At 44.9% G+C, this 59,500-nt stretch overlaps 7 protein-coding genes and 1 pseudogene across 7 annotated transcripts; all 8 read left to right on the forward strand.

The window, feature by feature from the left end:
• Positions 1–123: 123 nt before the first annotated feature.
• LOC129612159 (FACT complex subunit spt-16-like) lies at positions 124–1,766 on the forward strand. Its single transcript, XM_055525664.1, has 6 exons — positions 124–381; positions 450–578; positions 686–935; positions 988–1,058; positions 1,102–1,358; positions 1,463–1,766. Exons 1-6 carry the CDS (start codon positions 124–126, stop codon positions 1,764–1,766), a joined length of 1,269 nt encoding a protein of 422 aa, XP_055381639.1.
• Positions 1,767–8,361: 6,595 nt separating this feature from the next.
• On the forward strand, positions 8,362–9,874 carry LOC129612151 (uncharacterized). Its single transcript, XM_055525657.1, has 8 exons — positions 8,362–8,514; positions 8,559–8,659; positions 8,702–8,871; positions 8,918–8,967; positions 9,069–9,314; positions 9,362–9,466; positions 9,535–9,723; positions 9,779–9,874. The coding sequence occupies exons 1-8, from the start codon at positions 8,362–8,364 to the stop codon at positions 9,872–9,874; spliced, it is 1,110 nt and encodes a 369-aa protein (XP_055381632.1).
• A 6,155-nt stretch (positions 9,875–16,029) lies between these two features.
• Positions 16,030–17,604, forward strand: LOC129612153 (SH3KBP1-binding protein 1-like). The gene is made up of 3 exons (XM_055525658.1): positions 16,030–16,152; positions 16,817–17,258; positions 17,366–17,604. The coding sequence occupies exons 1-3, from the start codon at positions 16,030–16,032 to the stop codon at positions 17,602–17,604; spliced, it is 804 nt and encodes a 267-aa protein (XP_055381633.1).
• A 5,306-nt stretch (positions 17,605–22,910) lies between these two features.
• LOC129612154 (uncharacterized) lies at positions 22,911–27,546 on the forward strand. The gene is made up of 16 exons (XM_055525659.1): positions 22,911–22,989; positions 23,330–23,789; positions 23,834–23,945; positions 24,009–24,267; positions 24,358–24,594; positions 24,644–24,825; positions 24,920–25,075; positions 25,283–25,450; positions 25,528–25,693; positions 25,746–25,967; positions 26,096–26,254; positions 26,305–26,517; positions 26,633–26,752; positions 26,803–27,092; positions 27,212–27,258; positions 27,318–27,546. Exons 1-16 carry the CDS (start codon positions 22,911–22,913, stop codon positions 27,544–27,546), a joined length of 3,099 nt encoding a protein of 1,032 aa, XP_055381634.1.
• Positions 27,547–32,773: 5,227 nt separating this feature from the next.
• Positions 32,774–33,832, forward strand: LOC129612155 (uncharacterized). Its single transcript, XM_055525660.1, has 6 exons — positions 32,774–32,807; positions 32,849–32,938; positions 33,027–33,208; positions 33,297–33,446; positions 33,532–33,628; positions 33,684–33,832. The coding sequence occupies exons 1-6, from the start codon at positions 32,774–32,776 to the stop codon at positions 33,830–33,832; spliced, it is 702 nt and encodes a 233-aa protein (XP_055381635.1).
• Positions 33,833–38,866: 5,034 nt separating this feature from the next.
• Positions 38,867–40,043, forward strand: LOC129612158 (probable 18S rRNA (guanine-N(7))-methyltransferase; annotated as a pseudogene).
• A 72-nt stretch (positions 40,044–40,115) lies between these two features.
• On the forward strand, positions 40,116–41,256 carry LOC129612156 (ATP-binding cassette sub-family B member 10, mitochondrial-like). The gene is made up of 4 exons (XM_055525662.1): positions 40,116–40,670; positions 40,743–40,754; positions 40,839–40,950; positions 41,081–41,256. Exons 1-4 carry the CDS (start codon positions 40,116–40,118, stop codon positions 41,254–41,256), a joined length of 855 nt encoding a protein of 284 aa, XP_055381637.1.
• A 633-nt stretch (positions 41,257–41,889) lies between these two features.
• LOC129612157 (uncharacterized) lies at positions 41,890–43,049 on the forward strand. The gene is made up of 4 exons (XM_055525663.1): positions 41,890–42,124; positions 42,172–42,317; positions 42,424–42,822; positions 42,873–43,049. Exons 1-4 carry the CDS (start codon positions 41,890–41,892, stop codon positions 43,047–43,049), a joined length of 957 nt encoding a protein of 318 aa, XP_055381638.1.
• The last annotated feature ends 16,451 nt before the right edge of the window (positions 43,050–59,500 follow it).

Here is a 59,500-nt window from a genome sequence, read left to right on the forward strand (position 1 = left end):
AACATCTCCGTCGGATTCGCGAATGTCCCAACGCAAGACAAATCGACTAAGTATTCGGTTTGGCTTGCCGATACTGTTTTAGTGAAGCCAGAGGGGGAGAAACCGGTAGTGCTGACGGCAGAAATGGACAGAAAATTCAAGGCAGTTCACTATCAATTGGAGGATGAGCCTGCGGCCCCACCAAGACAAGCGAAACAGAAACCTCAGAGCAAGCCGACCACTGGTACTGCTGGGAAGGACAAAACAGCGAAAGCCTCACCATCATCATCCCCAGATAGAGAAGCAGCTCGTGGCGAATCTGTCGTTCTTCGAGATCGTTTGAGAAGCAGAAATAAAACAACTTCACTGGAAGAAACAGAAAAATTGTTGGAGAGGCAGAAAGTAAGAAAATAGGTTTGGAATTGGTTTTCTATTTGATTGTTTGTCAGATACTTCGAAAACGAAAACAGGAAGAAATTCGAGATCGATTCAAGGATGGCGCTAATTTTGCAACAAATAAACGCGCTGTGCGCAAAATGACTTCAATTACAACGTACAAGGATGCCAGCGAATATCCGAAAGATTTGAAACCAAATAGAGTAAGTGATTGATGGTTGAACAGGTCGATCCATCAAATTAACAACTTCGATCTCTCGTCGGCATCCAACCATCAGAAAATCCTGAGACATTTCTGGTTGTGCTTCAGATCCACTTGGATCTCGTCAAAGAAGCCGTGTTGGTCCCTCTTCCTAAATTTGGTCATGTTCCATTCCATGCTTCAACAATTCGAAATGTCTTTTGTCAAGCTGAAGATAAAAAGTTTCATGTTTTGAGAATCCAGTTTCAAGTTCCCGGTTCTGTCGGTTTTGGATACAAAGCGGATGAGAATCCGTTTCCAGAAGTTTCTGGTCCATCTGGGATGTTCGTCAAAGAGCTCATTTTCCGATCTTCAAATCGTAAGGATTTAACTGAATCAAATCCCTGTTTACAAGTTTATCGATATTTCAGCACAACTTCAACAGACATTTAAAAGTCTAAAAGATCTTCAAAAAAGAATCAAACAGCGGGAAGAGACTGGTGTGAGTATTCACTAGACAGAATCTATGCAATCCCTCACTCCAGGAATATAGACAGTGGATATGTTTAGGATCAGATAATAGAATATACTGTTTGAGATGGTTTTCGTTGTGCTGGTGTCGTCAAACGCCCGTTTGTTTTTCAGGACACATCGCAGGACATTGCAGTCCAAGCACCGCTGGAGTTAAACCGAAAAGGAGGGAAACGGGTTCTTTTGAAAAGCGTGATGGTGAAAACAGGAACGCAGACAAGAAGAATCGCTGGAACACTCGAAGCGCATGTCAATGGTCTCCGATTCCAAGGTGGTCGGAACGACATGATTGACATCAACTACGCAAATATTAAACACGCTCTTTTTCAACCCTGCGAGAATGAATTGTTGGTCTTGATTCACTTTCACTTGAAGGTACGAAAGTCCTCGTCTCTGTTCTCGTCAATGCTATGAGAATCAATTGTTGCAGAACCCAATTCTGGTGAACAAGAAAAAAGTCACTGATATTCAGTTTTACACTGAAGTAGGATCCCAAACAGACGATCTGGATCAGCGTCGCGGACGAAGCGCTTACGATCCCGACGAAATTGCGGAGGAGCAGCGTGAACGGGAAATGCGCAAAAGGTTAAATGTCGAGTTTAAGCGGTTTGTCGAGGCGGCGGATGAATTTGCACGATCGAATGGGGAACATCTCGAGTTCGATTTACCGCAAAGGTAAGGACGTCGCGATGAATCGTCGTCCATGTTTCCGTTGATAGAGAATTGGCGTTCCATGGAGTTCCACGCAATTGTAGTCAATTGATGTTGCCGACTGCGACATGTCTGGTGCAGCTGAGCGAGTGGCCGATCTTCGTGTTGACTCTGAGCGAGATTGAAATTGTGTCGTTTGAACGTGTATTTCATGGATTGCGGCAATTCGATATGGTTTTCGTCTTTAAGGATTACACGAAACCGGTCCAGCAGATAACAACAATTCCGGTGGAATCTCTGGATCCTATCAAAGTAGGTCTCGGGATATATGGGATTGGGACATAGGAAACTTCACATTGGGGCATATGGAATTCGACATCGTTAGTGTGGATCTCAATGACTTGGTTTTCTGTTCAGCGTTGGTTGAATGAAATTGACACAGTGTGGTACGAAAGTAAAGGAAATTTGAAGTGGTCTGAAGTATTGAGGACGATCCGTGATGATATTGACGGATTCGTCGCTGATGGGGGTTTTGAAATCTTCTTAGGAGATGATGGGGCAGCTTCGAATGTCGAGGAAGGAGATGACAGTGAAAGTGACGAGGATGACGAAGAATACAAGGAGGTGAGGAATGGGAATGGTTGTGAACATGAAATGGACATGAGCTTTTCATTTCTAGCTTGCTTCGGGTGTCGGCGACTCGGATGACTTCAGTGATGAGGGTGGAGGATCATCAAGCGGGGGAAGTGCAGAATCGGAAGACGATGAAGAATCATTAGCGAGTGAAGGAGGATTTGATGAATCGGAAGATGGAGAGCTGGGAAGTGATGAAGAGGAAGGACTCTCATGGGACGAACTAGAGAAACGCGCAATCAAAGGTAAAGAGAGAGTGTTTTAGTTCTTTGCCACCAAAATGCTTCGGCTCATCTGTCTTACAGAGGATCGCAAACGAGTACATGCTGATCAGAATACTAACGAAGATTCGGACGACGGGCATCGGAAGAAGCGGAGAAAATGAGGGACAAATAAATTATTTTACTTGAAAGTGCATTGTTTGATATCTTGATCTTGTCGTAATCCGAGTGTTTGTCCCTCATTGCGTCTCTGTGTGAATTGGTTTTTCCTCGACTAGTAGGGTCTGACACAGACACCGATGTTTGCTCTTACAAAAGCTGTTGACCTCCTTGCAATTCTGGAGAATCAGCGCTGTTCAACTGAGAATGAATGTCTCATATTCCCGGGGGCCTTCAACGGATTAACCGCACGATTAATTGCCAACAACGGCTTTCGAGGCTGCTATGTCAGTGGTGCTGCACTCTCTGCTTCCAAGGGTCTCCCAGACATCGGGCTGCTGACCTTGAATGAGGTGTGCAGTGTGATAAAAGATGTACACAGAAGCTCGGGGCTGCCTGTGCTTGTCGACGCTGACACAGGTTAGATTTTCGGTCAAATTAACATCAGTTTCGTCACTACGGTTGGTCCGCAATAGAGATTGACTGACTTGTTTTCTCGGAAATAGAACTTCGAAGCACAACACAGGGAAGAATTTTCTGTTTTTGATTTCTCAGGCTTCGGTGAAGCTGAAATGGTTCGGCGCGCCGTTTTCGAGTATTATCAGTCCGGCGCTTCTGGATTTCATATTGAGGATCAAGTTTTCCCGAAACGTTGCGGCCATTTGGATGGAAAGCAGTTAATCGGTGAAGACGCAATGGTTGCAAAAGTAATATGGGCTCGTGCCGCAAGCGAATCCTGTTGTGAAGGACGATTTCTGATCTGCGCACGAACGGATGCTCGAAGCGTTACTGGTGCGGCCTCGCATCACAGCATGGCAGCTTTTTAACTCTTAGGCATGGATGATGCATTGCAACGAGCGTGTGCGTATGCTGAAGCTGGAGCTCATATGGTTTTTCCCGAGGGCTTGACAACAGCGGTGGGTATTCTGATGAGCAATTCTAATCCTATGGCTCTATTGGTCAATCTGTTGCGTTTCTGCTGCAGCAAGAGTTCAAACAATTTGCTCACGTGTTGAAGTCGAAGCACCCAGAAACCTTTCTTCTTGCCAACATGACTGAATTTGGAAAAAGCCCGTCTTTGGGCGCTGACACTTTGGCTGTCTATGGCTACGATGTCGTCATCTATCCCGTGTCGTTACTGCGGTGTGCGATGGGTGCTGTAGAGGTGAGAGGTCTCGAATTAGGGGTGACTCGTTTGTCGTCCCAGGACCTGTTAGTCGATTTGAAAAACACGGGGTTGGTAACGAAGAATCAAGTAGATCGAATGCAAACGCGACAAGTAAAACCATTGCCCATAAAATTGATGCGTCTTATGGACATTTTCGTGTCTACAGGAGCTCTATAAAGCTTTGCAGTACACTCCCGGGGAATCTTGGTTGTTTCCTACTCCATCAAAGAGTAGATCATGTATATGATCACGTATACAAATTTGGGACAGCCATTTCACGGATACTTCTTGTAGTTAACTTTGAGAACGATTGGAGTGTGTACAGTATTTCTCAGTTTGCTCAGTAGAGTTTAAGCGTCTATATCATACAGAAATTCAAGCACTGTTGTAACTCATCGGAACTAGTCCAGATAAGTCAGCACAGTTGCTTAAAAAGTGTAGAATTAATGAGGATTCTTCGATTCCAGTCGTAAGCACCCGATGCTGCAACAAAGTGCATGACAAAGAATCGAAACACGACACAAACCTGTTGGATGGGAGACCAGTATGCAGTTCCGTAGTCGGCGAGGATTTCTTCGCCCTCATGGATCACGCGTGTTGCCACGTAAACAACAATCTCAAATCGTCCGTCGAAAATTTCCAATTTTCCGTCGCTTGTAAGATCGTGTATCTGTATTCAGAGACCATCCGTGTGGATGACGAATATGCACTTACAGCACAATTCATTTTCGTTTCATCGTTCAAACACTCGAGTTCGGGACATTCGCGATAGTCATTTCACGAAGTTCATTCGGTTTCCGTGTTTTGAAGAATCAAGGAAGAGATCTCCCTTTCCCAGTGTCATTTCGTATCTAATGTGAGTGACAATTGGAAAATCAATCATTAACAGCAATCAACATCAACCTATTCAATCACCGGACTCATTTATCATCAGACTCATTTATCATCAGACTCATTTATCATCAGACTCATTTATCATCAGACTCATTTATCATCAGACTTATTTATCATCGGGATATTCGATCAATCGTACCTTTCTCGTTTTTGAGTGTAAATGTGGTTCTTCTTCTCGTCCTTTTGATTGCTGGAGATAAGCTTCCCAACATACGGTCCAAGGATCTGGAAAACATGGAGTTCAGTATAGAAATAAACTTCTTATTTCTACCTCATTCTCTTGAATCTCTCGAGTCGCGAAAACTCCAAGCTGTCCTCTCAAACTCTGGATCCAAAAAAAATGAAAACGTAGCCAGGGATCTCAAATGCACGAGGAGACCGCTGCTTACCTCTCGCTCGTCGTCTTGCGGAATTTCGCGAACGCAAACAGAATCGAAATTCCAAACTGGGCGACAATCTCGATCAATTGGTTCTCCGTTTTCAATTCGTTTTCTGACAAAAATGAACAGTAACGATTGGATAACTTGTGATGATGATGATGATGATGATGACTAGCGATAACGATTAACTCACGCTCTCTTGAGGACAACCCGGAAAAAAGTTTTCAATTTTGCTTGATCCTTATCACTATATTCAAGATTAAGATCCTTGAAACCTTTCTCACTGCCAAGTTTTCTGACAAGTCGCATGAATTCCTTAATTGCTTCGTCCTTCGGCGAGTCAAAATCCCATGAGTATCCCTGGTAGTCACACACCAAAAAAATATGTTCGTTGGATGGAAAATCATTCTCACGATAATATCCCCATCCATCATGGCAACAAAGGGCGCAACATGACAGAGACTCGAGCCTGCAAACGCCTTCACCCAATAGTACAGATTGACCAAAGAAGGAAAGACTTCTTGGATCTTTGTCAAGGCTTCGGTTTGCTCCAAAACCTTTTGTCCCACCTCTTTAACACGCTTTCTTGCCTCAGACTCGAATCCTTGAAAATTCCTTCTAACTTCTTGTACCATCTTTAAAGCTGAAAAGAATAGAAAAACGTTCAACTTTTGAAGTGTCATCATCTATCAGATCAGCAGAACAATCAACATCAATTTATTGTCAAGGATTGAGAAAACGACAGACTTCGGGACTCTTGATACTTCAGACAGGGATCCAGATGTCGTTGATAATCTGATTTAACAAATGAAAAATTGTCCGCAAAAGAATCCTTGGTAAGAGGATCGAGCTGGGATTCTGTAATCGTTAGACGAACAGCTGAAAGTAGAAATCGAATCATATGAAAACATTGCTAGTAATATGGATGCAATATATGGTGATTATAACATACAATTGTTCATCAATAGAAAATTATTCACAAAAGATATTTTTTTGTTGTCTTGTTCGACCTGGATAGATTCGTGTGCGCCAACATCTGCAATAGTACGCCGTTAACGATACCCGACATCACGGCTCATGGAAACTGATGTCGGGCTCATGGGTTCAGTTTCCAAACGACCCACCAAGTCGAAATCCCTTTTGTTCCGTCGGAAGCAACACCGTCTCAACGATATGAGGGAAAGAGGTTTTGAGGGGGGAACGATTCGAGGAAGATTCGAATACGACAGTCATGAAAGGTTGTAAATCGATCTCCATTTTGGGACATTCTGTCAAATCCCGCACCTCTGGGATTGAAATATCCGGCATCCTTTCATGGAAGATGGACGCAGTCATGGAGTTAGCGACCGGGCCTTGCAAAATGATCTCCAAAGTCTTTCCCTACGAGAGAAAACATGTAGACATTGAATTAACAACTTGGACAGCCTAGTCAGTTCGGTATTCTCTCAGGAATAGAAGTATCGACTATAAGGAAGGACGGTATTCATCGTGCGTTGACGTGAAATTAATGCGTTGTCTATCCAGCTTGATTGTTCGAGAGTAATCATCTTGATTGTTAATCGAATAACAAATTTGGCATCTTACATACTTTCAAAAGGGTTCCACATGTTCTGAGATTCCTCGTCAAGTCCCTATCCCTTTGATAGGCGGACCTCTCTCTAGAGAATGCTTGAACGTGAGCAATTGGCGAAGAATACGAATCATTCTTCATCGGAAAATCCCGAAAGAGTTGGTCCAGTTGAGCGAGCATGTGCTCGAGTCCTTGGAATGTTGTTTGATAACTATTTATTGGTACATAATTTCGAACATCCATGAATAGCAGCCTTATTGCAACATTCACACAACTTACTAATTTTTCTGTCACGCAACGATGGAGGCGCTCATCCAGCTGTTCGATCCCTGATTTAAACTTGTCCCAAGGAACTTTGAAAAGGAACAATCTGAGCTGAACAAGTTCCTCTTGAGATTCAGAACGATCTGCATTCATGGATACGAACTTATTGATCTCGATAGCTGCTTTTTGCAACTCGCATAGCTTTAAATCCCACTCCGCAACAAGTCCATGACAATTTTGCTTCTCACGTTTTGATCGACGTCGGTGAGACTCCGCGCTGGGACTGGTTGTGCGTCGCCCATGGGAACTGGGACTGGCTGGGGATCGACCATCCGACTTTGGGCTGGGTGGGCATCGAACATTTGAACTGGAACTAGTGGGGAGTGCTTCGTCCAATTCAGGGCTAGCTGAGCGTCGCACATCGAAATTTGTCGTTCGTTCCTTCAATTTCAAAAAGGGCAGAAGAGTGGGGGCGTCATCGCTAAGACGCGGCCGCTTAGATGCCGGTGAACTGAAATAAGACTCCAAACGTTTATCGGAGCGTCGCGTTGTGTAAGAAGGTGATTGGCGGAGGGAGAAAGATCTTCTTTTTGAGGGAGTTCGATTCAAGGGAATGACTTCGATCGAATGTGGTTGCAACTTGTAGTGCTTCATTGAGAATTCGGAGGATTTGCTGAATCCTTGGGACAGACCTGGATAGTGGGGCACACTTGAATATTGGGATCCTCTGGGTTCTTGTTGATATTGGGATCCTCTGGGATCTTGCCGATATTGGGATCCCCTGGGATCTTGGGATCCTCTGGGATTTTGGGCAATCCTGGCATCTTGCGTTGACGACTGTGAGAAACTGATCTCATTGTCTTCCAAGAGTAAATAGTCGTTGGTAGACCCTTGGAGTGAGGGTCGCGTAGTGATACCTCGACGTCTATAACGTCTCCCCTCGATAACTTTTCTTGCTGTTGCATAGCGTGAAGAATATCCAGATTCATGTTTTGTTCTTTTTGAGGCGATAAGTCGCCCTGGTTTTTCCTTACGCGAAAGTGCATCTTGAAGGATGTCCTTGTTTGTCAAAAGCTGCTTTTCAATCTCAACATCCGAATCCTGCTCTTGTGTTGATGGCTCGGTGCAGAGGAATTCGACGTCACTGTCTGTCATTTTAGCAACTTGACAACAAACAAAACCTTAGGACGTGTCAGAAATCAGTTCATCCTTCTCTCCTTCATATTTATTTCCTTTATTTGTTTGTATTCTCTGTTGGGATGTAGTTCCTATATCTTCTAAATTTCGCCCCATTCCGCAGACGGACAACAGCGGGTACCTGGACTGCTGCTTAAATGTCGGACACGGACGAAATAAAGAACGTCAAGGATCCAGAGAAAGAATCTTCGGATTTGTCCCCAGCGAAGTCGAAGAAGCAGAAACATAGAAAAGATAAGCCATGGGACACCCCCGACATTGACAAATGGAAAATAGATAAATTCTCTCCAGTAAGACTTGTTTTGATCTCGCCGCTTGTTACCGTTTCCTCCAGGACGACAACCCCTCTGGTCTTCTAGAAGAAAGTTCTTTTGCGACTTTGTTCCCACAATATCGTGAAAAATACCTCAGAGATGTTTGGCCAGATGTCAAAAGGTATCTTAGCGTTTTTTCGTCCCATCTTCATTCAATCTGCAGGGCGTTATCCCAATTTCATATCAAAGCAGAATTAGATTTAGTTGAGGGTTCGATGACAGTTCGAACCACTAAGAAGACGTGGGATCCTTTTTCGATCATCAAGGCTCGAGATTTAATCAAATTGCTCTCGCGATCAGTTCCATTGCCACAAGCCGTCAAAATCCTACAAGGTACCATTTCTACACTTCGAGCCCCTTTTATGTCTTTCATCTTCAGACGATACGTATTGCGATATTATAAAGATTGGTGGTTTTGTTCGCAATAAGGTACAATATCTGATTGGATGGTTTTTAGTCGATCTTGCCTTAATTCCTGTTGTTCATGGATTCTCGTTGAAGGGCACGTCACCTCTTGTTTGTTTTTGAAGGATCGGTTTGTCCGTAGACGCCAACGCCTCGCTGGTCCAAATGGTTCAACGTTAAAGGCCATCGAGCTCTTAACAAATTGCTATGTTCTCATTCAAGGACAGACAGTGTGTTGCATGGGATCAGTGAAAGGGCTGAAAGCCGTCAGAACTATCGTCGAAGATTGTATGAAGAATGTGCATCCAGTTTACCACATCAAGGAGTTGATGATTAAGAAAGAATTAGAAAAAGATGAAATCCTGAAAGACGTAAGAAATTGTTTGCCATGAGCCTTCATGTCCACTTTTTTCGATAGGAGAACTGGGACAGATTCTTGCCACACTTCAAAAAGCGAAACACCCAAAGGAAGAAGCGCAAAATAGAGAAAAAGAAAGGCAAACAACTCTTTCCCCCTGATCCGGTACATTTTGATTTCGTCATTCTTGTCCGCTTGTACTCTTGTCATTCTTGTCCGCTCTTGTTCCGTAGACGCCAAGGAAGGAGGATCTCCTTATGGAATCTGGAGAGTACTTTATTACGGAAGAGGAACGAAAGCGAAAACAGCAAGAAGAGAAAAGGAAAGCGATGCAGCAGAAAGCTGCAGAGAAAAAGAGGAAGAGAGAAGCAGAGTATGAGGAGCCTCAGACTGTTGGCAAAAAACGGAAATTTGCTCAAGAAGTAAGAAAATCTTCGTCTTCATCTTTGCTTTTCAATTTGTCATACTTTATCGCAGGAAACTATCGAAGCTTTGGCAGAAAGAGTCAAACAGCGCGCTCCTCAAGCGCGAGGAGCAAAGAAGGAAGCTGCTGCAACTCGCTTCCTTTTTTAGTTCGTTGCTTTTGTTGTAAATTTTTGGCTCTAATTCGGTTTTGTTCCGCACGATGCATATAAGGGGCTTTGCTTGCCCAACTATTGTGTCCTCAATCGAGTTCCAGAGAACATGCCGCAGTGTTGAGGTACTGATGCTCTGGGACGACCAGTCTGACATCTCAACGGGTGAGACAGCCAGCTGTTTCCACAAGAGTCTGTGGATCACCAAATAATTTGAATGCACCATGGAGTGGTTAAGCATAACCCGTGTAAACAAGAGACTTTGCGATGAAATTTTTCTTCTCAATATTTTCGTTTTCTCGATACCAAGAATCCAAAATTTTGATATCTGACACTTTGCAATCCATAACCATGAACACGTTTCAACCATTTCTGAGCTTTTCTGCCTAACAAAATCCTCTCTCTATGCACCTGAATCCCTGTCACTTGGGGTTGAGAAACTAGATCAACTTCCAGAGTTTCACCAAAGTCCTCTTCCGGGTAATCTGGATCATACAAACCTGCAAGAGGTCGGACTTCTAAGTCTTCTAGCTTGCCTGATCGGCTTCTTTTCTGCGATGATGACTTTCCCAACGATGACAAATTGTGTTCTGTGCCTCTGATTGACTTCAAAATCTCATCGACCACTTGTAGAAGCTTTTGGCACAAGCAATAGATCCTGCTCATGCTGGCCACCAGAACGGCGCAAACATGAACAAAGAACTGTCTCGCTAAGATCTGACTCAGATACACAGATGCTGATTGGGCGGCAAGCTTGCATGCTTGAACAATTGTCTTCACATGCTGCAGAACGGGTGCGACTAGATGCGCGTTGGAAGGATTCGTGAGTGCGAATTCCGAATCAGTCACTAATGAGTTGGAGTCAATGACGATCACCGCGGCCAGACACTTCGTCGCCCATTTCACCTTCAGAAAATAACTCTTTCCACGGTGTGCATTCTCCCACTGCAAAAACGTAAGGAGTATCGCTCAACCAATTGAACTCACTTTATATATCAGCCTTGTAAGAAATGGACATTCCAGCCTGAGGAGCTCAAAAGCATTCGAAATCGACTCACGCCATGAAGGAGGACCTGGGTTCATCTGTTTTCATCTGCTTTCTTTTTCTAGTCTGAAGAGATGCAACCCTCTTCATTCCCGCAATTTCGGTGTCGTGTGGACGGGCTTGATGCGGATCGTTTGAATGAAGAACTTCTCTATCTTCTGGAATCTCAAGTGACATCGTGCTGGTCGTGTCTGGTTCCTAGTTTTATACCAAAGCCAGAATTGGGACTTCTTCTTCGCTTTCTTGTTTTCTCAGCCTCTACTCTTCAAAATCAACCAACCCCATCAGATCTTATGTTCAACCTGAAGCTTGCAACGAATTCAATTCCTTCATCAACTCCCGACGAATCCATTTCAGATGTCCCAACCTCACTCTCTTCTCTGCTTCTAAAACGGTCTCAACAAGATCTGTCACATCGCCAAAAATGGATCTATCTCTTTTTAGTGATCATCGGTCCTTGGTTTGTCACCCGGCTAAGAACGCTTGCCGACACCACCTTCCGAGATTACCACGCAAGACAACAACAGCTTGAAATGCGAACCAAGTTGCTTCCTCCAACCCACTCCGTTGAGAATCGGAAATCTTTCCTAGCACATCTCCATGGACCTCTTGACTGCCTCTCCACAGCGTATGATATCGGAGCCTTATTGAATCTGTTGGTTTTTCTTGTTCAAGGAAAGTACCGTTCTGTTGAAGAAAGACTGATGGGATTGAAAGTCACTTGCGTTACAGAGGCCGCGAAACGTAATCTCGATTTCACGTATTTGAGGCATCACATGTATTGGCACACAGTGACAGAGTTTCTATTAGCAGTTGTCCCAAACATTGATCTAGACTCAATTATCGGAATATCAAGACGCCTTTTCAGATGGAGTTCATCGCGCTCTAAAATTGCGTGGAATCATTTGAATGGATTTGTAGAGAATCCCCAGCAATCATCCCTCATATTATCTTTTATTGTTCGTTCAATTTCATGTGTTAAAGCTTTCTCAGCCGTGAGGGATCCCACATCCCTCGATTTACGAGAATCTTCTCATGAAGACGACGATTCGGAAATTCTCTGGAAGAGAAGACAAACAATCTTACTAGACGTTCTTGCCGGAGAAGAGGAAAAGAATCAGCAGCAAGATTTGGACCAGCAGGACAAAGGGGAAAGGCTCCGAGAGTGGAACGACAGTCCCTCCACTGTTGGGTGTAGTATGTGTGGGATAGCGCCTATCACCTCGCCATGGATAGGAAATTGTTATTGCATCGGACCATTTTGTTATTTATGCGTCGCGCTAAAACAACTTCTTAATCACGGATCTCTCGCTTTTATTTGTCCATGTTGTGGTGGTTTTATCACAGAAGTTCGCACCATCGACGCTTATCACGATCTTCCTGATTCAGCCACCCAATAAGTGATGTCAACATGAAGGAACATACAGACCAAAAAGGTTCAGCTGGCACTCAGATACAGGACTATTACGTTCAATAGGGATGATTGATGAGTCTACATCTATTTGAGCCATCCTGATGATTTTATGAAATATCTCCCTCTTCAGTTCTTCAACAATCACTTTAGGCTAGATGTCCTCCTCCCTTGCTTTTCGGATTTCTGACGATACTGATACGCCTCAAGTGGCTCTTCATTTTTTGGCCCCCAGCGGGTTTCTTTCCTCCGAGCGTCTTCCCACCCCCGGCGGTCCTACTCCCCTAGTACAGCGATGGGCTCCCCCACCAAGAACGGAAGATTTTGAACTTCCGGAGGGTGTTTTAGATGACTGTTCGGACTTCTATGGAGAAATACGTCGTCGGCGTCATTTTTATACTCCTGTTCGGAATGATCCCTTTTTCCACAAGCTTTGGAAGTCGAGTTCAGTCATCAACAGGTAGGAATTCCCTTTCGTAATGATTGTATTCTCCTGTTTTGTCAGTTTGCGTCACACTGAGACACTAACGAGTCATAGTGGTTGTGTGAATACGATTCAATGGAATCCTGAAGGAACTCTTTTAATTTCATCTGGTGATGATGGCAGACTTGTTATTACAGATTACGGGGACTTCTCAAAGCAAACTGTTATTCCGACGGGCCACACTGGTGAGATTTATTGCGTTCTGTTCATTCAATTACGTCTACTTATTTAGAGAACGTCTTCTGTGCGAAGGTTGTTCCTGCAAAGCCAGAGGTACGTTTCTATCTTTTGTCTTTTCAACGAAGACGTCCTGGTGCAATAATTATGTCCATTTCACGTTTTCTTCCAGTGGGTCGTAACGTGCAGTGGGGACCATCAGGTTCGACTATTCGATCTCAATACCCGCCAACTCTTGCTAACATATGAAGGCCATACGGCAAGTATCTTCCTAGATGTCTTTCTGTTGATTTTGCAACCAAGTGTGTTCACTCGCGGTTCTATCAGGACCGGGTCAAAAAATTCGTCATCCCTCCATCTTCTTCCTCAAGCTCCCTCTCTGTCTACTCCTGTTCCGACGACGGTTCCGTCAAGCTTATCGATCTACGCGCAAAGGTGAAAGCTGCTGCAAGACCGCGTGTTAGCACTGACCTCCCGCGTAGTCCCTCGCGTCGAGCGTTCCGTCGTCTTAGTCCCCTGTTCGACGATGTTCCGTTCTCGCCCCGTCGACAACGCACAACAGAGAGCCAGTTTTCTTCTATGGCATTTGGTTTTCAAAGGGACAGCACTTCCGACACTGTCGCAGTCTTCAAGCAAGGTGAGTAGTCCGGTTTCCTTGATCCTTCTGTTCCTTCACACATTCATTTTCGTTCCGTTCTTTCAGGAGGACGGCGCTTCACGTCGTCTGAGAATCCGGCCAATGCGATCTCGTCAATTGCGCTCTCTACGGAGCGCCCGGAACTGATCGTTATTGGCGGCGATTTACCGGCGATCTGGCTTCTAGATCGTCGTCTGCTTTCAAGACCGGCATCTGGAACACGATTGTCAACGCAAAGTGAACCCGTCGCTCAATTCAAACCTAAACGTACGGATTTGTATCACCATAAAATTTGGTCAAACCTCTCTGTTCAGACCGGCCGAAGTGTCGCACGATTACCGGAGTGGACATCTCACGCGATGGACGAAGGGTCGTAGGTTCTTGGTCCGGGGAACGCATTTATCAATTTGACGTCGAGAAAGTAAGCGTCTCCCAACTCTATGTCCGAATCGACGTGTCTGTCAGTCGACAACCGCTCAATTATCGCGAAACTTGAGGCTGAAGTTGAACAGGTTTCTCCAGCCTGCGGGGTATTCGTCCTCCAGCGATTCCTCCGTCGCTACAACAAGTTCAAACCTTCCTCCTCAACTCCCACTTCTAAATCAAGGAGCGCAGGGTGAGACGCATGCGATGTCGCTCTCGATTGCTTATCCTTCTCTCATCTCATCAATCTCTTGGTTGTTCTTTGTAGGATCCTCCCCGATGCGTCCCCCTAAGCGTCGTCGAATGGAAGATGAGGAGAGTGAGAGTCTCGGACATGATGAGACTACCCCACATGATGGGAGCATCCTACAGAACCATGACGGCAGTGTCCCTCAGAATCAGCAGGCCGCGTCCGTCACGTCAGCCGTTCGTCGCCTCAGAGCGTCACGCGTCGGTCGAATTCGCATTTTTTCCTCCCATCCAAGTACAACATCGTCGCCGAGTAGCGTTCTCGTCATTTCTACCCTACCAAGACGACCGATAGCCGGAACGAGCAACGCGAGAGCGAATTCGAACCCTAGGGACGAGACGGCAGCAGAGTCAAGCTCCGCTCAGTTAAGAGAAACACAGCACAAGCTAGAGGAGCAATTGAACGCACTTAGAACGGAGCAGCGGTTGTTAAGAGGTGGAAGGGAACTCCTAGAAGAAAGCCGCCGCCTGTTAGAAGGGACTTCAGAGACCCCGAGCGAGAGCAGCCAAAAAGTAACTGAAGAAGAACAATCCAATGAGGCTGAAAGTGCAAATCGAGGAAATTCTGCAAATGTAGAAAACGCGAAGACTGCTTCATCTCGACATGCAAGCAGTACAATGGCAGTGAATCATGATGATGGTCCACGTCATGAGAGGCATACGTATGCCGAAAGAGCCCGTAGAGCTCTATCTCGTGATGATATTGCTCCGTCACGCGATGGTCATGCGTTATCTTCATCATCGTCATCAAGTGATTCCAACGATACTGAAGAATATAATCAACAAGTCGTTTCCGAATCGGATTCAGATCCATTAATTTTTTCTACAAACTTTGCTGGAAATAGAAGGCGAAGAAGACGGTTTGGGACAGCAACGAGACGTAATATTTCACGTGAAGTAGGGCCAGACTCACAACGCGAACAGCGTATTGAAGACCTCCCTCAACTTGATCCGATGACTCCGACTCCCGCTATGCCGCAGAGTCCAATGATTCGTATCCTTCGACGACGACGATTACGAAGGATCTCTCAAGTAGACGATGAGGCGTCGAGCGATCAAACAAGCGTGGATTCTCGATTAAGATCAAGCTCTTCGGATTCTGATGATGAAGAAGTAAATTTTTGTCTCTTGTTTGTGTTTGCGTCTATTCCTCGATTTTAGCGGGTTCCTGGTCGTCCGCGCACACGTCGCTCCTCTGAAGATTCGGGATCGATTTTTAGTCAAGTGGGTTTGATCGATAGTATTCTGTATTATTTTCATTTTTCTTTGATTTTCCTCATTGATTCTTTTTTATTTCAGATGTATATAGGTATGTTTATTTGTCTACTGTCGATTGAACTCTATCATCTCAGGGCATTGCAATCGCCGCACCGTCAAAGAGGTTCAATACCTTGTAAGCGTCAATCTTACAACCGCCTAATTCAATTCCTTTTTTTGGCCTCAGGGTCCTTCTTCCGATTGGGTTGCTTCAGGTTCGGATGATGGAAGGTTCTTCATTTGGAACCAGGAGACTTCAAATTTAGCATTCGTTGGTATGTTACTGCGTTTTGTATCGATTCTCTTCTGATGTATCCATTTTATGTACATGTATCCATTCTCATGTATCTATTTTATGTACATGTATCCATTCTCATGTATCTATTTTATGTACATGTATCCATTGTATCTATTTTATGTACATGTATCCATTCTCATGTATCTATTTTATGTACATATGTATCTATTCTATGTATCCATCCCGTTCTGTTGATTCTTCAGGACATGACGCAGATAGCGAAGTTGTCAATTGTGTCATTGATCATCCCAAGGATTTGATGATAGCGACAAGCGGAATAGATTCTGACGTAAAGGTAAGTATTATCGCATCAGTGTGTCCCAATAATATCACGATTGTGAAGAGTGTCTCACGATCATCTGCACTTGTAATCGCCCTTGTCATCAACATGTATTTCTCATCTTGTCATCAACATGTATTTCTCATCTTGTCATCAACATGTATTTCTCATCTTGTCATCAACATGTATTTCTCATCTTGTCATCAACATGTATTTCTCATCTTGTCATCAACATGTATTTCTCATCTTGTCATCAACATGTATTTCTCATCTTGTCATCAACATGTATTTCTCATCTTGTCATCAACATGCATTCTCATCTTGTCAACATTGTCATCTTGTCATCTCTACATGTTTTCTTAATCTTTCGATAGATTTGGCGTCCAGGCGCGTTGGTTTCCGCGGGCGACCGAAACTCTGAAAAGATTCGAAAAATCATTCGTGATAATGAACATCGACGATCATCGTCAGGAATTCGATCTTTTGCATTTTCGCATGCAATGATGTTCTTTCAATTCTTAGAGGCTGTCCACAACCGGCGACGAGATCAAGAAGGCGATCCCCCAGACGACCAGCCTGATGGCTAATCCCTTTCTTGTTCTTGTTTTTTGTTTCTTCTGAAAACTTCACTCAATTTCCCACTTTGCAAAGTTCTTCGTGGGATTTCTTTTTTTTCCAGTCACAAAAAACTAATGAGCCACCTGTTGTAACAGCAAGATTGATGGATGGTCTGCAAGAAGACGACTTAATCCGTCTCAACGTGGGCGGAACTGTCTTTACGACAACGAGAACAACAATCACCAAATTTGGGAATCATTATTTTACTTATCTATTGGATTCAAGATGGCGTCAAACAACTCCCATATTTATTGACCGCAATCCCAAAGTATTTGAATATATTTTGGATTTTCTGAGAAAAGGGAAACTCAACTTTCCCATCAATCTCAATAAATTACAAGATATTTTAGATGAAGCCAAGTATTTTAATTTGGATCCTCTTATCAAAATTGTCAGCGACGAAATCGATCGTTGTAGGGAGAGAAAATTAGGCAAAGAACTTTTGCTTCTCCATTCTGCAAGCTCTCCGAGTCCCAAACACAACTCTATATTGCAACATTCACGTAAAGTGTCTCTAATTCTTTCTTCATATTATCCATCTAACTATCCATCCATCTAACCATCCATCCAATTCATCGTATCTCATGATGATGTTTTCATTCTTTTATAGAGAGCCGCAGCGTGTTAAAGTCGTTTCCCCTTCCAACTGACTCTCCAATGACATCCCGCAGTCAACCCCCAATGACAGCACGCAGTCAACCCCCCCTTCCCACTCCTCCAGATTCTGATGAGCTCGATCGCTCACTAAGTCGTAGATCTCTTTTAAATGATAATCCTACTCCACCAGGCACGCCGCGCGAACATTTCGACCTTGGTGCTCCAGAATTCGTCCTGGATGCTGAATTCTAGATATCCCAAGATTGGTTGATTCAAAATACTTTGATGATTCTAGCTGTCCCAAAAAATAATTTGATGATTCTAGATGTCCCAAGGATCAACGCCACATGCGAGATTGTGGAACACCTACTTGTTTACTTTGTTCATTTTTTGATTTGTCCATAATTGGCTGTATTTTTTGGTTAGGACAGGTTCACCAGCGGGACATTCAAGTAAAAGACTTCTAGCTAGGATCTAAAATGAACTTCTTGTAACAACTCCGACACACACAACGGGTGGGTCGATTCTTGTAACAGATGAGGTGTTCGATATGTCGAGAGGCGAAATGTGCCTGATAAGAGACCTTGATGAATGAGGCTCAAGGAGCTCAAGATGGCGCTGCCTGGGGATGATTCGTCATATCGAGTCGATCATCAATTGGAACTCGTTCACTCGCGGAGCCAGGGATTCGCCGCAAGAACCGCGACATTTTTTTCGCCGTAGTCGATCAACAGCTCTTCCCCACTGAACAAACAAAATAGACATTGTGTCAATAGTGATTTGAAAGGATAGAACAATGGTCACTGTTGGGGAGCATTACGCATATCCCGATACATGCGCTCATATCATCACTATCAACCAATCTAGAGTCTCTCACCTGTTGATAAGACGTTTAGCGATAAATACTAGACGCGGCTCAGTTTTAGAAGAATGAAGTTGGACATCTGGGTCTCTCACAGCCATAGCGATACAGTTTGGTCGTTTGCAGGAATGATTAATCAAGCGTGCCCAACCATAATGGATTTTTTCATCGGTAGCATCCTTGCAACAAATACTTCCGGTATACGGATTGGGAAAGTAGAACATGTAGGATCCTTTTTGTTGTTCTTCGTACATTTTTTCACGACCACGAGCAATGCCAATTTTATCGTAATATTCACCGGTATACTCTGATGAACCGAGAAAATCAGAATTATTCCAATATCAAGACAAATCTTACCACAAATGAAGTCGTATTTGCAGAAGTTGCGCGCAGCATAGACAGCCCGTCCCTTCTCGTTCATCTTGACTTCAACCGGGGCAGTATAGCCATAATAACAACAATGACCATAGATAATTTGTCGATGCACCAGTGATACTGATGCCAATGATACTTTTGGGAATCCATCATCGTCCAAATAAGTCTCAGTGATACGACCCGGATTGTTCGTTCCGCCAGTAATCCGACGTTCACGGCGAACGCGTCGCGCTCCAATGGGGACATGGACGCCATTCGAGACTGATGACGTTTCGTCCGGACTGAATCCATTGTGCGCTTCAGTGGAATCACTGTCATGCGAAAGACTTCGTTCGAAATCATCCTCGAAGGTCAGTAAGGAATACGCCAACGGATCTCGGCGAGGTTTCGAGTCGAACTGGAAAACTCGAGCAGCTGCTTGTTCTCGGACGCACTCGAAAACATACAATCGTTTACTAATCGCTTCTTCCAATTGTTTGCTAATAGCATCTTCTTCCTTGGGATCCCTAACATGTTAACATGCAAAGAGTCATAAAACTGCATGGATGGCAACGACTTACGATGCATCAACTGAAGCAGAAGAAGAAGTTTCCGAAGATGAAAAATCAGATCCACGACGCGCATCAACGGATTTCCTTCCTTTCGATTCGTCATGTTTCTTGAATTGACTTGAATCGTTAGACGGCCGAAAAACAGTTTGTCTTCTAAGACGACGCGATCGTACAGGTGCTTGAATGCCACCTTCTGTATTCGCTTGGAGACGAATTAAAATTTCCAGTGGATCTGATTCAAAGCGAAGAACAAGATTCCAAAAGATATTTGGTGCGTAATGCGCTAGATGTGTGAAATCGAGAGCAGTGCTGAAAACAAGAGGGAGAGATGAAACCATGTAATAACATATTCATAGATGTATTCACTTCAAAAGATGGAATATCAACGAGAGACAGATCAATGCGTAGATGCCTTGATAGACTCACGATTTTGTCACTTTCTTAATTGTATGAAGAAGAGTATCCAAACGGTAATACTGGAATTCCTCCTCTTCAAGATATTGCTCTCGGCATATATTTGAAGCAGGAAACAGTACTCGAATACAATCACCCTCCTTTAGAGGAAATCCCCACAGATCTGAAAATCAAGACAAAACAATTCCAGATCATATTTATAACGAATGAAGAGTGTCCTTCTCATCCTCATTTCTACTCCTTGTGTCTTGAGTGGACTTACTGAACTCATCGCTTGCAGGATCTTCAGGCTTGATGAGACCATGAATCACTTCAGAAATGATGAACGAAGATTTTGAACCTGTTGCATTTCCAATCATTTGCATTAATTTAGCATTTGCATTGAAATCAAGGAAACAATCTTCGAATACGACTGGCCTCGATCGCGTCATTCGACAGAAGGGAGATGGAACTGGACTACGTCGCCGTTTCAGCAACTCGGACGGTGAGGGAACAGATGTAGCATCCGATTCCAACAGTTGATCAGTAAACGGAGTGGGATTGATTGAAAGACTTGGCGTGAGAGAAGAAGGATCCTTGGTTTGATCAAGGGATACACTATCGCTAGCAGTATGATCTTTGTCGTCCGTGTCTTGCATCGGGCGATGAATGCGAGGAGTATCTTGTTCATTTGAGTCTTGCTCCATTTGGAGTGTTGCTGTTGCCGGTAGTTTAGGGGGCTCTTGATTGTGTGCCATCAATTTTGCTAACTCGTCGAAGATGTTGAAGGATTTCAATGTCCCCCAATTCGGCATCTGATGGAAAGAAGAATGCGCAGCGCATTGTCAATGCACGGGCTCGCATTGATTCGTAGGCTTCGTTGTATCGCCCGTGTTGAGGTTCGATCCCTCTCTGAATGAAGTCGTGCAAAGCCCGAACATCTCGTGCTAAAGCGCTTGGCAAATGCAGTTCTTCATCAAAACCACTGACGTCGATTGAGTCTTCTACAAACTTCCACCATTTTGATTTCCATGATTTCTCAATCTTCTCCAATCGAGCGACGGATGAAGCGTCAAGCGTCAGAGGAAAACTCGATGACATTTCAAAAGCTATTTCTTTTTCATCATTCTCCGAATTTTCCGCCATTCCTACAACTCCATTTTTTAAACTATTTTCTAAACCATTTTTCAATCCGTTTTCATCATCGGATTGTTTCAGTGACATCCCATAACTTTCGGTATCAGTCGTTGCACGGCTTGAAATAGAAGATCCTGGCCTGCAAACAATTTCCTTCTCTGGCTTATCTGACACGCTTCCTTCAAAATTTTGCTGTTCTTCATTTTTTTTCTCACTGCTGAACACGGTGTACCTCCCCCGACAGATTCTTGCTTTCTTCCAGATATAACAGTTTGCTTCAAGGTCAAGTTTCTCAGGAATCTCTATGTGCACATGCGGTGACACATAGATCTCTTGTTTAGCCTTCGGTCTTCCTTCGAGCTTTCCTTCAGAATCACTCGCCGAATCTGAAGACTCTTCAACGAATTCTTCCTTCATTCTGGCAATTCTGGCCGAGCGTCTTCTCACTTTCTTTTTCCCGATTTTTGATCGCTTCTCAACTTTCTTTTTCACTTTTTTACTGTTGGATCTTGAAGCGCGTTCATTCCTATCGGTTGAATAATCGTCATCTTCCTCTTTCTCTTTTATCAATGCACTATGATCGCCGTTCGGAACCGTCGCTACTTCTTCTGTTCTCAGCGCTTTATCTTCTTCGTTTATCACCGCTTCATTTTCTCCCGTTGTTGGTGCGTCGTCTTCTCCCGTTGGAAGTGCCTCCTGTTCTCCTGCTCTTAATACTTCATCTTTACTTATTATCGGTGCCTCATCTTCCCCCATTGTTGGTGCCTCATCTTCTCCTGCTTTTGATACTCCATCTTCTCTTATTGTCGGTGCTGCTCCCGTTGTTAGTGCTTCATCTCCTTCTGTGATCAACGCTTCATTTTCTCTCATTGTCAGTGCATCATCTGTTACTGTTTCTTCTGTGCTCATCACTCTATCTCCACTTGCTCTTGGCTCTTCTTCTTCTCCTGTTTTCATGACTTCATCTGGTTCCAATGCCACCGCAGATGTAGCAAGTGGGCTAAAAGCGCAGTTGTCGTCATCCAGACAGTGAGGCGACCTTCTTCGGTTTCGGATGATGATTTGTTGTGATTCCTCGCTTGAAGAAAATCCACTGTTGTCTTCCTTCATACTATTTTCAAAACAATGGGATTCTAGCAACAGAAGAAATGGACGACAGTGACCGCATCATATTCGAAACTATGACGTACCAGCTTCTTTTTTTACTAAGTCTGAGTTTGGAAGAGGCAATGGCTCATGGTTGCTTTCAGCCAAACTTGGAGACTTCCTTATGACGGCGTGACTATACATCTCTACCCGCGGTTTTTTGCGTCGAGGACTAGCGGGTCGCCACACTGTAGGGGAGCCATCCAGTGCTACGATATACTCCCTTGAAAGACTATTGGTTGGCGTCGACTCATCAATCACTTGCATTGTCAGTCGGATACGCCGATTACGGAACCGTCCGAGTTCACGCCGGAAGTGATCAACAGCTTCATCGACAGAATTGATACGGGGACGCTTTGAGGGGGGATGAACACTCCCCCTGCTACAATCACGGTAGGGAAGGACTTCGGAAGCGCGCCGCTTTTGACGTTGAAGCGGAGTGGAACCTTCTGCTTCCCGCTGACGCGTGGGATCCTCATCCGCGTCTCCCATCTCGAGAGACACCTAAATCGAAAATAGGGGAACTGAATTGATCGACTCCGAAGGGGAAGAGAAATGAAAAATCATCATAAAATTATTACATGTATTGTGGTTCTAATAGAAAAGGTGGACTGTGATTCAGTTGTTCTAGAGTTTGTTCATTGGATTATCTCTACGTTTAATGCCTGCGTGAAACAAATGGGAAATACATACAAACAAATAGAGGCTTCCGTAAGAGCATCAACTAAAGGATGTAAATCTCATCAACTTACAGTATTGTTGTTTCAAAACGATGAGCGGTGCATCAATCTTGTAAAATTGGACATTAAGGAGTTCTTAAGTTGTTCGTTGATATATAGTGTTAATTTCGAGCTCACCTGGTCCAGTCCTACTACAGGATAACGAATACGTGGGAAGGATTTTTTGAGCCCCGAAGGAATACGTCAGGTATTGATTGTTGTTGATATCTTATACGATTGAGAGAAGACTATCCGTTTTTATTCGCATTTCGTAGTCCTGCTTGTCCCAGTCCCTCCCCGCTACCCCCAGTTCAAGATTCTATCTATTAACTTGTGGATCGCGTTGTTAAGGCATCTCTTTTATAACACTTCAAAATGTTGAACGCACAGTCTATACGTGAAGCAATCACAACGGTGTTATCCGATGTCAATAAAGAGGATGGGAAGACTGGTGGTAAGTGATTCCTCCGTCTGCTTTGAACACACCGTCATTGGTTAATAAGCAATGATTTGTAACTCTGGCCTCTATACAAATATCCTCTACTGTTCTTCCTGTTCCAGGGTGGGTCAATCCCTATGATGGGGAAAAAGCGTCCATTCTATTGGAAACTCGTATTTTGAATGAAACTCCTCTTAATCCAACGAAGTGTTTTGATTGCTTGACCAGAGTTCTTAATTTGATCATCACTAAGGTAGATTGACTTCAATCCAGTCCATACGGTGTTCCGTCATCCTCTACTGACATAAACTTTGACCCTTACATTCATCTCTCTTTTTATTACATTTATCGTCAGGGTCAAACTTTGACGCCCCAGGAAGAGAGCGATTTGTTTTTCGGTGTGACAAAACTGTTCCAATCGACGAACGATCGTCTCCGTCGGATGGTCTATCTTGCTATCAAGGCTCTCAATATAAGCGAGGGAGAGGCCTTCATTGTGACCTCCTCCTTGACGAAAGTGAGCCCGAGCGAACTTCTTGCACTTATTATGCAGTCCATCCACCCACACCTCCAGTTTCTACAGTGCATGCATTCAGTAGTCCATTGTCGCTCCGTTTTCAGGACATGAACTCTGGAAGTGATACTCATCGAGCAAACGCCATCCGTACATTGAGCAAAATCGTTGACGCATCGATGGCAACACAAATCGAGCGTTATCTTAAGACGGCTATCGTTGATAAATCTCCCTTCGTTGCGTCGTCGGCTTTGGTTTGCGGAATGAGTTTGTTGAAGACGTGTCCAGATCTTGTCAAACGGTAAAAATCGTCTCTGTATGGCTGTGTCCCACTTTTTGTTTCAGCTGGGTGAATGAAGTTACTGAGAGCGTTCGCTCCAAAAATACAACCGTTCAGTTTCACGCACTGGCTTTGCTTTATGAATTGAAAAAATCGGATCGACTAGCGCTCCATAAAGTCAGTAGCTCTTCCAAGCTGTTATGTCTTAGCGCTATAAGCATCATATTCGTTGTTCCCTAGGTTGTTGGGACTCTCACCGCCACTCCACTGAAGAGCCCTCTTGCGGAATGTCTTCTCATTCGTTATGCAACGCGCATTTTACGGGCAGAGAAAGATCCAGCACTCGAAAGAAGCCTCATCGACTATTTGGGATCGCGTTTGCATCATCGATCTGAAATGACGGTCTTGGAAGCTGCTCGAGCGTTGTGTGATTTGGCGTGTGATGATCCTCGTGGAGGAATGGAAATTTGCGGAACAGATTTAACTCCCACACTCACTGGTAGGACATCAAATAATGGAAGGGAGCTTAGAACAATGAGACGCATTTCTCAATGCAATTCTTAATCATTCTCCTCTTTTTCTCTGTTAGCACTGCAGATCATGCTTTCTAATCAGCGTTCGGCAGTTCGCTTTGCCGCAGTGAGAACATTGAATAAATTGTCACGAGCCAGACCGCTAGCTGTTGCACGGTGCAACTCGGAGATTGAAGCACTGCTTTCTGATGGAAATCGTAGCATAGCGACGTTGGCCTTAACGACATTGTTCAAGACAGGCCATGAATCCGGAATAGAGCGTTTGATCAAGCAGATCTCCCTCTTAATGTCTGGTAAGGTGTTGCAGATATCTTGGCAGCTTGTCGTTTTTGTTTGTAATAGAAATCGCTGATAGCTTCAAAATTGAGGTCATTGAAGCGGTTCGGCAATTGGCATCAACGTATCCTTCCAAGCATCGAACTATGATGAGTTTTCTTGCGACTCAGTTGCGAGAGGAAGGAACCTACGAGGTTAAGAGAGATCTGGTCGAAGCCCTTGCCGCTTTGCTCGAAGAAAATCCTCAGGTATATTTATTTAGACAACAGATTTTGAGATTTTGTTGAGTTCCTGTTTGATGTGTCACGCGTTTGTAAACGCTTTGTTTGTTTCATTTTTAAGGCGCAAGAAGCTGGATTGTTTCATTTATGTGAATTTATCGAAGATTGTGAATATCCAACGCTCTGTATCCGCATTTTGGGACTTCTTGGAGAGTTGACGCCCACAACGTCCCAACCATCTAAATTTATTCGATTTATTTATAACCGATTGATTTTGGTAAGTTTTGTTTAACTTTGGTTTAAGTTTAACTTAACTTTGGCGTGGTCCATTAAATGGTGACATGGAGTGTATCACTGTGGTTCGGTGCTACCAACTTCATCGTTACTGTAGAGGACAGGATTGTGCGATAGTCACTACGTTTTCTTGTTTTTGCCTTCTTCAAGTTTTCTTTATTCTTCTCAAACTTGATTGTTTTGTCATCAGGAAAATGCTGCTGTTCGAGCAGGTGCTGTTGACGCGTTAAGTCGCGTCGGTTTGCGATGTCCTGAGCTTTCGAAGAACATAGCGGTGTTGCTTGAAAGTTGCCTTGTTGATAATGATGATGAACTTCGTGATCGCTCTCGGCTTTATTGCAAGGCATTAAATTTACATGTAAGCGTTTCACAGATATTCAATGACATCTCGTTACGAGTCTTATTCTCATTGTATCTGCATCTTTCCGTTCGCAGGATTCTGACGGTGAATCAACTTGTGCTTCTTCGACTGTTTCTCTTGAAGAACTTCTCACTCCTGATCTTCCTGTTTCCATTGACGCAACACTCGACTACACAAAACAATGGTTAGAATCATCTGGATCTATCGGACCTCTTGATCTCTCAAATCTTCCATCTGAGGGTGAGAAATTCTACTGGCGATAGAATTGGTCACTTGTAACTCTTCATTTTAGAGGAATATAAGAATATCAGTGCAATGGTTGCTGCTGCAACAGCCGCTGCGTCTCCCACTCAAGCTGTAAGTTACATGCTTTGCTGCTGCGTCTTGATGCCTCCTTCTCAGGCCGCTTCTCCAACGACTCAAGCTGCTAGGGCGTCATTCGAACTGGCAGGGGATGGAATTGTCTCTGAGCTTTCTCGTGTTTGCTCCTCACTCTGCCCTGATGAAGTCTTGGGTACGATTTTTGTCATTGAAGTGTCTCCGATTCTTTCCTCCTTGGAATCCCGTCGGATCCCATTCTTGTTTCTGTTTCCTCATAAATCTCTCTTTTCTCTGTTTCATAACCGATCTTTCTTTTTTCAGGCGAATTGGATCATTCTTGTAAGCAAGTGCCTCTCACAGAGAAAGAAGCAGAATACGCTGTAGTGGTAAGATTTAGTCCAGACAATAAAAGTCCCATCTTAAATCAAATTCTCCAACGAGAGAACGAAAGCAGTCTTTTCATTTTACCGTGTCGTTCCAGTGTGTCAAGCATATTTTTCAATCAAATCACATTATATTGGAATTCCAAGTTACAAACACGATGCCAGATCAGGTGAGTTATCGGAATCCTCACAATAGTTTAGCCTTTTTCGTCACTCAGAAATTGCAAAATGTTGAGATTGTCCCAACGAATTGCGATCCATCCCAGTGGACCATTCTCGCTGCTTCACGCATAAACGAATTGATGTTCGACGCTCCAGGATCTTGCTTCAGTATTTTGAAGAAGGTTCAAACCGATTCAGGTGTGCTTCATATAAGCGTCGTCTTTCGTTATTATCCATCTGTTATCTTATTATCTATTTGTTATCTGATTTTCTGTTTGTACTCTTATTATCTATCTCTTGTTTGTCATTTTAGAAGGCTTCAGTACTTCCGTAGGAAGTTTTGCTGTGAGCCTCAATTACGTCGTCAAAGAAGATGGTGACGATTTTGGATACAACGATTCTTACGCCTTAGAACCTATTTCCATCTCAATCGGTAAATGACATCGATGTCCCAAATCCATTCCGACTCCTGCTCTTTCTTAGCTGATTATGTCGTTCCTCGCGGTCTCCGTTCCGGCCAGTTCAAATCTCAATGGAATCTGCTCGCTGGATTTGAAGCACTTGGAAAATTGAGTTTGAATTATCGTTCGATGGAAACAGCAATTTCAGAAATCATTGATCTTCTCAATCTCGCGCCATGCGAGGGAACAGAAGTCGTTCCAGCAACGTCAACTTCTCATGATCTTTTACTCGCTGGGATCCTCGTCGGAGGACTTTTAATCCTATCGCGATGCATGGTAGTGATGAGCCCGAAGCATGGATGCCTATTGAAGGTACTGTTCATACATTGGCGTATACTCGTGAGATTACAATTTTTCGTTCAGATTATTACGCGTTCGAAGGACCAAGCATTTGCTGAACGTTTATTGACAGTTTTCGATTGATTTTATAGAGTTTGAATTTATCTTTTTCGTTACATTCACGTAAAGAGCTCGCGATGTACTGAAAGTTATACTGAGCGTTTTGAAAAAGTTGTGATGTACCGAAAAACCTGGTAGATATTCAACTTCTGAAAAACATGGTGAATATTCAATTTCGCTCTTGCTGAAAAATCTTTGGATATTCAATTTCGCTCTTGCTGAAAAATCTTTGGATATTCAATTTCGCTCTGAAGAAGAACTGATTAAGAAAAGATTATGCAAAGAAGAGGCGAACGCCTTGAGCAGAACAGACGGTCGCGAAGATTGTGTTGATGTCTTTCATCATCTGGGCTGCCTGGATCTCTGAAAGCTCGCGTGGTTTCGTTGTTGCTTGAGATTCACTGAGGCAGCTCAAGTCCAAGTAGCGCCGTGTTATAGCATCAGCAAGAAGGCGACCTCGATCAGCCACAAGATGGCCTGTAATACACACACAGCAAGTGAGGGGCAACACATCACAGACAAACGTGAAGAGAGCTGCCTACCGTAATACGCCGGTGTCGGATAGCTGACACTTCGTTGACAACGCTGGTAGAGATGACAGCTATCATAGAGTGCATAAGCCCAAAAGTACGGCTGAACGTTCAACTTCAATCCAATTTGATCTTTCAGTATGAAGTATCGGCACGGATTGGACGTCCCCTTGATTCCTAAATTAAAACAATAAAAAAGAATCATGTTGATGAGTGTGGTTGACCTGCATGAGACACCATGTAGAAGTTCGGATAATTTCCCATCGGCGAAATCAAGTCATCGAAAACAACGAGACCAGGAGGAACATTCATTCGAGCATCGCGTTGATCTTCAACAAAGAAGCGAGTACGAATTCGTTTACTCGAAATAATGACAGTGATATCAGGCGTGAACTGCGATTGCTGATAAAATGCAGCACTGATAGCTTGCACTTCATGTGACAACACTTTGTCAAATTGTCCTTCCGAGACACCCATCGCGAATATACAAAAGATTCCTGGGCCACTAACACAAAAAAAGCATCAGATTTTGGTCAGAGAACTCCTCTCACTTTTTCTCGCTGTTTTAGCAATTCGCGGGTGATGCCCCCCATATCGGCGATGATTTCTTCTCTTGCTGGTTGTGCTCGCATTGCAGCAAGTCCATGTTTTTCATTCCGTCACAGCTTGCGACAACTCCAACAAGCGATGGCAAAGCACCTTTCATGGGAGATGCTCCTGGATGACAAACATCCGCTCCGAAGATAACAAGATCTTCTTGGAAAAGACGTTGAAGTGCATCACTCGTTCCTGTTATTCCCAAGTCATGGACAGAAGAGTCGCGAGTTGTGCTGTGACACAATCCCCCTTCCTAAAATTTGGAAAGTCAGAACATCAGATTTCAATAGAATATCAGCATTTCAACAGACGCACGAGTTTGAGATTAATCTTGGCCATCACATTGCTGAAGTGTTGGCGTATTCCAGTCTCCTTGCCGTTAAGAATTGGAGTGTTTTCGACGACTACAAAAGAGTTTCATCAACACAAAGATAAAAGAAGGGATTCATACCCAAATGCCCACTAGGAATCCAATTTTCGAAGGTCTGCTTCACTTTAGTCCTGACTTCAGTGATGAATCGCTTTGGGACGATAAACATCACGAACTGCAAACAATAGGGCATGAAGAGTCCATTGTCCCAATCGAGCTGCAATTGTCGCAAAATTCCTACCTGAGCATTCGGAAGATTTTCCTTCATCAGGTCGTAGATGGTCTGGATCGTATCTGGAGAATACCGAAAGATCTTCACCGGTGGATCCAACGTCATTCCTCGTCGTTTTGCCGCAGCTTGCATTTCTGGCATAAGAAGCAATGTGTTTGAAATTGAGTGTCCATATTCACCTTCAATGACCTTCTCCACTGGCTCTGCGGTACGAAATTTATCCGATGGCGGCCACGCAATTACCCAGTGTTCCAACCTTTTTGCACGAGCAAATGGTTGATCCGAGGACTCCCAAGATCCTGCTGCCACATCCGCCAACGCCTGTTTGGACAAAAAGAACAGAATAATGGACGCATCATCATCCAGCTCTCACTCCTGCGTATTGCATCTTCGGAGGAGGAAGCACGACTGCTTGGACTGTTCGCATCTCGGAACCAGCAGTAATCCCATATGCATCCAAAATCCGGTTGTTCTTGTATGTGCGTTGAACGAAGTAGTTGATTAATTCGCGTCGGTCTTTCGGCGGCATTGCCATTTGATCATTCACGCAACTTCGAGCAACGTCATCGAGTCGTGGACCAGGATTCGTTTGGAGTTTGACCGAACATAGCTCCAGCGGAAAGCATGTTCTTTTCTGGGCATTCGTGCAAACCAACGGCCAGTCATCAGCATGTCGAAGATTGACAAGCTTTCCTGAAAAAGAAGAAAAGAGGGCGATATACTGAACTTTCAAAAGGTGAATATCGTACGAAAGTGATCCTCCACGCTGATCTGTCTTCCAGTAGCATGATCCTTGAATTTATTTGTTCTTGCAGTCGTTTTAAGATCGATAAATGCGATCTGATAAACAAGGAGTGGAGGTCGTTTCAAGTTTGAATCTTACTTTCTTCGTTTTTTTATTTTGTTGAGGGCTGGATTGAGGAATTGTTATATCGATCTTAATCCCAGTCAGACTATTCAGAGCTCGTATTGCATCGTTGTCACGCGTTTTCATCAATGCCGCAGGTGTCAATCCAGTGGCCTTCTGAAGCAATTCGGCTAGGGGTTGTCTGGTTGAACAATACAACATTATAACTCGCTTGACATTTTGACCCACGGCCCAAATACTCCAACGGATCCTTGAGCATTGATGCAGATAACGGGTTCAAGCGTCTCTCTCCCGTCTTCACCAATTTTCTTTACAAATTGGGACACTTGAAACAACCCGTAGCGCAAAATCCTTCCACCCAGTGACCGAGCTGAAAGGAGATACATTGATATCTTGATGCGGGGTGAGGCGTACCTGAGTGAGGGTCATTGGAAAAATCGAAGTACTTTTCAGCGACCAGCGGAAAGTATGATGCTCCAATCATCTCAGCACTAGAAAAAAAATTCATTTAAATCATCGAAAAGAAGAGAAACTCACGATTGAAGGTTGGCCTCTCGCCAAACGATGTTCAAAAGTTGATCTGAAGTCTTCTGGCTTTCCAAAGTGTCGTAGTTGATCTGACACGTTTCTTGCCAAGCCACACTGACATCGAACGAAGCTCGACCGATTTTCACCGTCGTGTGAAGATCCATCTTCCTGAATAAAGAGTCAAAAACAGTAAAAGCGGAAGAATGCACGGAACAATCTCACTCCCTCGCAACCAGGATCTTCTGGTCGTCGTAGCACCATCTGAGAGTCATTTGGACGTAAGAAATGCATTTGAGACAACCCATAGAACTCCATTTTGAGCACTTGAGTGTTTGCGACTAACCCGTGCCAGTTTCTTAGTGCTGCAGTGAGCACTTCACGACAAACTAACGAGCAAAAAGAGTTCTCTCTGATTTCAAATGCTGATCGCTCTCTGATCTAAATTCCTGCGTCTAGTACCTGCTCGTTTTGGCATTTGTGGCTCTCCGGATATCGATAGAACGGGGCTGGCGTGTCGACTACCACCTTAGTGATTGAACAGAAGGAATTTCTGGCTCATCCGACGAAGAACCACACCAACCTTGCACCCCTCTTCCACCCCTGCCTCTCCCTCTGCCTCCTCCGGATGGTTTCTCAGCGATGCTGGATTGCGGGAAAGGTATATTGGTGCAACGGTGTCTAACAATGAGCATACCGCACGTCATGACGTTCCAGAGATCGGATTCGAACGGCTTGACTGTTCAAAAATATGAACCATTTCGTTTTAGGAAACGGTGTCTACCTGAACACATTGGCCTTAACACGGACCAATCCCAGCTCTTGAGCGACAGGTGCTGCACCGCCAAAAGAAGTAGAAACGTCAGTGGCTTTTACACCGGCACTGAGAGTTGATATTTGAGAAAAGCAATCACTGCCAACAATACCTTGATTTTCGTTTCTGCATATCCAGCTCTTTGGCAGTCTATTTTTTTTTATTTTCTCAATCTCACAAAAAAATTATGTTCATATATATAAAAAACAAGAATGGCCGGGGACCAGGCACTATACTGCATGCCTATTCGGGTTTGTAAGCATGCCGTCTTAAGGATGAACCCTCTACCTTAACCCACTACCTAAATATTTTGTATTCAACTGCACAGCTTATTCAATTTGGTATATTGTACGCCCTGAAACAGCATGTATGATACCGCAAGAACGAATGAAGAGGAACCAGCTCCTGAGGCGAAGAAACCTCGTAGCGGTGGTAGTAATTTGATTGAAGAGCAAGAGGACAACAACAGACAGACAAGCCTTACAATAATGGGTAGAGAAGGCCAAAAGAATCTAATCACTCCAAGGGACAAAAGTCACAAACAGCTTCATTCCAAGAATGTGCTGCGTTATCAGAATCAATTCACTCATCACTTCACTCCCCCCAATATTTCGGAAGCGAACGATCTGCTTTCACGGCTATCTCCTGATCAGCAAGCGGTCTACGCGTTCTTGTCAGATGACGTCCAGCAAACGTTGCTCGATGAGGGACCGTTCCACCCCTCTTGGAGCTCTACTACACCACATGCGACACAACCGCCGCCGCAGCAATCGTCGGCATCACAGACGCTTCGACCAGCTTGGATGAGAAGAAACTCAATTCAGTTTGATCCAACGCAGTTTTGCCTTCAAGACCTTGATTTGAATGTTGTTCTTTTGCGTGGTATGTGATTCTCATTGTTTCACCCGTCGTGACCCCTCTTCCTGTCAACCAGCTGTTTTCCTTGATAATCTCTCCGTTGTTGATATTTGTTTGGCGAATGGAGCAGATATTGAGCACAGGTAGCTTACAACCTAATCATTTCCACAAACCGATTCATCTATGAATTGATTGATTGATTTCTCCTCACAGAGATGAATCTGGAAGAACTGCTCTCCATTATGCCGCAGCTGCCGGTCTACCTGGAATGACGCAATACGTCATGACCAGGCTAATAAGTAAATAATCAACAACCCTCACTCAACTCCGTCTTCGTCCTACTCGCATCCTTCTCTCTAGGAAAGAAGGTCCGGACTCCCGACGATGAAACGTCTCAACCCGTATCATCCATCGAGCCTGTGACTTCAACAGATTCATCAGAATGTCCCACAAGCAATTCATCCGCTGAGCGATCCTCCGCTGTAAGCTTTTTGTCAGGCTTGTTCGAGATGAACGCTGAAATTGAATCAATGGGCGGTTCCTTCTTCAGCCTGGTATCAACGAACGCGATACTAAAAGTTGGACAGCCCTCCAAATAGCAGTATGTAAAGATTTTGTTGACGTAGCAAGAGTGCTCCTTTCCCAAGGCGCTGATATCAACATGCTCTATAGTCACAATTGTTCACCATGCAGAGAAGCCCCAGCGCATGTAAGTTTGTCATGCATGTGTGTCCCAAATCATTGCAACTCGTTGCAGAGCAAGGCCATTCATTTCGCAAGCTATTAGAAGCAATTTTGAAATGTTTCAGTTATTGCGGCAATGGGGGGCAAAAGGTACGTGTCTGTTTTGTCGAAGCACATTTTGTTTTCCGTAGCGGATGATGCTGACGACTCTGGTCGCCATCCATTGCATTATGCAGCAGCAAGAGGACGTATTGATTTTATCCAAGAAGTTGTCGCAATAGGTTAGACGACGTAGTGACACACGATGAAGCCTGTTGATGATATCAATCATCTCACTATTCGATCATTTACTTTTCTTGATCTTTGTAGTCCCAAACTCTCTTTCCGCTCTCGATCGTCATCTTCGCAGTCCTCTCCACGTCGCCTCACTAAGAGGTTTCCCTGATGTTGTTAAATTATTCGCTAAGGAGGATCCCACTGGTCTCACACGAAGAGACATATGGGATTTAGACAGTTACACATTAGCTGTAACAGCAGGCCACTCAGTTACTGTAAGCACGCGGTTTAATGAGCTTTGACTTTTTGTGATTGTTGTTATTTCCGTTGTTGATGAGATGTAGCGTGTTTTTTTTTCGCCAGGCTCGGGTTATCAAGGAGCTCCTTCAAGAGAGAGGAGTCGAAGTAGCAGAAGTTCAAAATAGGAGTTTGTCTCTCACAGTTCCAACTATCCAACTAGAACTGTCGCCATTAGAGCTCACAGTGCTCGACGTTTTGGTGACTGGTCTTCACGTGAGTTTTCTAATTTTGCTAACATTGTGTCATTTGTGTGTTTCTGTAAATATTTGTCTGTTTCTCGTTTGATCCTAATTCGTAGGAAGTGGAACGGGAACAGCTGTCTCGCTGCATCCGTCGTCTTGGGTCAGAAATGTGTCTTTCGCTTTATAGAACAACGATGGAGATTCAGGCAAAAGGTTTGTTTCTCTTCAACTCGCTCGAATGTCCATTTTGTGTTTCTATTTTTAACAGGAGGAATTCCAACAAAAGATCGATCTCGAGGGAAGACAGCTGGCGGCGTTTTCTTGGGATTGATTCAAGAGAAAGTTCGTAATGGTGAAATTCATAAAGATCATTGGACTTACATTCGCGCTGTGAGTCTCTACAGAGCAAAATATTGATAAACTTCGGCGCCGTCAAAACACATTGGCCAATACTGTGCTAGCGGTGCACTGGATGAATCAACAATCATCCTCTATAGGTCGTTGCTGAGCGGGAACGAGCCAAGAGAAGGACTCCACAGGCGGGACATAAAAATGCTGGAAGTAATCGAAGGCAAAGCCTTACTGAGGACAGTTTTAAGCGGTCGGGAGAAATCCGCATCGAACAATTATGCGTCAATTAGAGGAACGATGAAATCAAAGCCGTCCCACACGCGTGTCCAGTTGAAGAACCCCCCGCTTAATATTCAACTGGCTCAACAACAAGCTCAACAACAACAAGCTCCTTCATTTGCCCGTTCTGTTTCGCCTTTGACGAACAGAACACTGAAAAATGAAAGATCAGCTACATCACGTCAACCCATCGCTTCAGTGTCAAGACCCATGCAGCGCAATCAAGGAAGCAGCAATAAATCCGCGATGGCGCAAGAGCTGAACGGAAGCTTAAAGAAGACAGGAAGAACGGCAGGTATAACAAAACCAGTCGGAGAGAGAATTCAACCCATAGTGAGTGGCCCGAGAACGGAAGGGAAGCCAGGAGCATTTGCGGAACAAAACTCACGGGGATTTCTTGTTGGAACAACTTCGACGGATTTACGGTTTACAAGCAAACATGGAAACAATGAGAATCTCGATGGCATGGATTCGTACAGAAGGCTTCCAAAACGAACAGCGAAGCGTAGGTTCAATTGTTTTATGTTATGGTCTAATTGTTGTGGTCTAAACTGTAGAACAATCAGGAGATGGGTGGAAAAAAGTTGATGGGGGGTCTCCTCGTGGTGAAAAATCGGCAAATGAGCCTGCGGTGTGAAGCCCAGCTGCTGAGCAAGACACCGGTTGAAATCCTAGGAGATGAACTATACTAAAAAAAAGAGTGGCGGCGGCATTGGCAAGAATTTCGCTCTTGCAAACTTTGCCGCCAGACTGGCTTTAATGGACGAATAGTTAATTTTTCAGCTGGTGGCTTGTATCCGAAATTCTATCCGATTGGATACTTTCTGCGGTCTCAATGTAACAAAAATTTGCTATTTTGATCATCGTTTAAATGACTTGAGACGAATACTGTAATACGCATAACATAGAATGAGCAATAAAATATAAACAGCAGTGAAATATAGACAACGGAAGAACGAGATCCGTGGAGATCACCCTGGATTCTGATTGGAGTGCCAGTTTGACTCCATGAAAGCTTCCGCGAGACAGATTGAGCCGCGACGCGGCATAGGACGGAATTTTGAAACAGTTTGCTGTGGGCGAAATAGAAGAGAGAACATTGGAAATCCGCATGAAGAATGAGGATTGTGCGGAAAGTCATTCATGTAGGACAGGCCGTAGTATTGTGGAAGATTGAAAAGCAGAGGCTGAGAAAGAGAGGACTGTCTTGAAAAATCGGTGTGCACTCCATCAGTTTGAGTGAATTTGAAGTCCCATGTGGAGGGAGAGTTGGGCGTGGTGGCCGTTGTGGTTCCTGTTGCGGCGGATCTTTGTTGTTCGGCTCGGTCTGCCAAAAAGTTTGGGAGTCCTGCATGTTGGTTATCAGACATGGGAAGGCCCAACTCCGCTAAACATATTGATAATGCGCGACTGAGGCATCGTTCGTCTGAAACAGTTTGACACATTGATGTTGAGTAGAGTGAAGGATGGGACCCGCCGTATTGGTCTGGCAGGCTTCGATTCAGAGGCTGGCTTGACTCTGGGGTGCAGTTGAACCTGAAGTTTGTCTTGGCAGCCTCGGGCATCGGGCCCTCGAGTTCTGGTGGAAAGCGAGAAAGGTTGGACTGGAATGATGAACTCGCAGGTCTGTCAAGGTAGTCATATTTGCGTCTCGATTCCGTCGGTTGCTCATTTTCTGGAATTTCTGAACGAAGAAAATGAAGATGAAAATCGTTTGAGGCACTCGTGAATCATCTTACTCTGCATAACAGTTCCGTGGATGAGCGGCAATTTCATGATTTTTTCATAGTAAACCTGCCTTTGGTTGCTCCGTCCTCGGCACGAAGACTCGAGGTCCTTGAAGAAATTTTCCAATTTAAATTCAACAGTGGAAGTGATCCTTTGAGGGTCCAGCATTCTAAGAGCCTCAGGGTCGCAGTCCTCCACAGATTCTCTCACAAATGCCGAGCAACGGGAATCAAGAACGATGGGATTTCTGGGCGCTGCCATGAGGGATAAGGCGATCTTGTCTCGAGATGCAAAGTCCCGTTTCATCTGAAGGATAGTTTTTCCAACGAGTTCAATTCGGAGTCCTTCGTAGATAAATGGATGCCTCAGTGCTTCGCTTGGTGAAATTCGACTGTACGGATTTGGGTCAAGCGCTTTCTAGGAGGGACAGATCCGAAAAACGAGGAAAACGTGAGCGATGTCGCAAGGAGCACTGACTGCACTTACCATTAGAAAATCAAGGAGAAGTCCCCGCAAGCATTTTTCCGCTTTCCGTTCCTCTTGGCTTAATGCTTCAGCATAGGGAACCATGGCAATAGCCTCCTGTAATGACGAGAACTCGGTGCTGCAACGGAAGAAAAATCAAAACTAAGGGCATAAAAAATTCATTGCTGACCTTCTGGGAGGGCGCTGAGACGAAGAAGCTGATAGAAGCTCCCATTTAGATGTTCGAGAGAAGCCAATTCTTCGTTTAAAAAAGAGTGGAGTCCTTGGAGATCGCTCTAGCAGCCAGTCTGGTGGTTGACCAACGGCACGAGTAATTTTCTGAATTTGATCGAACTCATCAGCAGCGCTAAAAATTGGGATTCCCAGGAACAACTCTGCACAAATGCATCCCAGACTCCAAACATCGATTGTACTCCAAAGCGGTGCTCCAAGAATGACTTCAGGAGCACGATAATACCGGGACTGAATGTAGCCCGAAAATGAGTCTGATTCAAAGCAAGAAGACCCAAAGTCAATGAGGGTGACTGGGAGATAACCGTCCAGCATGGAGAGAATAGAAGAAAGGTTCTTATTGAGGGGGTGGAACGGCGTCTGTGAAGGAAGGTGGAGACAGGATGTTGGATTCAGATGGCGTGTCCAAAGGGTTTAAGAAATCTGGAGAAGTTGAGGGGCGACGGACGAACTGGTTTCCGAAAACGTGAACAGCTTCGCCTTTCGGTGGAGGAAGGCAAAACCTAGCAGCTTCACTTCTGCAGCTGATCATGATATTTTCCGGTTTGATGTCGCAATGGATGATGCGAGAAGCTGCCAATAGATTCAAGACCTCACAGATTTGAGCACATACATGACGAATTGCAGGAAGAGGAAAACTTGCAAACCCTCGTTGAAGCAACATTTCGTAAAGATTTCGTTGTAGCAGATGCACCACTATAAAGAGGTGGTTTCTGTAAAAAAAGAAGTCATGAAGACGGGTGATGCGGAGTTGTTCGCTTGAAGGAAAGAGGATCTTCAAATGAAGAATGCTGCGAACTTCCATAACGGCTTGAGTCAGATATGCTGGACGGTTTTTTAATAATTTTCATGGCGACCCAACGTTGAGGTGTCCCTGCCATCGTGCACTCCACACATTTGATCACCTGCCCGAATGCTCCCTTGCCGATAAACTCTTGAGCGACCGTAATAACAATGCAATTCAGGGCGCTCAAACACTTCACCCCGTCGGCAAATGTAGTCGTTGTCCCAATTGTCGTAACCGTGGTTCTTCACCCCCTCAGATTGTTTGATCAACGGCTGAAGAAACGTGGATTTTTCTCCATTCCAAGCCTGCGAAAAGGGGCAACTTCTAAGCCATTCAATTAAACTATTAGCAGATCTCAAAAAAAACAAGCAATCCATAAGAATGAGCTCACATCGCGATTCGGTAGGCAACGAGAAGATTCTTGCTCCATTTCCGCTTGAATTGAAATGCCACTTCGGTGCCACGGATGATTCGGAAAAATGGAATCTTCTTGAAGTTTCTTTTGATTAAAACGCTGAACGAAACTATCACGTCGAGGAAAGGATGGTGTCCACTCAACGAAATTTTTTCCGACGTCGGGGCCGCTTTGCTGGACTCAAATGTTGCGGAATCGAACATGGGCTCGGAGGAGATTTTACCTCGTCCTGTCCCGATGAGACTTTTGCATGGGGCGGTTTGTCCATGGGCAGAATTTTCTTGACGAGTGGTTTTGGTTGTTCGAATTTCACTTGATGTCGTCTCCGATTGTTTGACAGATGCTCGATGACATTCTGCTTCCTTTGCCCTTGATTTGAGCCAGAGTAAGGATTTTGATGCTCGCAAAGGACGTTGTAAAGATGCGGATGCATGGATGAGGCCCTTTAAGTGATGTTTGGATTAAGCTGCGCCGAAAATATAAGCGAACTACGGAAAGAATGAAAATTGAGCAACCAACGAGAAGTGGGAAGAACGCGTCCGAGACGCTTCAGCCCTAGAGAATCGAACAAACGGTGGCCCCAGTGGCGGGGAACGGGAGGAAATGCACGAACAGCTGAAGACAAGGTCAAAAAAAGATCAGAGAAATATCGCTGGAAACACATTGAGAAATTCATTAATAAAAAACGTCACATTGAACGAGAAATAACGTTGTTTGATGCTCTAATAAGCAATAGGCGGGGAACTGCAACAGATCGTGGAATAGCAAGAAGAAGAAGGGAAGAATGAACGCATGAGTTTTACGAACAAAATCAATACTTCTGCCAAGACACTTGCTCCTGACGTTTACTTGAAAGGAACAACCGAGAAAAATTGCCCAGGCGGACATCAAAACAGTGAAATGTTGAATTGGCGCAGAAGCGACAAGCTACAAGCGCATGAATACTTCACTGATTCATCTGATGGGAACAACACTTTGTTCGAGCTGGAGTTCGCGATTTGTCGCCAAAGAAAAAGATGCCCCAACGCAGATAGATATCAATAGATGATGCGAAGCTGTCATTTTGGAAAGAGAGCCATCTTTACTAAAAAGTAGGTGTTAAGACATCTTAAAAAAAATTCTCTAACAATGCAGAGCGGGACTTTTGAACAGAATACCTGGTTCGCCCGTTAAAATGAGTCGGCCAGAGTACGTGGCTCCTCCAGGGATAGTAAGTCCATCTCGCTGTCGTTGTTTGCTCTTGCGCATAACTTTTTTCTCTTATTTGTCAAACTTCGTTTCTCACTTACAAAATTTTTAATTCTCAGTTTTATAATAATGAGGAGGCATCAAAATACACATCTAACTCCCATATTATTGATGTTCAAACCAAACTGACGGAGCGAGCTTTAGAACTGCTTGTTCTTCCCCCCAACCAGACGTGTTTGCTTCTTGATCTTGGATGTGGGTCCGGATTAAGTGGTGGATGCATCGCCGAAGCAGGGACACCATTGGATCGGACTTGACATCAGCGAGTCAATGCTGGATGTCGCCAAACGAGGAGAGTGTGAAGGAGATCTGATTCTCTCAGATTTGGGCCAGCGTAAGCGTGACCATCCATTCAAGCACCTGATATCCTATTTTCCCAAGCAATGCGATTTCGGCCTGGAACTTTTGACGGCGCCATAAGGTAGTCTCTGCAGTGCTAGCTGGTGCAATGTTTTTCTTCTTTCAGTATATCTGCGGTTCAGTGGCTCTGTAACGCGGATAAGAAAAGCCCATAATCCGTATCAACGTTTGGTTACTTTCTTCAAGTGGCTTTATGCATCACTCAATAGAGGTGCAAGAGCTGTGAGTTTGACAAACCACTACGCAGTTGGTAGGTTTTTTATTTCTGTGCGTTTTAGGTGCTTCAATTTTATCCAGAGGGAGCAGAACAACTAGAAATGATCACCTCTGCAGCTCTTCGAAGCGGATTTGGAGGAGGGCTTGTTGTAGATTTTCCAAATTCAACAAAAGCAAAGAAGTGAGTTATTCATGACATTTTTCGGGTCTAATTTTTCTCATTAGGCACTTTCTTGTAATATGGGCGGGCTTTACTGGAGTGCCACCGGTGCTTCCAGAAGTGAGCGATTCTCACATCCATATTTCGTTTCATGTCAAGTTCTTAGGGGCTAGATTGCGGCGTTGCTGACCAAGAAAGGGTAGCCTTTGTTGGCCGTGAGTCTCAAAAAACCCATGGCAGGTCTGCAAGGAAGCAGGTAAAAGACCGAAACTGGATTCTCAGAAAGAAAGAGGGCCAACGGATTCGTGGGAAGGACGTCCGGCCGGATACTAAATATACAGGGAGAAAAAGGAAGGAGAAATTTTAGACCGTCCCCCGTTTTTCCTCCTTTCTCTTCTGCATAATTGGTTTTTCCTTTTTCTGATACCTCGTTCAAAAAATGCGGCGCCTTTCGTTGCGGACTGGAGCTTGCGTTCTGAGCTCGCTGAAATCTCCACACCATCGAATTGGAGTTCAAAGTATTGAGGGGCGACGACTATCAGGCATACGAGTATTCACATCTGGAGCTGCGAGAACCGATAAAGTTCCCCAATGCTCCAAACAACAAGGATGTAACTCAGAGATTGAACCATCAGACAACTTAAAAGAAGAACATCAAAAATGTGATCAGGAGGCTAAAACGCCCAGACAATCAGATGAAGAGCAACAGGAGCGTAAAACGGCCTCGCAAGCTTCACTAGCAACACTTTGGTCGATCTTGAGTCCAGAGAAAACGCGTCTAAAATTGGCACTGGGATCTCTGATAGTTTCGTCGAGCGCAACTCTAGTGATGCCCAAGCTGTTTGGAGTCCTCGTTGATGCATTCAATACCTCTGGACTGGGAACCACAATGTCCCCCACTGAAATTGGGCTGCATCTGGTCGGAGCTCAATCAGGATATTTGATAGCAGCCATTGTTATTGGAGCTTTGGCCTCAGGAATGCGCTTGTTTCTGGTGAGTCGAAAAAATGAGAAGGAGAGGCTGTCTCTAGACTGAATAAATCTTGATTCTGTTTTTTTCTTTCAGTTGGAAAGTTCGGTATGTAATGATGGACAAGAACAGTAAAGAGGCTATTTCTCTGGACGAAATTTTTGAATAATGCTTATGATGTGTTTCTTGCAGTCAGAACGAATTGCTTATCGATTGAGAGTTCGTCTTTTCGACAGTTTGATGAACAAGAAGATTGAGGTTTTTGACAGAATTAGAACTGGAGAATTGATTAACAGGCTTTCAGGTAAATGTGTTGATGGTATAGAAAGACTGATAGTTGCTCAAAAGACATCGCCTTTTTGGTGTGCGGTCTTGATACCCGGAGATTGTTACAAAGGCAATTCTTTCCAAGAACGCTTCTTCAACTTTTGTAGGAGATGTTACAGTTACGTCGCGTGTCCTTCTCGATCTCTCATTTGGTATTCGGAATATCCTGACTGCAATTGTTGGGACAGTCGCTATCTTTGCAATTGTACCAGCACAACTTGTAGCTTCTCTTGTGGGTCCTGTTGTTGGGATTTTTGCCCTTGGAGTGGCTTATGGGAAGTGAGGAGAACTTCGATCAGTTGGTTTGATCACGATTCCAATTTTCAGATTTGTGCGCAAATTAGCTTTGCAAAAACAGGACCGGCTTAGCGATACAGCTGCCAGGGCTGAAGAGAAGCTGTCGAATATTCGAACTGTTCGCTTATTCAATGGAGAGAAGCTCGAGGCCCGAGAATATCAAAAGGAGGTGAGAACGCTTTCGAGAAACGTTCAATCGTACGGTTTTCCGACAGATGGACGCTGTGTACAAAGTAGGATTCTTGAATTCTTTAGCCGTTGGAGGGCGCTCCGCTATTTTCTACGCTGCTGGAGGCTCTCTGCTTTTGCACCTCATTTATAGATGCGGTGTTCTTATCTCTGCTGGTACGTATCAACTCGCCCCTCCGAACAAAGTGCTGCGGTCTTCAGGTCTCGTCTCATTGGGCGATGTGACATCTCTCAGTGAGTGTTGTTTCTGCCTTATTCGCTTTGGGAGATTTTCGTTTCTTTTATTTTGCAGTGCTCTACGTGCTCATGACCGGAGGCTCGTACCAGGGTGTCATCACTGCATACGGAGACGTACAAAAGGGTGCGTGTTGTTTTTCGGTGGCCTGTTACATTCTTCTAACTATCAGCGTTGGGATCCTGTCAAAAAGTGATGGAATTGGTTCTCGACACAAACGATGACGAAATAAGATCGCCACAGGATTTCAGCTCGTCTCTAGAAACGGGATGTTCACAGAAAGAGGCTCCAATATGTTTCGATTGCCAACCTCTTAATGGGAACATCGTTTTCAAGGATGTTTGGTTTGCGTATCCATCCCGACCGCAGCAAGACGTCTTACGAGGATTCTCGTTGGTTGTTCCAGAGAACTCGGTTGTCGCTGTTTTGGGTAATGAGACCTTCAAATGATGAGTATTTTGTAGGGTTCATTATTAGGTGAAAGTGGAAGTGGGAAATCAACGCTAGCATCTCTATTATTGCGGTTTTATGACCCAGCAAAAGGAACAATCGAAGTAGGAAATGTTGATATCTATAAGCACCCCCCAGCCTGGATAAGATCTCTGGTCGGAGTCGTTAATCAAGTGAGCATTTACAATCGGGATCCCATATCGGAATATTAACTTGTAGCAGAGGATGCTTAGTTTATGTTCTTTTTTATCTTGTTACTCGTTTCTTCATTGATTTCAGGAACCGACTCTCTTTGCTATGACAATAGAAGACAACATACTTTATAGCAAATTGACTCATCAAGCTTTGCACCTTCCGACATCCAGGGACCCTAAGAATGAAATGTCCAAACTGCTTGAAGCTTCTAACTGCGTTGAATTTCTGAAAGCCTTCCCCGACGGATTATCGACATACGTTGGCGAAAGAGGAGTTTCACTCTCAGGTATACGAATATCTGCATATTTCGTCATTCTTGCATCTCTCGCTTGTCGAGTTCAATCTCTGTTTTCAGGAGGGCAGAAGCAGCGAATTTGTTTGGCACGCGCGCTGGCTCGGCATCCTCGTTTTCTCATACTCGATGAAGCAACGAGCGCCCTTGATACTCGATCAGAAACAATTGTTCACCAACAACTACACCAAGTAAGGAGTGAAAATCGAATCCATACGAAGTCGTTCTCTTGAAAATTCAGGCAACTAAGAATACAACAACAATTATTATTACGCATAGACTATCAACACTGAAGTACGCTGACTACATTGCGGTTCTCGCAAACGGTCAGTTGTCCCAATTTGGAGCGCGCTCTGAAGTATTAAGATCTCCGGGGGAAGCTCTTCATCGAATCCTCTCGTCGCAGTCGGCGACTTGATAACGGAACCGAACTTTGTTTGTGAGACGTCTTTGCTTAAAATTGAATTTTAACGCCGAGAAGTGAAATTGATGCGATAAATCTGCGCTCTTCGTTTTTCACCAAAATCGTATGGGCGCCGCTTTTCGATAAACATCGATCGACAGACATTTTCATGACGACTTTTCGATTCCGTTGAACTAAAACCACGATGACATTCCTTACAGAAAATCTGAAACAACAAGAATCGATGTCGTTAAAGAGTCATACGCTGCCTCAGCAACGGCCTCATTCTTCGAGATACGCCTACCTTCAAGTTTTGTTCAGTCTTTCCAGTCGTTTCGGTGAATCCCTTATTCGCCGATTCTTCTTGTGGCGATTCAATTGGGACTGAAGTTTGTCGTTGTAGGATCGATGTCGTACTGGGTCGCCGACTGGTGGGACGTTCTGAATAAGACTCTGCACTTAGAGATGTCGTAGGGAGGGGCCTGTCATCGATTCGCTCGAATTCAGATGTTCGATTTGGTGGTGCGGATCGGGCCAAGATCAGGGGATTTTGAGACCGCTGCAGGGATCGACCTGTTATGTATTCCGTGTCTTGTTCAGAACGGCAGTTCGCTGATGCGTCTGGTGAATAAGAATCAATTCGGCTTGTAGGGACAGAGAAGGAGCCATGGAGCCTCTCTTGGTGATGTGGGGTAGGATCCCTCGGTTGAAAATTCTGACGTGAACTTGGTTGAGGTGAACTGTGTCGATCATCATCTTGAAACCGAGGAGTAGAGAACGCTTCGGGTGGAGATGAGAATCCCATTGCATTAAAAATATGGGAAACTGATGTGGGACGCTCAAAATTCGGAATTGAAGCATTAGGAGCGACTGAACTGCTTTTGCCGATGGTTTGCAAGATGCTCCACGGCTGTTGCAATTGAAGAAGATGCAGCGCCTGGTAGACACGCATCGAATCAAGTACGTTGCAAAGAGAAATTTTCAACTCAATGGAAGGTTCCAGAAACAACGCTTCATTCGCTGAACGTTGCGAATGTGGGCCTCCGTAGTCAGCCTGGTCAAAACGGCCTCTATTTGTAAATGGATATCCTGAAGATCGAACATTCGGCTGAGAGTTGACTGAGCAAGTTGGAAGTGGGTCTTGGAGATGATTCATCGTTTGTCTCCCTCCATGTTGGTCCTCGTGTCTTAAAGTCAAGCGGATCTGTTTAAAATTTAGAAGTCAGCTTCTTGCTTTTGTCGATGGGATTCGCTATCTAAGTCTCATTTGGTTCACTCACCCATCAAATATTGATGAAGGACCTCAACTTTGGTGGAATTATTTCAATTGTTGTAGAAATTCTCTGTGAACTTTTTTTAAACTCGTGAAAAAAGTTGGGATCCTTTTATTTGTCGGCGGTTCATCACAATTCAAAATACCCATGGGCGTTTCGAATGCTGGTTGTGATCGCGGCATGGTCTAAGATTTCAAGACTTTGGAAGTCAGAGTGGGGTTGAAAAGCGGACGTACATGTGGGGTTGAAAAGCGGACGTACATGTAGGGTTGAAAAGCGGGCGTACATGATGCAATCTCAGTCGATCAACTGTCGTTGCCGGCGCCTGAACCCGTCTGTTCGCACAGAATGCTTATGACTCATGCGAATCTGTAGGCTTCTCTGAGTCTCGATTCCATTTCCGGGTTTTTCCTCTATAGAAACTCAATCAAATTTTATAAAGAACTATGTGTTCGTCTTCCGCAACACCAAACACAGACCAACAGTCCTCTTCTCAACCAAAGACCTCTGGTGACGCTTCGAGGCAAAACTCTTTTCAAGACGACAACAAAGAGGTCAGAGATGTCAGTGTAAGTGTCAAACAATTTCCCCATTTGAGCGTCCGAGGAGCTTACCCGCTAGAAGCGACGACGGCCTCATCTCGTCGGACGATTCGAGTATCCCAACCGTCGTCACGGATCACGACACAGCTCGCGTCAGTCAGGCACCACAAGGGGGGCATCATGTCGCATTCCCTTCGAGGAGTCTCGAGGGGGAACGTTGTGACGTCGATGATGCCTTCCCTCCACTCAAATCCTCTTTCTGTAACATCGCATGTTGTCCGTTCCGAACAACGCAACGAAAATCAAACGACGTTTCGCGGAACGTCAACGACCTCAATCGCGACAACTTCTCCAATGGTCTTGAGAGCAACAAGTGGGACAATCGCGATCAGTCCTGATGAAATGCCGCGTTATGTCCCCACGAGATCGACGTCGCCGATATTGACCACAGCTCAATCGCTCGAGCCAAGTGCATTCAGCAACATGGTGCGTCATTCAAGCACACTTAGCAACATGGTGCGGCATTCGAGCACACTTAGCAATGTTGAGCTTGCGGCCAAAACGCAAAAGTCAACCACGTCAACCGCGGCAAGTCTTTCAGGAAGTCGACTTCTTCATAGCAGTGAATCTCTTCCTGTTGATGCTAAAGTTATATCCGAAAGAATTGAAGAACATGAAATTCGTGTTCCAAAGAAAATCATACGTGAAAACGTTGTCGAAAGAGTTGTAGTCATTCCCGAGATTATTCGACACGAGGAAGAGATTGAAGAAGTTGTCAAGATCAAGAACAAAATAATCGAAGTTGCAAAGTGAGAGATCGCTATTGGGATCTTATTGTTTGAACATGTTGTTGTTGGGATATCTTATTGTTGGAGTATCTTATTGTGGAATATCTTATTGTTGGGATTATTGTTGGGATTATTGTTGGGATTATTGTTGGGATTATTGTTGGGATTATTGTTGGGATTATTGTTAGGATTATTGTTGGGATTATTGTTGGGATTATTGTTGGGATCTGGTTGGGTGGGATGTTCTGCTGTATCATTTCGGTATCCCTCTGTTCCTCTTCCAGGCCCATCACTCGAGAAACGATTGTTGAAGTCCCAGGTGTGGCTCTCTCTGATTGGGACTCCTTAGTGATACTGTTCATTATTGTAGAATACGTCTACGTTGATAAGCTCGTTGAGGTCCCAGAGACGTTGATACAGGAAAAAATCCGTGAGTGTTTGATTCGGTGCAACACCTGAGTTGTTGATGTCTGGGTTTCTGCTCAAAGGGAAAGGCGTTGGGCCTTTTTTTGCTTTGAATTTCTATTCGCATTTTACATACCAGTTCTCGCGCATGCTTCCAATGGTTTCTACAAATAGATCTGGTGTGTTCTTCCAGGAGAAGTCCCAAAAATTGAAATTCAAGAAAGGATTCACGAAATTCCAAAAGTTATAACGCAGGAAAGATTCGTTGAGGTAAGCGCACCGTTCGCTTCTTTGTTCGCTTGAGCTTGATGTGGTTCTAGGTACCTTCCATTGAATACTTAGAGGTGCCATTTGAAACTGTCGTCGAAGTTCCTGAAGTGAGTCATTAGGAGTGATTCCCTCAGGGCCTCATACATCAGCATTTTCAGAACAAATGCAAGTCTCGTTTCCATATTGCAGATTCACGAGCAACTCGTTGTGAAAGAGATTCCCGTTCCTCAGTACGCGCAACGGTGGTTTGGTTATGAATTGTTGGCTTGATTAAGGGTTGTGGGTTTGAGTGCGTGCTTGAGTGCGTGCTTGAGTGCGTGCTTGAGTGCGTGCTTGAGTGCGTGCTTGAGTGCGTGCTTGAGTGCGTGCTTAATTGTGGGTTGAAGTGTTTGGGTGTGGGGGTGAGTGTGGTCGTCACAACTCTTCTTCTTCCAGATACGTCGACAAACCCACTCCCCAGCATGTGGACGTTGAAGTTGCAGTCGATGTAGTGCGCCACTATCCCGTTCCCGTTGAAGTATGTGTAAGGGTTTTCTTTTCTGTGACTGGCATCGTTCACGCAGGCGATAACTGAACTTCATCTGAAGCTTCCACTGATTCGCCCTCGCTATAAACAAGTGAACATTCCTCTTTATGTTCCCCGGTTTATTGAAGTTCCAGTACCGATCGAAGCACTCGACCAAGAAACAGTCTTCAAGTGTGAGCACTACGCTACTTGGTTAGAATCATTAGCAGAGCATGACGCGCCAAGCTTAGCAGACGTTGAACGGCTTGGTGCTGCGTTGAAAGAGTTCAATGCGCAGGAGGCGATGAAGCAACATGCGGGCCTCGTTCAGCAACGGGTCGCCTCAATGTCCCATACAACATCTTTTATCTCGACAAATAGCGGAACGAAGTACGGCGACTCTCTTCTTTTCGCTGATGTGGATCAAGAAGCCGGTCGACGGACAACAGCTAGTGGAGAGAACAAAAACCATTCGGTGTCTGCCTCGTTTTCTTCGGTCATGCCCCGGTCGATATCTGCCTCGCAGTCCATCCGTTCTGCGTCCGCTTCTGCTTCCATGCCTCCCATTCAGATTCCTCCCACATCGATAGAAACAGTTCCCACCGATGAAGTATCAAAGGTGGTCCTTCTCGATAGGGAAATGGGTGTGGGTCCTGCAGAAACGGAATCGCCAGATCCCGAGGCAGACGTGGGAATTTCCAACCGAAGTGCTTCGAAGATTGAAGATTTGGAAGACGTTGAGCACGAATCATCTAATGAAAGAATTGTTCCAAATGAAGGTGACTCTGGAAAAGAATCAATTTTTTCAGGAGATGCAAAATTCCAAGAAGTGTAAAGCAGTGAGATGGCCCCTGAAGTTTATGACTCTGAAGTTTGAATGTTCAACAACAAAGCAGAAAAGTGTCCCTGCTGCGTTTCAATGTTCCGAATAGATACAAATCTTCTAACATGACAAAAGGGTTGTCATTTTAGAGTGCTACGAGATAATGGAGATGCAAAGTCCACACAGCTTCTTTTGAAGCATTTTCCATTCTTTTTTCGTTCCAGTGTCTCATGGTAAAGTTGTGTGTTTCGTCGCAGGCATTTTGCTTCTGACATTCGTCAAAATGCAGTTCTCTCTACATCCTGTAAACTCTCTAGCAAACGAACATTCTTCGAGATCATTTTTTAGTGATAGTCTTTCTTGTGATTGACTTCCTACCAATTGAAGTGTTTCGAGAGTCCTCTGGGTGGAATAATCCCGTCATATGGTCCGTTCACTCTTTTTCGAGGCCGAGCAAGGTGATTCCGGGTGTAGAAACGTTAAAGTTGCTTAAGAGAAGCCCTGCCCTCGGTCCTGTATCTCCAGGCCTAGTATCTATTATTGTTGGCAGTTGGAACAATAGATTGACAGTAGGAACTGTTCTCGCGCCTGCTAAAAGTGTCTAGTCGCGTAGGTCGACTCCTAGTGTGTTTTGTTGTCTGTTGATCTGTTCACCCAAGTTTTCTGTTCCATGGGTCATCCCTAAATGTTTTCCTCACCTGTTAACAAACCCCTCGTAAACCCTAACAAAATGGACAGTGATACCGCCGTTCCCCAACTCGAACCAAGGCAGCGAAGCCTGCTTTAACGGACCAGACCTCAACACAGAGTTAGTTTTCAAGAGTTCAAGTTTGCGAGACAAAAGTCTGTAACATGAGGAAAAAAGGCAGCGACAGAAGTCAGATCGTTCTCACATTTTTTGCTCTCTTCGTCTTTTTTCGACTGAATTAACCAACGAAAACCTCCTCAAATAACCAACGTAACCCCAAGTGCCAATCGGATTCGAACCATGTCTCTTGCTCTTGTTCTCGCTGCTATGGGCCTTGTCTCCACCCTTGTTGTTGAAGGGCGACTAGTCTCGTTTCTGCTAAGGATAGTGAAATGGATGCTCGGACTCATTGCCCTTATGTTTCAGGCGATAACAGCGGCTACCCTTATTTGGGTTGTGTTTGCGACTGCTCACCAATTATACCCCTACTTTCCTTAGACCTTGTGATCGGTTTTGGACGTTTCTGTACTGCTAACTCCCTCTCTAATTACCAACAGTCCATGCAGATTAGTAACCTCCCCCACTATTCTCGAGCGCGGTCCCCGAGGCCGGCATCTATACAGATCAGGACCAGGAAGCCTCGTGTCACAAATTACCCTGTCGTTCCAGGTCCTCTACAAACATCCGCCCACCACAACCTGCTCCTCCCCTCTCGCACCTACCTGTCGCCATCACCATGAACCCGGCCGAACAAGCTAATAAAGACCTCACTATGCAACTCTATAACCGTGAGCATGAGCTTGAAGAGGCCAGCGGTTTGGCTTGGTATCCTTTCCCCCCATTAGCATGTTGCCCGTTTCGCACCCCCAACCAGGTGCTTCTCCCGGCCGCGTACCTCCCTTTTTCCGACTTTTTACTTCAACACATGAGGTGTCGGGTATTTCATTTCGGCCTTGTGGGCCATTTTTACAACAGTGAAGTGCCCGAGCTCGACTACAACATGCCCAATGGCCGATGGGATTAACTATGTCCAACCTCCTTGGATTCTGCAGCACTAATTGCAACAAAAAAAATGAAAGAGATACTAAAAATCCCCACATGGATTTTTAGCCCACAACACCACCATCTTTCGCGCTTTTTGTCAGCCACCAGTCGCTTTCTATCATCAACTCGCTCTCCATTGACTCCCGCATCTGTCAGGTCACTCTAGCCCGTGAATTTCACTTTAGTTCTCATGTGCCCTGGCGGTCACTACTGCGCACCTTGTGTAGGGGTGTCTGATTCAGTTGTGATTACAAGGACCTGCAGACACATTCGACTCTATCTAGGCGACCCCTTTCCATTTGGAGAGTTATTAGACTTGCTGGACTCAATTGTGGGATACTGGCATTCGACACTTGTATAGGTCGTCCTATACCTCGTCACTAATTCTTTATATTTCGTTCAATGCCTGGATAGAAGGCTACCCCCACCCGCCATCGATTGTTGGAATGCCCGCAGTCAGAAGAAGTGCCAGCAGAGGGTTGTGATCCGCCGACCTTACGGTCCTAAAGACAGCGCCATACCAACTGTACCAACAACTCTTTTCTTTTAAATCTTTCGGAGGCCGGGCCCGCAAAAGTGACGAAGTCTGCAATTTTCCACATTCACGCCATTCACGCACAATTTACCAGAAAAGATCACATGAGCATTAAATACTCCCAAAATGCACGTTTTCGCTTTTCCACTTCCCCCTAATCAGTTTAGATCCATTCCTCCCCATTCTTCTGTTTTTAGAAGCTTTTTGTCTTCTTCTTTAAATTTTGTTCCACTTTCCCCCACAACCAACCATTTCCAGCATGAACCCCCTCCGGATCTGCACTTTCTTGCTCTTCCTGGTATCCTTGCCAGTGATTTCCAAAGGGAACCCTATGGACTTCGTTCAACCACAAGCCCTACCATACACATTTCCACCCATATATTCATCCATTATCACCCAACTCTCCATTTTATCCAACTATCTCATCCTTCTTCTATTCATTATCATTGCATTTCCACTCCTCCGCTCTTCCATCATGCTATTCATCAAGTTATATCTATATCCATTTGCCACCCTTCTTCTAAATCTCTCTGGATTGACTGGTATCTTCATTTGGATTTACTGGAATTTCCACCCTTCACTTTCCCTCATTTCTCTTCCTTCTTTCACTGCCTTCTTCCCTTTATCATCCACTCTAACCTCCATCTTTACTCTCCATACTTCCACCCTATTCACTTGCATTCTATCGTCATCTATCATCATTAATATCATATTCATCTATTTTTCATACCATACATCATTTTCATCATCTTTGTCAACCCAATGCCCAGCAGGGGGCAAAAACCCGCCTAGTTCTGTTGAGGGTTCTCAACGATGGCCCCCGATTTTTAAGTCCTGTGGAGACTTATAAGAAGAGGATCCTCCTCAATACCACCAACCCCAGCCCTGGTCAGTATCATCTGGCCGGCAAACACATTGTCTGGATGGCTCTGGCCATATAACACAGTCACTGCCCATATGAGATGGGCATCACCGTCAATATATGCGAGAGTTTCACATGGACTACCTCTGGACCTCATCTTTCAGCCAGTGGCGGTAGGATTCGTATTCACGTATATGACACACGGAACAGCCTCCCTGCAGCAGTTGGCCTTCATGATCCGTCTCCCATGTGGCCGAGCTATCCACAACAGCGCCAGTTAAGTGGTCACGATGATACTAGACCGGGCAATATCTCCTGGCCATGCTGGATAAACTCGAGCTCCTTCGTAATCTGCACAATCCGCTAGCCACCTTTTTCAAGGCCGAGATGTGGCATCACGAAGCCACTGGGGATAGTCCAACCCCTGCCGTGAAGTTTCAGCCTCCCAACTTGGCTGAAACCATCCATTTTATCGTGAGTCATTTCACGCCAGCGGTCGTCGACTCCTTCGCTCAGGGCCTGCCGTATCTTCCAGCTCAAGTCGGCTGTCGGTCCAATTGGGCCGACGAACATCCTTCCGTGAGATATGGATAACTAAGCCGCAATTCTCGGGTCAGGAGGATCTCGCCGAATGAATGCTTCAACAGTCCTTTGGTGGCCGACCATTGGAACCCAGACGATCACCCTGGAGCTCTTCACTACGGGCCTCCAGATGACGACTTCTTCAATCTTTACATGAGAATGTGTCTGGGTCGCGTTACTCGGGCCACATTCGCGGACGCCTGGCTCGAGAGGACCAAGAATGGGATCGGTCTATGGATACCTCCAGAAACCGAAAACTGGCCACAACTTCCCGACGCGGCCACCCAACACGTGCAAAGGATCATGGGAGGAGGAAACGTCATGAGCGACACTGAATGGATGCAAATAAATGATGGAGGCCGATCCAACTCGCGATATCTCCTCGTCACCCCCATAGATTGGTCTTTGTTCCCTCTTTTTCTCTTTTGACGCCGCTCTGGAGCTCCTGAAGAGTTCATACTGAAGGGAGACGCGAGGTCTCCCTCATTGGCCTTATGGGGGACTTGTCATTGGCTAAACGGACTTATGCCGCCCCCTGCAACGGAAGCTCCTTGCCCTTTCGAGATCGAACCCCTGGTCAATCCTTGGAGGAATATTCACCATGACTACCTGGTGAGCTGGTTGGCCCCGTACATCCCTGACATCAAGGAAGCATTCGAAGAAGGCCGTCCCTATCGGGCCGACTTGCCGGAGATAAAGCCGTGGAATGAAAAAGGGAATAGTACCTTCTTAGGCCGGCTGATTGTATGGTTCGCAGCGCTGACTGTCTGTTCTGTCATTGTCCGTTCTTTTTCCATGCATTGCGTTTTCTTGCGTTCCTTGCGTTTTCGTTTTTCCACAGGTCTTTTGTCGGTTTCCACAAGTCTGGTCGTTCACACAAGAAACTGCCTACTTTCTACCTCACAGGTACCTCGGCTGTCTTATCCTAGTTGTAGCAAAGGGTCCACTCCTGATTGTTGGCTGCTAAGGTGACTAGTTTGACTGCTGTTACTCTGTGGTTCGCAGCGCTGACTGTCTGTTCTGTCATTGTCCGTTCTTTTTCCATGCATTGCGTTTTCTTGCGTTCCTTGCGTTTTCGTTTTTCCACAGGTCTTTTGTCGGTTTCCACAAGTCTGGTCGTTCACACAAGAAACTGCCTACTTTCTACCTCACAGGCACCTCGGCTGTCTTATCCTAGTTGTAGCAAAGGGTCCACTCCTGATTGTTGGCTGCTAAGGTGACTAGTTTGACTGCTGTTACTCTTATGTCTTTCAGGGGTTTCGATCCACTGGCCATTCGCTGTTGTTCAGTTGTTTTTACCAACTGAGCTAGCGTCCCAGCATCAGTTCTTGTATTCACTTGATCCGGCCTTGTATTTTCCTCGGATTTGCAGCTCCAATAGCACTTCAGCCGGCTGCAACTCGTCATCAGAGAAGAGGATCGGCAGCAGTTGATCCATCCAGTCCCTCCTACCGCCTGCTACAATAAAAAGATCCTCTCGTGGGCGTATGTACCCCAATGGCACAGGGTGGCCGGTTCTTTCTCCCGCGACGACGGAACAGCAGCCAAAACAATAAAGTGGACAGTCTACAACTGTTACCAATTTGTCAACGAATATGGCTTACTGATGGGTTTTTGAGACTTTGTTCTACGAGACACAGACTTAAGAAAACCAAGAAAGGAAATCAAGCATGCTATCCTCTTGTCTCCCGCCCTAGGAGCACCACCACACTTGGCGGTACAATTGTTGTCTGAACTCGCTAACCCGTAAGCTTTTGATATTTTCGCAACCTCGGGATCTACGGTTTTCTTTCCCCCTTGTTAGAATGACGACCTCCTTCTTCTCCGTTTTTACGTGCTTTCTGTCTACGCTGCTCACGCTAGACATCCATGACCCAAATTTTCTGGGTATGTTGTTTATCCTACTTCTTTGTGATTATATTGTATACTTCACGCATCATTTCATTCTCAGATGCCTAAAGTATCCTGCGTTCGTGGTCTTAGTGATTTTGACCGGCTTTTTTATCTACGTTTCCATAGTTCAGTGTGTTTTTCCCTGGCTTTTCCCCATGGTTTCTTACTTTGCCAACTCTTCCTCCATGTGGTTAACGGTATCCACGCTCTCTGCTGCGGGTACTTACGAAAAGTAACCATCAACCTTGCGTCTCGTGACCCCATTCCCGACGAATTAAAAGAAGACTTCGCCAAATTGTCCGAAGCTGAACTACTTGACAAACTCTGCAAACGGGAAGGAACGCAAGCAAGCCGAACGTGCCCCTGAATTCCTGACAGACGAAGAAAAGGAAATGTCGATGGATCAATTACATCGAAAATGGAAAGTTGAACGTCAACGACGCATGGAAACCCGTGAGATGCTGCGAACTTCCGATTTTGAGCCGTTGGGTGAACTCTCCGAAGAACAGAAGCTACTTCCCCGCCGTGACGTCCAATGACTCGTCAGCAACAGAAAAAGCGAAGTTTGGGCACAATCCATGCGTTCCAGGGGTATTGAAGTTCTTGAGTGTGAGGTGTGCCATCAATTGTATACTGAATTAAAAGGAAAGCACCAATGCCTCGCAACTCGTTGGCAAACAGACGGATCCACGCCAGCTACCACGAAAGGCTTAGTCGTTACACAATCACAAGGTGGTCTACGATTACGAACAGCTGCAATTACAGATGAAGCCAAAGTATTAGCCGATTACGAACATCTACGACGCGCCAAAGAGGAAATAGAAGCTCGACATCGTCTGTTACAGTCCCCTACGCCTGCAGAACCCACAACACCCGCAACTTCCGATATTCCAATGACCAACTTGGCGCAGTCCTCTACCCAACGGCGAATATTTCGTGCCCATTCTTTCGACTGTTAACCTGATACATACATTCCGTTATAATTCGCAAAGCTCTGACTACCCTTCGTCTACATGTTTTTCGTTGTCTACATCCATTCCTTCCTCGTTTTTCAGCAACTCTTCGTGTGATGATTTTGTCCATAAGCTCCAATTCATTGAATTTCTCAATCGTTCATCCTCGTTTCTTGCTCTCGTTGATTCTGGATCACAATTAAATATTATCTCTTATGTCCTTCTTCCCTTCCTTACATATGAATCCTGCTGTTCACCCATTCGGGCGCTGCATGGGGTTGGTGGCAAAGCTAACGACGTGGCTAAATGGATCGACTTACCTGTGACGTTGTCTAATTCTGTAACTGATAAGATTCGCGGCCCAAAGCGTGGGAATGGTAATCATGGTTGCGATTGGGAGAAGAGTGCAAGTCCAGCAAATTCCGGAATTCAACACGTAGGTACCAGCAACAGAGAGCGTAGATACTGTTAACCATGCGGACGATGTGTTAGCGAAGTAAGAAAACAGGGGGCAAAGCCATGGGAAAACACACTGAACTATAGAAACGTAGATAAAAAACCCGGTCAAAATCATTAAGACCACGAACGCAGGATACTTTAGGCATCTGAGGATGAAGTGATGCGTAAAGTACAAGATATAACCCCACAAGAGAAGGATAAACAACATACCCAGGAACTTAGGGTCATGGGTGTCTAGCGTGAGCAGCGTAGACAGGAAACTAGTGAAAACGGAGAGGAAGGAAGTCATCATTCTAACAGGGGAGAAACGAAGACCGTAGACCACAGTGTTGAGAAAATGTCACAAGCTTACGAGTTAGGGAGCTCAGACAACAATTGCACCGCCAAGTGTGGTGGTGCTCCTAGGGCGGGAGACAAGAGGATAGCATGCTTGATTTCTTTTCCTGGTTTTCTTAAGTCTGTGTCTCGTAGAACAAAGTCTCAAAAACCCATCAGGGCCCCTCCAGACTTTGGAATCCGACGACGCTTCCTAGTGGGCTCGTCTGACAGTTGCTGTGGGGTAGACAGAGCTTTAAAGAACTCTTCGATCACTTCCCGGCATTTCTGCGGATCATACATATTAGAAACTTCTTTCTGCACCAAGTTCAGCCATTCTTTCTCTTGCGCTAAACCTTGTGGGGGCAAAATGAATTGTATGTGGACCTGTCGAAGATCATTCGTGAGGAGCGACTTTGCAATGGCAAGAAGCGATAACCTTGGTTCTGAAGCTTGGGGGAACGTAGATGAGCCCGTGGTAATAGATGATGTTGTTTTTGCTTGAGAATCCTAGAGTCGTTGGAGTTGGTTCTTGTTTCTGCGCATTGATAATGTCGTGTAGTTCAGGGATCGGCTCTGTTGACGTGAAAAAGCACATTCTATCGCGTAGTGTTCCGTCGTCTTCTTGATCCAAGAATCGTGATAAGAAGTCGATGTGCACGAGTTCTTTGCCACTTTTGTGATAGATTTGCATATCGTATTCAGCCAATGCGCTTGCCCACCGTGCAATCTTTCCTTTTGGACAATCTAGCATCCATCTTAGACTTTCATGATCCGTGTGCACAACGAATGTGCGGCCACGTAAGTAATGATGCAAGAGGAGATCAGCAGACAAGTCAACAAAATGCTGAAGGAAAACATCATTCGACCCAGTAATTCAGAGCACAGTTCAGAGATTGTGATTGCAAAGAAACAAGATGCAGATGGGAATTTCACGGGCTGGAGATTCTGTATTGACTACCGAAACTTGAATAAACAAACGGTGAAGGATGCATACCCACTTCCCAGGATTACGGATCTCTTGCACGCAATTCGGAACTCACGCTATTTTGTTGCTTTAGATCTTCGTTGGGGTTATTGGAACATACCACTGGAAAAGAACAGCATAAAGTACACGGCTTTCCGGTGTATGTTAGGACTTTTCGAATTCTTAGTCATGCCATTTGGATTGACCAATGCTCCAGCAACGTTCCAGCGGTTGATGGACTTTCTCTTTGGGGATTTGCGGTCAACTGGAATTTTGGCGTACATCGACGACATTTTAATCCATGGATCTTCGTTTGAAGAAGTTCTGGGGAAGCTGAAGGTGGTCTTGGATCGGTTACAAGCTGAAGGGTTAAAGATCAACTTCACAAAGTCAAACTTCTTTCCGCACCTTCTCAAGTACCTCGGGCAACGATCGAAGATGGGAAAATGAAACCAAATGTGGCTAAAGTCGAGATCCTGAGCAAGTTCAAGAAGCCAACGACTGTATATGATGTTCGACGGATCTTAGGAATGCTGGGGTACTATCATCCGTATATCAAGGATTTTGCAGGATTGATGACGCCAGTCTTTGATTTGCTGAAGGGAATTCAAGGAACGTCGCGGATGAATAAAACTTCGAAGATCACCTGGGAACAACGTCACGAAGATGCGGTACAAGAAGCAATATGCAGGCTTCAACACTCTGTGCTTACAATCCCGCTGCCTTCAGATGAGTTTGTGTTGGAAACTGACGCTTCTGGATTGTCGGTTGCGGCAACATTGAGCTGTAAACGAGATGATGGATCGCTTGTCCCTGTTGAGTTTGCATCGAAGAAACTAGGAGCTACGGAACAACGTTGGCCTGTTCGAGATCGGGAAGCATTTGCTATCATCTTTGGGCTAAAGAAATTTGATATTTACTTGAGAGGCCGGTCATTCGAGGTGTACACCGATCACAAAAGCTTACGATGGATGTTGGATGCCAAAGAAGGTCGTGTGTCGCGTTGGGCCAGCCGCTTAAGCGAGTATGATATGACAATCTGCTACCGTGATGGAAGACAAATGGAACATGTGGATTACTTGACACGCTTCGTGGACTTTTCGGATATGGATGTTGAGGATTATATGTGCTTTTCCAATTTCCTTGCCGCTACTCCCAGCAATCTACCCACGATGGACAACATCATTCAGGAACAACTGAATTGTAGGCCGCAACAAACCAACAAGACAGCGCCAACTGACAGCGACAGGGACAGGAGTGAGGGAGGAAACGGGAAAGGACTCCCGAATGGAGCCTCAAGACTAACGGAACCAAGGGGAAAACGGCTCCTAAACGCGCTTGAGAGGGGGGAAACCACTGAAAGAAAGAAAGAGAGGAGACATGAGGGACAGGTGTATGAAAGGTAAAACAATACGAAGAGGACTAAGTAAGATCCCCAATAAATTAAGGTGCGAGCGGTGCGGATCCATCCTGAAAAAGAGGATGCCAGGCAGACGAGGCGTGTGCCGGCGAGGAAAACCATGATGACGGCGCAGAGAGGGTTCATTCCCGAAGGTTGGGAGGAAGGTTGGTTCGAGGGAATGGAGGTTGAAGACAGGGGGGGGTTAAGTCTGTGCCAGAAGGTTGACTGAATTAAAAAATGAAATGGTGCAAGTGTGCCACTGGGACAGAAAATACAAACAAAACAGGGCTACCCAAAATGGGACAGAAAAAGGCAAAACAACAGGACAAGATACTCTGGAACTCGAGCGGATTACCAGCCAAATTGATAGAAAGAAACTGACTGTTGTCGCAGAGGTAGGAACGTGGATCGTAGGACCGAAAGGGGGCGGGTTCGAATCCCAGCACCTGCCTTTTTGGCTGTTATGATGAAGGCAAACGCATATGTAGGCCATGAGGCTTGCAAAAATGTCGAATATCAGATTAACAACGAGCATCAACCCCACCATCTGGACGAGGATTTTTCGTGAAAGATGGGATCACTTTCTACCATAATGCTATTTGGGTGCCACTCTCTCTTCGGAATTCTGTTATTGCTGCCTGCCACTCTGTTGCACCCTTCAGACACCATGGAGTGAAAAAGACATCAAGAACCATAAGAAAAGTCTTCAATTGGCTGGGTCTTCATCAACAAGTCGCCAAATACGTTTCGTCTTGCCTTCGTTGCCAGCGTACACGTCCAGGAATTGAACGCTTCCAAGGTCATCTCCGAACACATCCCATCCCCGGACCCTTTCACACAGTTTACATGGATTTCTGGAAATGTACGTTCAATGGAGTCAACTACCAGGTGCTGACAATGATTGATCAATTCACAAAGTGGGTTGAGTGCATTCCAGTACCATCAGCAGCTGCGGAGATCGTTGTGTCAACATTCATTCGTTCGTGGATCTGTCGTTTTGGAGTTCCTTCGATAATCATGAGGATAACGACCAGACTTTCACAGGAATTTTGATGAGGACTGTGCATGGGTTGTTCGGGACTAAAGCGTTGACGAGCACACCTTATCATTCATAAGGAAATGCCATCATCGAGTCGTTTCACCGCAACTTGAACAAAGGACTTTCCGCATTTGAAGTTCCAGCAGTTCGACCAAGCATTTCCTTCCATGAAGCTTTAGACCTTGTACTTTACTCTTATCGTTCTACTATCCACCTCTCGATGAACGAGACACCAGCGTTCCTTGTTTATGGAATTGACCTTCGCCCACCAGCGGATAATGATTGGCAGAGTTGGAGCAATGAAAGATCGTTTGAAGTTTGTGAATGAAATGCGTTTGGATATTCAATGGCAAGCGTACGACAAGAGACTCCGCGAAAATGAGAAAAAAAATGAAGCGCGGCAACCAGCAAAGTTCACTCCAAATCAGTTAGTCCTTGTTCGTGCGTCAGAACATGAGCGACGGAAAGCAGCTTTCTTTTCTGACGAGCATAAGCAGAAGTTGATTCCTAAATGGTCACTACCTTGTCGAGTCCTCTCCGTTTATCCAGGTGATCAAAAGGCGCTAGTAAAGAACTTAATAACGGATCAACAAAGGATTGTGCACATCCAGGATGTCCGCTTCCTGAGTCCTCCGCTAACGTCTCTGCAAAGGGAAGAATGGGACCGAGTAGTGAATCGTGAAATCTCTTCAATGTTTGACTCCAAGGAGCGCCATGAAAAGCTTGAAAAATTCTGGGAATCCGTCGACTACCCTCAACTAGTGACGAAGAAGAAGCGGCCTCGCTTGGATTAAGTTTGGTCCTTAGGCGGGCGAGTTGGAGTGATTGCTGCGCTAATGAAGAACCAAACTTAAAGCCTTTTCCTGATGTCTCAATGTCTCGGGCTTCACGGATGTATGCGTCTCACCCATTGACATAAACAGTTTTTAGTTCCACCCTCTCCCCTTTTATTCTTGATTTTAACCTTGTTGCCATTGATCAACAAATGAATCATCAAATTCTGAACCAACTGTTCAACCACCTCGGGATGCTGTTCGGCCCATCGTTCTTCCTTTGGGTTCTGATGCCGTTGGGTTTGGCATCTTCCGTATTTTATTGTGATTAAGGTCTATCCTATCCT

The sequence above is a fragment of the Condylostylus longicornis genome, unplaced genomic scaffold, assembly GCF_029603195.1.
Source record: "Condylostylus longicornis isolate FDR11 unplaced genomic scaffold, ASM2960319v2 ptg000060l, whole genome shotgun sequence".
NCBI lineage: Eukaryota > Metazoa > Arthropoda > Insecta > Diptera > Dolichopodidae > Condylostylus > Condylostylus longicornis.

What these genes read in the sequence shown, in the direction of transcription:
- LOC129612159 (XM_055525664.1), top strand. Translation starts at nt 124, where the DNA reads ATGGACAGAAAATTCAAGGCAGTTCACTATCAATTGGAGGATGAGCCT. An exon ending in AATTGTTGGAGAGGCAGAAA is followed by an intron (nt 382 to 449) that starts GTAAGAAAATAG and finishes AAACGAAAACAG; the next exon opens with GAAGAAATTCGAGATCGATT. An exon ending in CAATGGTCTCCGATTCCAAG is followed by an intron (nt 1,359 to 1,462) that starts GTGGTCGGAACG and finishes TTTCACTTGAAG; the next exon opens with GTACGAAAGTCCTCGTCTCT.
- LOC129612151 (XM_055525657.1), top strand. Translation starts at nt 8,362, where the DNA reads ATGTCGGACACGGACGAAATAAAGAACGTCAAGGATCCAGAGAAAGAA. An exon ending in AAATAGATAAATTCTCTCCA is followed by an intron (nt 8,515 to 8,558) that starts GTAAGACTTGTT and finishes CGTTTCCTCCAG; the next exon opens with GACGACAACCCCTCTGGTCT. An exon ending in GTGGTTTTGTTCGCAATAAG is followed by an intron (nt 8,968 to 9,068) that starts GTACAATATCTG and finishes TTGTTTTTGAAG; the next exon opens with GATCGGTTTGTCCGTAGACG.
- LOC129612153 (XM_055525658.1), top strand. Translation starts at nt 16,030, where the DNA reads ATGTATCCATCCCGTTCTGTTGATTCTTCAGGACATGACGCAGATAGC. An exon ending in GAATAGATTCTGACGTAAAG is followed by an intron (nt 16,153 to 16,816) that starts GTAAGTATTATC and finishes TTTTTTTTCCAG; the next exon opens with TCACAAAAAACTAATGAGCC. An exon ending in CTCTATATTGCAACATTCAC is followed by an intron (nt 17,259 to 17,365) that starts GTAAAGTGTCTC and finishes ATTCTTTTATAG; the next exon opens with AGAGCCGCAGCGTGTTAAAG.
- LOC129612154 (XM_055525659.1), top strand. Translation starts at nt 22,911, where the DNA reads ATGTTGAACGCACAGTCTATACGTGAAGCAATCACAACGGTGTTATCC. An exon ending in TGTCCAGATCTTGTCAAACG is followed by an intron (nt 23,790 to 23,833) that starts GTAAAAATCGTC and finishes TTTTTGTTTCAG; the next exon opens with CTGGGTGAATGAAGTTACTG. An exon ending in TTTATAACCGATTGATTTTG is followed by an intron (nt 25,076 to 25,282) that starts GTAAGTTTTGTT and finishes TTTTGTCATCAG; the next exon opens with GAAAATGCTGCTGTTCGAGC.
- LOC129612155 (XM_055525660.1), top strand. Translation starts at nt 32,774, where the DNA reads ATGTTTCAGTTATTGCGGCAATGGGGGGCAAAAG. An exon ending in CCAAGAAGTTGTCGCAATAG is followed by an intron (nt 32,939 to 33,026) that starts GTTAGACGACGT and finishes TGATCTTTGTAG; the next exon opens with TCCCAAACTCTCTTTCCGCT. An exon ending in GATGGAGATTCAGGCAAAAG is followed by an intron (nt 33,629 to 33,683) that starts GTTTGTTTCTCT and finishes TATTTTTAACAG; the next exon opens with GAGGAATTCCAACAAAAGAT.
- LOC129612156 (XM_055525662.1), top strand. Translation starts at nt 40,116, where the DNA reads ATGCGGCGCCTTTCGTTGCGGACTGGAGCTTGCGTTCTGAGCTCGCTG. An exon ending in ATTGATTAACAGGCTTTCAG is followed by an intron (nt 40,951 to 41,080) that starts GTAAATGTGTTG and finishes CAACTTTTGTAG; the next exon opens with GAGATGTTACAGTTACGTCG.
- LOC129612157 (XM_055525663.1), top strand. Translation starts at nt 41,890, where the DNA reads ATGGAATTGGTTCTCGACACAAACGATGACGAAATAAGATCGCCACAG. An exon ending in TGGTCGGAGTCGTTAATCAA is followed by an intron (nt 42,318 to 42,423) that starts GTGAGCATTTAC and finishes CATTGATTTCAG; the next exon opens with GAACCGACTCTCTTTGCTAT. An exon ending in TTCACCAACAACTACACCAA is followed by an intron (nt 42,823 to 42,872) that starts GTAAGGAGTGAA and finishes TTGAAAATTCAG; the next exon opens with GCAACTAAGAATACAACAAC.